This window comes from Lynx canadensis, chromosome D4 (assembly GCF_007474595.2).
Source record: "Lynx canadensis isolate LIC74 chromosome D4, mLynCan4.pri.v2, whole genome shotgun sequence".
Classification (NCBI taxonomy): domain Eukaryota; kingdom Metazoa; phylum Chordata; class Mammalia; order Carnivora; family Felidae; genus Lynx; species Lynx canadensis.
In genome coordinates, this window is record NC_044315.2 from 7160631 (window position 1) to 7232349 (window position 71719).

General features: G+C 45.4%; 2 long non-coding RNA genes across 4 annotated transcripts; one reads left to right on the top strand and one right to left on the bottom strand.

The window, feature by feature from the left end:
* Positions 1 to 23239: 23239 nt before the first annotated feature.
* Positions 23240 to 49741, top strand: LOC115499694. Of its 3 annotated transcripts, XR_003964244.1 has the most exons (3): positions 25006 to 25881; positions 37062 to 37548; positions 47343 to 49741. It is a non-coding gene; the product is annotated as an uncharacterized LOC115499694 (long non-coding RNA). The 3 variants fall into 3 exon arrangements; XR_003964245.1 differs by lacking the exons at positions 25006 to 25881; positions 47343 to 49741 and adding an exon at positions 23240 to 23731 and having other exon boundaries at positions 37062 to 37966; XR_003964243.1 differs by lacking the exon at positions 47343 to 49741 and having other exon boundaries at positions 37062 to 37966.
* Positions 24008 to 24996, bottom strand: LOC115499693. The gene is made up of 2 exons (XR_003964241.1): positions 24660 to 24996; positions 24008 to 24577 (listed from the first exon to the last, which is right to left on the bottom strand). It is a non-coding gene; the product is annotated as an uncharacterized LOC115499693 (long non-coding RNA).
* Positions 49742 to 71719: the final 21978 nt, after the last annotated feature.

The following is a 71719-nucleotide window of genomic DNA, read 5'->3' on the forward strand; positions in this document are numbered from 1 at the left end:
AGGAGGACAAAGAGCAGAGCAGGCAGGGGATGTTCACCTAACGAATATTACACAGCAGTAGCGGTCGGTGAGTCTCTGCTCACAGCTTCGCGGGTGAAGTTGGCAGCATAATGCTGGCTGAAAACAAGCAGGTCCTAGAGACCGTATCCTGCATGATGCCTTCTTAAAAAGTTTGAAAGCAAAAAAAAAAAAACCCGAAACAGTAGATTGCTTAGGTATACAAGTACAGTGTGTGTGCTAAAACAAGAAAAAAGTCAATGAAAATAACCCCCGAATTTAAAAAGAGTAGAAATTCAGAGGGACTGGCAGTGAGGTGTGGGGGAGGTTCGTAAAGGGACGTGCAAATGATTGGTAAGGTTTCAGATACTGAGCTCTGAAGAGCTCATTGTATTGTTTTAAATACATAGATAAAGAGGGCCGTGCATCAGCCAATTTAAATGGTGTGATAAACCAAGAATTAAGATTAATACAATTCTAGGCACTGGGATTTTTTTTTTTGAAGAGATTATGCTGAGTATTAGGGCCTGAAAGAATATCAGGATGGCTGGAATAGAAAAGCAGAGGGGGGAAAGACAAGAAATGAGGTTCTAGGGATGGCTGGGCTCCAAGACCATGCAGAGCCTTGCAGGCCCTTTATCTAAGGTGGTTTTCCCTTTATCCAAGAGCTGTGGGAGCCGTTGAAGGATCTGTAAGCAGGAGGCAGGCTTCAAAATTTGCATTTTGCAAAAGGTCACATTGCTTTCGGTGTAGTGACCAAATTGAAGAGAGGCCGGAATGACTGTGGATGAACTACTTAGAAAGCTTCGTTTAGAAGTAAGATGGTGAGGGGCTCCTGGGTGGCTCAGTCGGCTCATCCGCCTTCACCTCAGGTCATGATCTCTCTGTGAGTTCGAGCCCTGCGTCAGGCTCTGTGCTGACAGCTCGGAGCCTGGAGCCTGTTTCGGATTCTGTGTCTCCTTCTCTCTCTGCCCCTTCCCCGCTCCTGCTCTATCTGTCTCTGTCCCTCAAAGATGAATAGACGTTAAAAAAAATGTAGAAGTAAGATGGTGAGAGCTCAGAATAGGGTGGAGGTTGTAGTGGCAGTGGTGGTGACGATGATGACAGTCATGGTGATGGTGGTGACGATGATGGGGGTAACGACAATGGTGGTGGTGGTTCTAGTGTTGCTGATGGCTTTGGTATCAGAAATAGAGCTAAATGGATGCATTTGAGAATACTTAGGAAGTAAACTCTGTAGAATGGAGGGATAGATTTGATAGATGTCTTCGTGGAGAGGAGGGCATCAAGGATAATTGCTAGGTTTTGGCTTGTCAGTCAAGTATGGATGGAACAGGAAGGAGAACTCAATAATTCAGTTTGGGGCACGCTGAGTTCGAGATGCTTTTTCGGACTCCACCTCTTTCTCAACTCCTTTCCAGGGACGGTGATCTCACTTTCCTTCTTTGTCGTGTAGATGAGAGCTCACAAACTCAACTTCTTTCTGGGGCCAGGCAGGTAACTGGAGTGAGTAGAGCTGGCTGGGTCAGGAAGATATGCAGGATGGAGAGAGCTTGAGTGACCCGTTGAGAGCATGACCCATAGCGTAGTTGTGACTTGGCTTAACCTACTGGGAGGCCAAGTGGTTTTCAAGAAGAGCCAAAAAAAAGTAACTCATTCAATGCTTGAAAAAAAAAAAAAAAAAAGACTTGTAAGGCCCAGTCCTGTGGATCAAGCACAACCAATCTGGGACCCATGGATAGCTTGTTTATAGAGTTTTGGTTCTAAATCCTTCATTAACACAAATTTACTCATCGCATTATTGGTAAAGTACATTTTAAAACAATTACTGGGATTGAAATTTTCTGATAACATATGATAACATAGCATTATGAAGAGCTACTGGCATTTGCCTTTTACCAAAATGTATGATACACTCAATTTTAGAACATCATTAAAAAATTTTTTTTAACATTTATTTATTTTTGAAAGACAGAGAGAGACAGAGTGTGAGCAGGGGAGGGGTAGAGAGAGAGGGAGACACAGACTCTGAAGCAGGCTCCAGGCTCTGAGCTGTCAGCGTAGAACCTGACGCGGGGCTCGAACCCATGAACCGTGAGATCGTGACCTGAGCCAAAGTTGGATGTTTAGCTGACTGAGCCACCCAGGTGCCCCCATTTTTTAATTAAAAAATTTTTCAGGGGCGCCTGGGTGGCTCAGTCGGTTGAGCGTTCGACTTCAGCTCAGGTCACGATCTCGCGGTCCGTGAGTTCGAGCCCCGCGTCGGGCTCTGGGCTGATGGCTCAGAGCCTGGAGCCTGCTTCGGATTCTGTGTCTCCCTCTCTCTCTGCCCCTCCCCCGTTCATGCTCTGTCTCTCTCTGTCTCAAAAATAAATAAATGTTAAAAAAAATTAAAAATAAAAAAATAAAAAATTTTTCATTTTGAAAAATTTTAAATGCTGAGGAAGATAGTTCAGATAGAATAATGAACTCCCGTATACCTTCACTCAGATTTACTGTTTGTACATCTCTCAAATTTGGAGATCTTTTCCCCCACCACCTGAGCTCCTGCCCCCCATTTCTGAACCTTTCCAGAGTAAGTTGCAGACATCGTGTGACCCTCTAATACCTCAACGTGTATCTCCGAAGTACAGTGATATTCTCTCACACAACCACAATGCGATCAAATTCAGGATCGATATGATACTAAGGTCTAATATACAGTCACTATTCAATTCTGCGGCTCTTTTCTGACCCAGAATCCAGTCTGGATCACTCATCGTGTTTGGTCGCCATGTGTTTTAGTCTCCTTCAATCTGGAGCAGCTCCTCCCGTCTTTCATGACATTGATATCTTGGAAGAGTGCAGGCCAGCTGTTTTGTAGAATGCCCCTCGCTGTGAACTTGCTGGATGGGGTCCTCGCGGTTGGGGCCAGGGTCTGCATTTTGGGGTCCGTGTGATCGCGGTCAGGCTGCAGTCCGGCGTGTGCATCGTGTCCTCAGTACATCACATTGGGAGACACGTGAGGTCACTTTGATGGTCGAGGGAAGGTTTTGTCTGGCAGGTGTCCCCTCTTTCAGGAACTTATCCCCTCTATCATCAGCAAGTACTCTGAGGAGACGGTTTGAGACTCTCCAGATAGCCTGTTCACCAACAAACTTTCAGCCGGTAGTTCAGAATCCATTGAAAATTGCCATCTGCATCTGTCATTACTATGGAAGTTACAGATCTGTGACCTTTTTTAAAACTGACATTTCTTCTGTATTTACTAGAATTCCACTGTAAAGACGAAGAGCTTTCTCTCCCCCATTTCTTTAGTTCCTACTTACATCTTTCTGTATCCCAGTGGGCACCTGGATTCTTTTTGTTTCCCGTGTCTTCTGTCCTCTTGTGATGCCAGCATTGCCCACACTTGGCTAGAGGGAGCCCTTCCGGCTGCTTCTGTGCGCCTTGCCTGTCTGCATGGGTTGTTGAGGATGTACTTTCTGCCACGAGATGTTTCTGGCTTTCTTAGTACTTTCCCAGCCCCAGCCCTGTAATCAGCTGTTTACCCAAGGGGCACTGCTTCCTTATAGTGGGGAGCGTATTTAGAAACGAAAATATTTTAGAAACTAAAACTAGGTGTGCGCACCTTTACTGAAATGTCATTCTGGGTGCTTCCAGGGGACAGAACTAGGAGGCATATGTTCTTTTTTTTTTTTTTTTTTTTTTTTTTTTTTTTTTTTTTTCAGGAGGCCTATGTTCTTAAAAATTCAGAGGTTCACACTCATACTTGCAAATCTAGTCCGGTTCTAGAGGGCCTTCCCTGCCCTTCCCTCATTCTGTCTGTAGGTCGGTCTTCCTTTGCCCACGGTGAGTACCCCTGGCTCCTAACAGCACCAACCTGTTTGCTCATTTAAAGCGTAAATTTGGAAGCAGTTGAGTTTCCTTCTTCTCCTCCCTTCTTTTCTAGCTGCAGAGGTAACTTATTTTGACATTCTTCCATTTCTGTAGTTTTTTCTAGTTAATTTTCTCACATCATAAGCATGTTCAGGTTTCTCTCAGCATATCTTCGCAGCGATTTCACCATGTAGAAGTATTATATTAATATTATCTGTTGTAAATCACACAAAGAAGAGTTCTTGCTTTGATCCAAGCTGAAATGGAGGCTGTTTAATAACTTCCATGTGCTTGGCAGCTGGCAGTTTACCCAGGTACTTCTTCGCATTCCTACTTTTCCCATAATGGTTTGAAGTCTTGGGGTCCCAGGTGAAATGAACAACAGATAAATAAACCCATATCTTCATGACTGTTTCACGTAGTAGGATTCAAATAAAACCTGCTTTTTTTTTATTAAATTTTTTTTTAATGTTTATTCATTTTTGAGAGAGGGAGAGAGAGCGAGAGAGCAAGAGCGAGGGAGGGGCAGAGAGAGGGAGACACAGAATCCCAAGCGGGCTCCAGGCTCTGAGCTGTCAGCACAGAGCTTGATGCGGGGCTCGAACTCATGAACCATGAGATCATGACCTGAGCCGAAGTCAGATGCTTAACTGACTGAGCCACCCAGGCACCCCTAAAACCTGCTGCTTTTTAAAAAAAGATGCATTTAGAACCTATGACTGATTAAAGCAGGTATCAGATAAAAGCATGGATAATCCTCAGTAATAGATAAGCTAAAATGTTTTAAATTCATATAAGCAGTGTTTGCTTTTGTTATTTTGTAGGAATTTTCATATCTGCCTCAGATAGTTTTTTTGTTTGTTTGTTTGTTTGTTTTTTACGTAGTCTCCATGCCCAGTACAGAGCCCAACGTGGGGCTTGAACTCATGACTCTGAGATCAAGACTTGAGCTGAGATCAAGAGTTGGACACTTAACTGACTGAGCCACCCAGGCACCCCACAGATTGATATTTTAAATGTATGTTTTTTTAATGTTTATTTTTGAGAGAGAGAGAGAGAGCGAGCATGAACGGGGGGGGGTGGGGACAGAGAGAGATAGTGACACAGAATCTGAAGCGGGCTCCAGGCTCTGAGCTGTCAGCACAGAGCCCGACGCAGGGCTCAAACTCACGAACCGTGTGATCATGACCTGAGCCAAAGTCGGACGCTTAACCGACTGAACCACCCAGGCGCTCCTACAGATTGACATTTTTTAATTTTTTTTTTCAACGTTTATTTATTTTTGGGATAGAGAGAGACAGAGCATGAACGGGGGAGGGGCAGAGAGAGAGGGAGACACAGAATCGGAAGCAGGCTCCAGGCTCTGAGCCATCAGCCCAGAGCCCGACGCGGGGCTCGAACTCACGGACCGCGAGATCGTGACCTGGCTGAAGTCGGACACTTAACCGACTGCGCCACCCAGGCGCCCCCCAGATTGACATTTTTTAAAGGATATCTTCTTCCTAAATATACAATGAGTTACAAATGCCTTTAAAGCAGTGGTTCTGAAACATGGCCGCAGATAGAATCAGTTGGGGAGACTGAGTGAGTGCTGCCCCTCTCACTGATTAGGTCAGCATCTTTAGGGTGGGCATCACTTCTTTTTAACGGTCGAGATTTCAGTGGGCTGCCACTGTGTGGCTGAGAAAAGGCTGCGTCGTTGTGGAGAGAGCAGCTTCAGTCACAGCTAAACACAAGGGAGCTTGATTTGGGCCTGATTTCTGATTTAAATACTGATACTTCAAGTAGGCAAGGGTATATTCTGAACTTAACCTAGCAGTTAAAGGCCCTGACTTTTTATTAGCCAGTCGTACTCTCTTTGTTCTAAGAATTACGTGATGTTCGCATTTTCATGTTTCTGAAATTATGTTATGACCTAAAATTAAGGGGTGTGTGTGTACACAGGCACAGGCTCATTGTAACATTCCAAAGCTGTACCTGGAGCAAGGTTCTTAAAACCCAGTATTCATCAGAAGTACCTGGAGTGCTTGTTACAGATGTGGAATCGTAGGCCAGTTTTGGCCCTTGTGAAAGGACCTGGGTTAACCAGCACCCCACGTGATTCTGAGTCACTAGGTCCTTGGACTTTGCTTTGAGCAGCCATTTTCAAAGTGTGGTCCTCCCCACCCCCTCCACGGTTGTATCAACATCACCTAGGAGCTACTTGCAAATGCTTGTTCCCAGACCCTTCCCTAGACCTGGGGACCAGTAGTCTGTATTTTCACCTGCACCCAGAAATTCTGATGTAGGATAAAGTTTAAGAACCACTGTTTTCAGAAATACTGCTAGTATTCCCATACTTCCTTGATGGTAAGAATCACCTAGCATACTTCTGAAGACACAAAATCTGCAGCACCTGGGTGGCTCAGTCGGTTAAGTGTCCGACTTCAGCTCAGGTGATGATCTCATGGTCCGTGGGTTTGAGCCCCTTGTCAGGCTCTGTGCTGACAGCTCAGAGCCTGGAGCCTGCTTCAGATTCTGTATCTCCCTCTCTCTCTGTGCCCCTCCCCCGCTTGCTCTCTGTCTCTCAAAAAATGAATAAATATTTAAGAAGTTAAAAAAAAAAACTCCACAAAATCTAGGTTCCATCCCAAATCTGTTGAATTACAATTCCAAGGGGGGAACATTCCAAGGGGACACTGGATATTCTGTATATTACCAAGCATCTGAGGTGACTCTTACGTGCAGATAAATTTGGGAAGTAGCAAGAAGGAAAAGCCAAGGCTGTGCCAATTCACTGTCTTCCATCCCCCATTTAGGAGCTGTCTTTGGGTTTTATGTTCATTATAAGATTTAAATTTTCTAACAGCCTTATGAAATGGATATTGTTTTCAGACCCATTTTACTGATGAGAAAACTGGTATTTGGAGAACTTAAAAAGCACATCTAGGGTCATATCGATAGTAAACCAGAGAGCCGGGACTCGAACCAGGAACTTGCTGACACCAGAGGTTTGTTCTTAAACTGTTCTAAGGTTTGCGTGCAAATCCTCGTCCTCGTTGTTACAGTATAGTGCAGCCTTGGTGACAGACACTTGCCCAGAGGCATTCCTTGCTTCAGAAGTGAAGAATTGCCAGCTGTAATCCCAGCCTAGCTTGGCAGACTCTCTTCCCCACTGTCTCTCACCATGAATTGTCCCCTCCCACAAGGCCACTTGACCCCTCATCCGTGACCTCTCTTTGCTCCCTCCTGCCTTTGCTGTTGTAGTCAGTGTACCTTTACTGACGAGATTTCCCCATCACCTTGTCTTCCAGTCCTCTTAATTACTCTTTCCTTACTTTTACCCCCAGAAGGACCGCCCTTGCTCTTTTCTAACAGTCCCAAACTCAGCCATGCCTCACGACTCTTGGTCTGGTGTCTTCTGGGAAGCGTCCCTGACCACACCAGGCCTCAGTGAGCTCTCCTCTCGGGGACTCACCAGGGTGCTCTTGGCACGCATCCTTTATCTGGTCCCCAACGAGGAGTGCCCTGCGTAAGCATCATCATCTTTCATTTAGATGAAGCAAGTCGAAGGCTCTCAAGGCACGCCTCGGTTTTTGGCTCAACAGTGGGAGCAGCTAAAATATCTGTTGATCTGTAATAAAGTCAATCTAGCTAAACAAAGATCCACAGAAAAAGAAGGTGGATGTTAAAAGTGAGAAAGACAAGTAGTGGAACTTAATGGGAGAATCTGTGACACAGTTACACTGACTCATGTGACCAGTTATTGGGGTTGCAAGGGTAGATGAATAAGGATTATCCCTTAGAATTTAGTTTGTAGGACTCCTCCCCTCTCTTCCAAACCCAGAAAAAGCCAGGGAAATCTTGTTTGGTGGGGATGGAGTGACATTGGCATTGGGGGAGCACGTAGAGGTATAGTATAATCTTTGTAAGGGGGGAATGGCTTTTTTCTTTTTGTTAATTTCATTGTGGTCATCGTTAGAGATGATAATGTATTTTCTTTAAAAAATGCAATGGGTAATGCCTATTCTGGTTCCCTTCCAGATGTTAGGGTGGCATAGCGTTTTGGGGCAATAGCATCCTAAGAGGTGACATGAGACAAAGTCCTGCATTCTGGAGCCTAGACCTGGAGGAACATGTCCAGGTACCTCTGAGCCAGGGGTCAGGACCAACACTAGGGAAAGGGCGCCACCTACTGACCAGCCATAGTCAGACTTTTTCCTACCAGGAACCTCCTGTCGGGTTTGGCTCAGAGGAGGTGTCCAAAGAGGTTGGCCCCGAGGGCCGGGGAAAGTTCTCTGCCAGCACCCGCCATGTCTCATGGGGAAGTTCGTGAGGATATAGGCACACAAAGTATGGTATTCCAAGTTTACCTCTTCTATAATAATCTCTATCATGAAAAGAGTTCTCCCTTGAGGAAAAGTTATCAGCAGCCTTGGTGCAGAAAACGATAGAACTAATATTTGGTTGGTTGAATACTGTTAGGTAAAGTTATGGTTCTACCACATTGCTTTCAAAGACAGCTCTATGGTTGAGGGGTTGACGGAAAAGAGGGGGAAATTTAGGACTTAATTCTGTTTTAGAAGGGTTAGAATCTCTTTAAAATAGAAATTCATAGACGGGGTGATGGGTATTAAGGAGGGCACTTGTTACGAGGAGCACTGGGTATTGTATCTAACTGGTGAATCCCTGAATTCTCCTGAAACCAATACTGCACTGTGTGTTAACTAACTGAAATTTAAATAAAATATTAAAAAAATAGAAATTTGTTTCATTTAAAAATGAAGCCTTCTTCTCTGCCACATTAGTAGTTGGGGCATTGACACCGGGAGAGTGTCATTACATACGCGGTAGCTGCAGGACATTGACTGCAGAGAGAAGACACTGGCAGGTGATAAGCTATTCAGCTTCCGGCTCCTCATCTAGGGGACGGTCGTAGTCGCTTGTCCCCTCCACATTCTGTCGGGTCAGATAGGATCTGTTCCCTTCACCAGGAAAATGCATCGAGGACACATGATGCTAAGTGAGAGAGAGGCCACTTCCTAATCAGGTGAGAGCCAGAACTCGACTCTTGGCCTTCCTCGGTGGAAGGGGTGTCTGAAGGAGAAGACGCTTTGAAGGAGCGAGGGTACAGAGGGATGGCGGAGTGTGGAGGGGCCACGAGGGAGGAGAAGGCAGTGTTCTCCAGCAGCCAGAGGGCTTCGCGAGCTGCGTGTTGACGCATTGGCTTTGGGGACTTCCTGCTTTCACCCCTAGCACTTAATCCCTAGGGAAATTCCAGCTCTCCGGATGCTGAGCAACAAAGTCACATGACACTTAGCTCCCCATTGAGACGTGCTCTCAGGAGCCTTTGACCTAACCAGGAATGAGAGGAAGAGGGTGCGCTTCTCCCGGAGGACTAGGACTCAGCGCTTTTGGGGTGCCAGGTGCTGGGCCGCGTGCCTCGCACACGTGAGTTCCCGGATGCTCCCGCCCTCTCGGTGCAGGAGCAACAGCGTCCTCTCGGAACTCGCGGGCTGTCCCGGTGCTGGGAGTGACGGGGCTCAGATCTGAACCCCGCTGTGCCTGGACCCAGGATCAGTGATCTTTTCCGGGTGACGTTCTAAACCTGTCATGGTGGGATTTCAGAAGTTGCTAGCGGGATTATCTTGGAGCTGGAGGAGCCACAAAGGACCCCAGGACTTATGTCCATCTTAGATTTAAGAGGCGCTCCTGCACTGTGATTGACAAGGATTCCCTCCTTTCTTTCTTCTCCCCCCTTTTTTTTGTTTTTTTGTTTTGACTAGAGATTTTGTAGCTTCCTCAAGGTTCTAGACCACCTTAAATGGAAACGAAACGTTTACCTGTTGACTTGAGTGCTACCCACGTGGGCGTGCGTGTGTCAGTTTTGCATGGAGCAAGGAGGTTGAACCAAGGGTAGGGACACAGGGCTGGAAGATGGAGGTTGTCTGCAGAACACGGGACTGGAAGCCAGGGGTCCTCAGTTCTAATTCCGGCTCTGCCATTGATAGCAGCAGCAGCAGCTGATAGTTGAGTGCTTAACGATGGGCTGAGACCTTCCAGACCTTTCATACGTATTAATTCACTTAATCCTCATGACCATCGTAGGGATAAGTACTATTATTATTCCCATTTTACTGCTAAGAAAATTGAGGCACATAGTGGTTAAGTGTCTTTCCCCAGGTCACACCAGCTAATAAATGATAGGAAGTTGGCTTAGCCTCAGGCAGTCTGGTTTACTACATTAACTATTACATAATGCTGTCTCTACCTTGTGTCAGTTAACCTTTCCGGGCTTTGGTTTTCCCCATTGAGAAGTTCATGGGTGTTTGTTTGTTTGTTTGTTTAATAAATATTGAGCTCTAAGCTTGTGTAGGACATTACAGATCAGGTAGAGATGGGAAGGACCATGTGCACAGACTCCTTCCCCACCTCCCTCCACCCCCCCCCCCAGCCTACTCACACCCAGCGCAAAATGCAAAGGAGAGGGGGTCCAGGAAAGACTGTGGGAGAGGCTGGCTTTGGAACTTGATCTTAAGGCTGGGTACTGGTCCAGAAAGGGCATCACAGGCAGAAGTAATTGGGCAGGGGACACTGCCAGAGGGAGGGAGCGAGGCCTACGGTTAAGGAGTCACGTCCAGGACCATTCGTATCTGAAGTAGTGTGTAAGTCACCTTTGTGCTGGGGACTGAACAGTGGCCAGATGCCACAGACTTGGGACAGGCAGGATGGTGGGGGTGAAGGAGAGAGGAGGTGGGTGCGGAGAGTGGAAAGTTTAAGTGAGAGGGTGACAGTGGCTGGCAAAGGAGGACAATTTGGTTTCTGACTTCTTCAACCTCAGATTCCTGTGGACTCTGTAGGCAGACGAGTTTGACCAGAGTTAGTGGATTTATTTGGTTGAAGGTCAGAATAATGATCTTTAGAGGAAGATGATGATGACAGTGACGTGCCAGGCACCCTCCCCTCCCCCCCCACACACCCATGTTATTTCTTATCAGCACAAGACTACTCCACATTGTGTGACTTTCATCTTAGAGGATTTTTTCCTTCCGTGAAGAGGCAGCCTCGCATAGTGCAGACTCTGAAGCCCGAAGACGAGGCTCAGGAGAGGAGCTACTGACTAGTTTGACAAGGAATTTGATCTTGCTGGGCCTCGGTGTGTGCATGTGTTAAGTGGGGACAGCACTGCCCACCTCATAGGGCTGTCGTGGGGATGAAGTGAGTTAAGATATATAAAGTGCCTGGCCTGAGTGAGCGCGTAGGAAACGGGGCTGTTCCTGATGAGTAAACGGAGCAGCGGAGAATTGGGCCGGCGGGCTGAGGACGCACAGCTGGGCGAGCTGGGGTTCAAATTCAGGCCCTCCTGGCTCCAAGGCCTCCGTACTGCCCCTGGGCTGTGTTGGGGTGAGAGCGGGCGCTCTCGGAGGTGAGCAGGAAGGGAAGAGGGTTGTGGGAACAGCATATGCAGGTGGCAGGAGGAAGAAGAATTCCAGAAGCCACAAGGAGACATTTGGGGGAAGGACGGGATTAGAGAGCTTCAAAAAAATCTTTTCTGGTTTTCTGATTGTTCAATTAGAACGGCCTCACTCTAAAACCTAAAATGTCTAGAGCTAAGTTCCTGTGATCTGTGGTCTAGCCATCTTCCCTGTTCCCGCCAGCCAGCCCTTGCTAGTAGACTTTGGAGAAACAAAAGCAAACAGGACGTTAGAGGATCATAGAGAGCAGGGGAGATGGCCGAAAAGAGCAGAGGTGCTTGATAAGGCCAGAGGCAGGAGGGTCAGGGCTTTCTTGGTGTTGGGCCGGGCAGAGGGCAGGTGTCGGGGGCCTGGTAGGAGTCGTTAGCGAGGTTTGGAGCGAATCTGCTGTGGGAGGGAGGGGGAGTGGACAGAGCTCCAGAACACGGGGGCTGGGGCGGAGAGTTACGGGGGCAGGAAACTTTGTTGTGCTATGGATGCCCTTGGGAGTCTGATGAGCTTGGGGACCTCGTCTCAGAATAAGGTGCCCAAAATAAAAGACGTGGGATTAACAGAAGGTAGACGCTTGTATCTCCAGACCCTTTGGAATTCGGAACTCCTGTAAAGACACTTCCAGCTTTAGGAAGTGGCTCTTCTGTGGAGACTCCGTCCTTAGAAGCTGTCTAAATCCTCTAAAGCTTGTGAACCCCAAAGATGTACCCAGAATTCTGAAGGAGTCAGTTCTCTAGCTTCAGACTGTGGCTTTAGACTCATCTTCAGGTGGTTTGGAATCCTGAAGCATAGAGAAGTTATGTAAAACATCAACATCACCACCCCCATTTGCTTATTTCAGAAGGATGTTGGCAGAGTGAAAAGTACTTTGGAGACTTTATGTGCTGATGAAGTCCTCATAGTGTTAAAAAAAGAAATTCCACTGAGACCCCAGGGGCGAGCAGCCCTGGGTTATTGACTCATTACAGGAGGTTCTTGGTACGTTCCACAGGCTTGCAAGATGGCGGATGTGCTTTCCTATGGGGCTGGATTGTTCCCCTCACCCCCCATGTGAGCGTATTTGGGGTTTAAATTTACAAGTAAAATTCAGAAAATCACCACGGGCTCTTTTTGGACAAGGCAGAAGGCAGGATGGCCCAGGGCAGATTTGTTGGGACACATACACCAGAAAAATGGGTTTTGGAGATTTTCTCTATCAACCATTTAATCAGAAACTGGCCGAGCCTGCCTGTGAAGTCATCGTTAATACAGCAGAGGAAGATTTTCCCATCAAATAATCCCATTTACTGTTCAATTACGATTGTGTACTTTTTCCCAGGTCACAGGAGTGTGTCTATAGGAAAAGAGCTTTTTCCACTCCTTGCTACCAAGAGGTTTTCTGCTCCTAGATACAAAATCATCATCCCAACTACATCCATTGTTGGAAACAGTATTTTGGGTTGGCCCTGTGTAATGTGAAATGAAGAGAGAAAGCATGTAGCTGAATCCCGATATGGAAATCCAGACTTGAAAACATTCTCTGATGGTTTGGCATCCGTGGGATAAATTGGTCATAGTTCTCAACAACTCAGATCAAAGCCAAATGCTGTTTGCATTCAGACAGTGATTCAGGGACCATGTCTTATTTGGTTTCTTTGAAAATAGAGCACAGACATTTTTTCATACCTTTGAGAGAAATCTTTTGGCCGCCAAATTTGCGCCTTGTAAATGTTATTGTACCCTAATACAAAGTTTTTACATCTTGTCTCAAATGTCTCTTTCGGAGTTATTCCACCATCCCCGGAGCCGAGTGGCTTGTTGCAGTGAAGGTCTCCTGATGTAATGTGAAGAGAAAAAATATAGGCCAACTGGTAAAGATAAAAAAGACATGCGAGTAAATAAAACACATATGGACAGTCTACTTGCAGAGCTAAAATGTATATGAGTGTGTATGCAAATCAGCCATCCAAACAGAGATCTAGGCCGGGCCAGCCCTAGGCTCGGTTACCGAGTAGCCAAGTCTGTTCTCTGTGGCCTCTCTTTGCCCCTTACCTGGATATTTTCCCCAGCACCTCCACCCCTGTTCTTTCTCAGTCTTCTTTTCCATCCTTCTGAACCTGTTAGAGAAGCAGAAATGCCCTGGTTTCAGGACCCAGCTCAGGACCCCTGCTGATGCCTTGCAGTCCCTTGCTCTCCGGCTCTCCCTTCAACCATGTGTGTCCCCTGTCCCTCTCCTGCGGGCGGCACTCATCCAGGAGGAGCCCAAGGCTAGGTGAGAACGATTTAGGTGACCCTTCTTCGATAAAAGTTGTTAGCGCGTAGCCAGTTCTTGATGTTAATGAACAGATTATATGTTTTGAAAACGATTTTCCAACGTTGTTTTGTCCACTTAACAGACCTTATTCAGTTTCTGTTGTGCAGAGTGCAGTGGCTTTGGTGTCATGGGAACCATAGGAGGGCCCAGATGTCAGTGGAGAGGGCAGGGGTCAAACACACAGAGTGACGGTTCAGAGATGAAGTAGGCTGATTTTATCTTCTCCGAGGCGTATTTCACGCACTCAGTGTAGCAGACACTGTTCTAAGGGTTCCTCAAATATCAACTCACTCAGTCTTCAAAACAAGGCTCTAATTCTATTCCCACGTCCGTTCCTCTTCTGCAGACGGAGAGAGAGGCGCAGAGGGTGACGTCCCCAGGGTCGCCTGGCCAGTAAGTGTGGAGCCAGGACTGAATCTCCGCAGTTTGGCCCCAGCATCTACGTCCTTAAAGCAGCTTGATGTGGTGTCTTCAGCCTTAGGACGAGTGCCAAGTGCAGGACACAGACGGGGTCTGATTTGAGGGTAGGATCCACTCCCGGTGAGCTGGGGAGGGCAGGGAGGGCTCTGGGACAGAGCCCCTTCACCCTGGCTACCCATCATGGTCACTGGGAAGTTAGAGTCCCGATGCCCGCATCTCATCCAGGCCATTACATCAGAATGTCGGGGAGGAGGCCTGGCCAGGTTCGTGAAGGGCACTCCCGGGCATCTGAAGGGCAGCCATCGTGAGAGGCCAGTGCAGGGAGGAGGAGCTCCAAGTGGACCCCCGGAGTGGGCAGGAGCTCTGGAAGGCCGAGGCGAGGGTGACCAGGTGCTTGGTGGGGTGGGAGGAGGCAGAGAACAAGGTCCCCGCTCCTTACTCTTTCCCTCTTCTCCACCGCGAGGCTCCGGGGCTTCCTTCTTTCTCCTCGTTGTCCTCCTTTTTCTTCTCTTTTTTTTGTTTCCTAACTCCTCTTTCCTCCTCTCCTCCTCTCCTGTCAATCCTTTACTTTCTCCTTTCCTGCATCCCCCTGCTGTTCGCTTAGTTCCTCCTTCTCCTGCCCACCTCTGCCTTCCACTTCATTGCCTTTTGGTCATTTCGCTTGACCTCACCCCTCTTCCCACGGGAAGATGGGCAGAGGCAGAGATGTGGCTTCAGGTGAATCTCCATGCTCATTTGCGGTGCTCCAGGGGGCACAGAGGGAAGGCCTGGGATGTGTAGACCCAGTTCCCAAATAGTACATTTCACGTTTTATCCTGGCCAGGGCCGTATCCCCTGGGGACCTTGAGCTGGTGGCGCCTGGCCCTGGGGCTGCTGGGAGAGAGGAGAGCTTGGAAGGTGTTTTTGTTTTCTGTTGACGCTGAGACAGATCACCCTCAACAGAGTGGCTTAAATGACCGGATTCACATCTCACGTTTCTGTAAGATACAAGTCTGACACGGGTGTCGGTGAGGCTGAGGTCACACGGTGGCAGACTGCTTTCCTTCTGGAGGTTCTAAGGAAGACTCTGTTGCATCACCTTTTCCAGCCTCCATTGGCTGCCCGAGGTCCTTGGCTTGTGGGTCCTCCCTCCATCTTCAAAGCTAGTAACACGGCATCTCCCTGGCCCTTCCGTGGTTGCACCCAAGTCACTTTCCCGGACTGTCTTCTTCTGCCTCCCTCTTCCACTTTTCAGGACTCTTGTGGTTACGTTGGACCCACTTGGATACTCCAGACTTACCTATTTTAAAGTCATTTTATTAACAACTTCACTTCCATCTGGAGCTTAATTCCCTTCTGCCCTCTAAGCTGACATATTCACAGATTCCAGGGATCAGGATACGGGCATTGTTTTGCCGTGGGGGGATGGATATTGTCCTCCCTACAATAGAAAGCCTCGCAGAGCAGAAGAAGTGGACAGTCAGGGTCATTCAGTGTAGACATAAGAACAGAGGTTTGAGGACTTGGGAGAGTGTTCAAGGCAGGTTTTGAGGACCTATAGGAGTTTAGCATCACTTGGAAGTGTCACATAACTGGCCGTGACCCATTCCATTTGTACAGTATACTTTATTTGTAAGTTTTACGTATAATTGTGTTTACCACATAGCTCATCAAAATGTCTTCCAATAAAGCAGGACTCTGTGGGGGCAGTAGAGTGTTGTGGCCAAGAGCATGTGCCCTGGAGCCATAGGGAGCTGCGTTCTAGTGCCACCACTGCCACTTATTAGACTGAGATCCATGAGGATTGAATGAGATCAAGAGTCTCAAGTACTTTACCTCAGCCCCTGGCACATAATAAGCTTCTGGTAACTATGAGCTATTATTATTGCCATAATTAAGCTGTGTCTTAAGCTTACAGCTTATGACTTGCCACTCACCACTTTCTCCTTAATGACCACGTCTTGCTGGAAGGAAAATGAAAGCAGCGGAGGAAGAACATTTCTGACCTGTGCAACCAGCTGAGATAGCCTCTTATTATCAAGCTCAGACTGTCTAACTGCTGGCCCCGAAATTCAATCTAGAATCTAAGGACTCTCTGCTCCTACCGCTTACACCAGTAGCCCCCAATGGCATCTATGGCTGAGTTTGAAATGACATTTGGTTACAAAACACAAGACGGAAAAGCATGGGGGCTGGGGGAAGGCGGTGTTCCAGGCTGAACTGAAACCTTCTAAGGTGATTAATAACAACAGCAATAAGAGAAATGAGTGGGACTCAGAGACGCCTGGGAAGTCACTTCTGTGCAAACCTGTCTTATTTCTAAACGTCATTCCAGGAAAATCTTGACTCTGTTTTATCTGGGAGTGAGATGAAATCCAATTTCAACAGGAATCTGGGAATGCACACACTTCCTATGAGGTGCTGAGTTCTGGGGCTGCATTTGTTAACCAGTAACAGGACACGTAGAAATGGCCTGGTTTTTAAGGCACTTGTCTGACAACCAAGTGGATTAGCTACTCTATCTGACCTCCAGAGGTTGACCAGCTGGTCTGAAAGGGGGCATTGTGTAATTACTGGGGAAGTGGAATGTCTCTCGTTTAATATTATACTGACCAAATGGTAGGAGGATCTTGAAAAGAACATGAGCCGTCATGTTAATTTTTTTAAATTACCAGGCTAAAATGGTATCACAAAAACTATTTATGACAGGTGGCGAGCCCCTTTAAGTTTGTCTTGCTTGTCTTTGCGTCCTCTGCGGTACCGTGAACACCTTGGTTGCTTCTGGAAGTTGTTGGCAGCTATTTGTTTGAAAAAAATAAAAGGGATCTGCTGGCTCCCACAAATGAAACCGTGCAGAGGTCAGAGATGGAGATCAGGTAGGGTTCCATCGGAGCTCTGGGTCTGTTTTCCGCTACCTTCTCCACCCTGCCCTCACACAGTATCACCTTCCTTGGCAGGCTGAGAGGAAAACAGCTTCGTTTCTGTTTCTCCACAACCCATAGAAGAGGAGAGCCCCTTTCTAGTGGCTCCCTAGAAAGAGGAGAAGCCACATTCCTCAGAAGCTACCAAAGAACTTTCCTCTCCTGAGGACGTCTCATTGGCCCAGACTGGGTCATCTGCCCATCACTGAACCCACCCCTGCAGCCAGGACTTTCTTCTTCCCATCGTATTGGCTCAAATTAGGAACCAGTCTCTGGCCAGGGGAATGCCTGATTGATTGGCTTAGGTCTGAATTTATGAGCCGTACGGTTTGGCCAGCGGGGAGAGATTTCTCTCAGAGTCGTGAAGCCCGTTCCTGGAGCCGGGTCTAGGGGAGTTCCTGTGCTGCATCCTCTATCAGGAGAGGAAGCCCCCGACTGGGGGTGCGTGCCGGCCAGTAGCGCAATTCCCAGTCAGTCTGTGCAGGAACTCAGGGAGCAGAACCGAGGTCCTCAGTGGTTCGGGAACCAGCCCACGCTCTCCCAGGAAGGGGTAGAGTTAGCATTTCTGGGCTCGCTGACTCCAGAGTCCACCCCCCTTCCGGCACACCACCCTGCCTGAGTGAATGAACCGTCTGGTGGGAGCGGGCGCCCCTCACCGGAAGAATAGTAGCTTAATGGTTATCGCCCTGAAGCCTGGGCATTCCCCTAGGAGCCGGGTGATGCCAGAAGGGTAGGTCACCCACCGGTCTCTGCCTCTGTTTCCTCATTCGCACAATGGAAATTGTGCTGCATCGTACCTCCCTGGGGTGTTGTGAGGGTCAGGGAAGGAACGCAGACAATGAACTTGGAACCTCGGTCCGGCCTGAAGGGAGTCGGCACCTTACCCAGGGCAGGTCTCCTTAGATGCTGCTGCTCATTTGTCTGGTGGGCGGTGACACGGACTCGTCCCTCCTCTCCAGCGGCAAAAGGAAGTGTGGATGGGTGTGAAAGCCCCTGAGTACTTCAGGGTCACGGGGACTTAGACCTTGTAGAAAATTTCCGAGTGCCTTGAAACCCCCTTGCGGGTAGGTGTGTGCAGAACCTGAGGTGAGTTGGGGAGGAGTTCGAAAAGCCACCGAATCAGTTTTTTTGTAGAGCTTAATTCTGTCCTCGACTTACTCCCAGTCCTTGCTTATGCTAATGATGTCCCACCGCTGTCTTGCCTTCTTGGCCTCCTCTTGTTTTGAAACAATCGATCTTCCTCTCCGCACCCTCGTTCCATGCCTTCCCTCTTTTTTCTCCACAGAATTTAGTACATAATATGTATTTTTTCCCTTTGGCAGAATTCAGGGTGTGATGCAAATGCCCTGGTTTGGAGGCACGAAGGAGGTGTGGGGTGTCAGCTGGGGAAGGATCACTGGGGCAGTGCAGGGGGGGGCTCACCCCCTGATTTGTAAGCATTGCTTACCCAGCGAGTTTTCTTTCCCGAGAAGAAGCTTCAGTTGACAATGAAGAGCCTTGGGGCACAGAAAGAGAATGACAGGTGTTTAGACTCTCCTGGAGTATTGGAATGATCACATGGATGCTCCAAGACAATGGTCAGTGCTGTCCACCAACTCTCAAGGTAGAAAAAGCCATTCTTTTGCTTCCTCATTCATTCATTCATTCATTCATTCATTCACTCATGCATGCATACATTCCCTTAGCATTAATTACTTACTAGTGCTCACCAGTATTGCTTGGCCATGAAAGGCTTATGAAGAAATGTAAATTCTACCTGTTAGAAGGCACTTAGAGAAGGCAGGTTATGCATAGATAGCATTACGATGAGGTAATTAATTTTATATTCTGTATCATATAGAAGTGGCCAGTGTGGATTTAAGTGGTAAAGAGTAGGAAACTGGCTGCCTGTGGAGTATTGTGTATGTCTACAAACTTTATTTAAAAAGATTTTCTAATGTTTTTATTTATTTTTAAGAGAGAGACAGAGAGTGAGCAGAGGAGGGGCAGAGAGAGAGGGAGACACAGAATCTGAAACAGGCTCCAGGCTCTGAGCCTGATGCGGGGCTCGAGCCTACTAACTGTGAGATCATGACCTGAGCAGAAGTCAGACACTTAACTGACTGAGCCGCCCAGGTGCCCCTTTATTCTTTATTTTGGTAAGCTCTTTGTCGATAGATGTTAGCAGTATGTCAAGAAATATCCTGTCAACCTTTGCAGAACATTAGATGCATCTGAATCAGGTTTGTATAAAATAGGAAGAAAAATTTTACCAATTAAAAAAAGAGGAAGAGGGACTATATGGTGAAAATAATTCATTTGGTCAGTCGCATGTGGAGTGGTACATTTTAGACTCTGATTTACAGTTTTGAACTTAGAAAGGAAAAGAGGTATGATGCCATGAATGTGATGGGTGTAAATAATAATTTCCAAACATCGCATCGCTGTTGTGGAAGCAGGAGAGTCTGGGCTGACTGCACTCGTGGCAGAATTAGTAGAAAGATCAATTTAACAGTTTCATTAGGGTATCGAGCACTGATAGCATTCCGCTGTTTGTACTCTTCGCTTAGGAAGGTAAAATGGAAATTTTCCATCTGACACATTTATTTCCCCTCTTTAAGTTGGCAAACACTGACTTTTTCCACTGCGTTTCTACATAACTGGACTCTTGCCAGCTCCCGTGTGTGTGTGTGTGTGTGTGTGTGTGTGTGTGTGTGTGTGTGTTAATAGCTAGGCATACTGTCACTGGGGCTGTTAGCTCAGCTTATCTGCCTTTGAGGGTTAAAGCTTGTTTCTCTCTATAGACACTTTACAGGAGTAGAAGTCTGATCATAGTTCTTTGCAAGTTTGTAAATGGTTTGCTGTCAGATCGCTCAGACGGACACAAACAACAGTTCTCCTGAAGGTTTGCAGTTGTTAGGATGTTCCCTCCGAGAGTCCACTGTGTTCCGCTACTGTAGCTGTGAGATGGTGAATGTTCCTATTTTGTACTCCTGCTTGGTATGAGCAGATACACGGGATCTTTTGTGTCTCTCTGATGCTGGTTCTTCCACTTGCAACGGTCTTCTTTGCTTATTAATTCTCTACCCCTTCCTTTTTTTTTTTTTTAATGTTTATCCATTTTTGAGAGAGAAAGCATAGCAGTGGAGGGGCAGAGAGGGAGGGGGACACAGGATCGGAAGCGGGCTCTGAGCTGAGAGCAGTGAACTTGATGCAGGGCTCGAACTCAAGAACCGTGAGGTCATGACCTGAGCCGAAAGTTCAACCAACTGAGCCACCCAGGTGCCCCTCCTTTAAGGTCCGGCTGAAACAGCCAAGCTACTGCCTGTGGCATGGAATAGGAAGTTATTCCTGGTCCTCCACACTTAACTGCGCTTCTCTGACATCGATCACAAGATGCCTTACACTTTGTACACGTGCAGTGTGCCTTGCACACATTCATAGAGTTGGCACTATTATTTTGCAGGATGGCATTGTTGTCAGGGCTTGGGGCTTCACGACTGCTGCACCTGGCGCTGCCTCTCACTCTGAGTGTTTCCCGAGCTCCAGCTTCGTGGCTTCAGCTGGGAGACTACTAGTGCCAATCCCACGTGATTGCCACGATGAAGTGCGGTGGGCGGGGCTGTCATTTCTTGAGGCTTTGCTGTATCCCCAGCACTGGGCAAAATGCTTCATGTGACATCTTCCCTTGCACAATGCTTGCAAGTGTTCATTCCTTTACCCTCCCCTCCCCCCGGCCCCCACCATCCTGGGACAGAGTGCTCACTGAATATTTCTCAAATGAATGAGAACTGGACTGGAGCTGGCAGCAGGGTTCTGTCTGCTGAGTCAGCTGCCCTGAGTCAGCAGTTGAGAGATACATACAAGCTTGTACGTATCTAGATCTAACAATCTCGTTGGAAGATACCAACTAGATTGTAGTTCCCAGCTCTGGCTGGAAGGGCGTGATGCCTGACCATGGTTGAGAGTTTATGGGGAAGGGAGAGGGTGTCATAACTGCACTACACTATTTCCTTTCCCACCATTTCTTACTCTCCCCTCCCCCTGCCCCTGCTGACCAATTTAGTCTAGAAGAGGTGCAGATCTCATTCTGAGTCACTCCAGGGCTTTATTGGGAATGCTGCATTTTTACTATATGCCATGGAACATAAGGACATTGCAGAGTACATTCCTGGCCGAAAAAAAAAAAAAAGAAAAAAAAGTCAAGCAATGTGCTGTACGTATTTAGTAGGAAAGGTCTTAGGAATGTTAGAGGCTCATGAAAATCCCACCTAAATAAAAAATGACATTCCCATCCCGGGGCTCTTTATAAGCGAAGAGAATTTTGGGGATCTCCAGGTTGGTGACTCAGAGCTTTCCCAATGTTTTATTTCCATGAGCCATTGATTACAGTAGGGTGTAGCGTAATATTTTTCTCTTCCAGCTAAGCTGTTCCCATCAAGTGGGGGGTTTGGAAGCTTCTTCAGACCCCCAGGATGCCATTTCATGCATGAAAACCATCATATTTAGATCATGAGATGGTAGGGTTTTTGTTTGTTTTGTTTTGTTTGTTTTGTTTTGTTTTTGCAGTTTCCACCCAGGCTTGTCTGGTTCCTGGGGAGCCCTCCGTACAAGAGTCGAGATGAAGAGAATTTCCTGAGACGTATTAAAGGGTCAGTGTCCCCATGGTGCTCTGTGCCTGAAGGCTGGAGTTAATGAGGAAGAGTTTTTTTGGTGAATGTCAGGCATGTTGCAAGAAGTAGCCACAATGGGCTAGTCAGGGCAACTTCTTCCACTGGGTTTCTTTGTTTTTGTGATGGTGCTGCATGCTTCTATTTTATGAGTCTTTTCTTGTGTGTGGTTGAACCCTTCTGTTGCCATCTTGGACTAGGATACTTGTATTTAAAAGGACATGAAGAACAGAGAGAAACTGTTACATTGACCAAATGACATATCCTAAGCACTTACAAATTTATTTCCCTCCCTCCACTTCTGCTGACAGATATTCTGGTGATTAATGTTCTGATGAGTTTGTGTCTTTAGGAGAGGGAAAAAATGCCTTCCCTAAAGGGAGTCTTGAAAAGCAGATCATAACGAGACCTAAGTATTGTGAAAATGGACTTTTTGTGTGTGATGTCAATATCTTGGATACAGACCCACTCTAGTAATATTCTTTCTGAAGTAAGAACGAAATGAAATTTTCATTTGAAATGAAATTGATTGACAATAAAAATTGTCAGCATTTTATTTGGTTTTCCGGGGACAGTCATTTGTGTACTTGAGGGCTTCTGTCTTGATCATTAGCATCTACTACTTGAATGTCAATTTATATTTGAGCGAAAGCCCTGGAATAGAATATGAGGACTAGTGGAATTCTCAGTGTCACCACAGAAAGGCCTAACTAGAGGGTATTTGTACATTATATACCTTGCTTCCCCAGATGGAAGTCTGTGCATCTCCAGCTGTACCACTGAGGATAGTTGGCCTTCTGGGGACAACCTCTTCAGAAAAGCTGGGGTCACAGCCTAGGTGGGGTATGAAGGCGAGGGTATTGAATTCTTAAGGAGAAAGTGCCACTGTATAGATGCACTCACTGTATGCAGGGAGTGTGCCTCCATTTCTAACAGCCTGTTTTTAGAATTTTATATTAGAGTAACATTTCCATTTCTTCTCTGTTTATCCTTTACTTAGAAAAGATGCCAAGGGCGGCCTCTGCGCCTCATCTAGCCATTTTTGAAGTTGTGTTCATCGAATCCTGTATATTAGAAGATACTTTTGCCATTTACCACTTTTTAAAAAGTTTTTCTCTCTCCATTTTACTATTGGGTTTTTTTTTCCCCCTTGTTCTTTACCATTTGACATCAGATCCTGTCGAAAAGCTGACACATTTTTCATGTTAAAAAAAAAAAAAGACAATTCAACAAATAAGGCCCAAGAAGGCGGCCGAGTGCCTGGCTGCTGTACCGTGTTCTGGAGTTCCTAAACGCTCAGGCACAAGGGAGGGACAGTGTGTGTGAACGCGTGGAGAGGGAGACATAAGCTCAGCCATCGAATTGGCCAGCCTGGTGACCAGCGAGCCCGTCTCCACCCTCTTCCCTCTCCTCCCCCCCTCCCCGCCCCCCTCCCCGCCCCCCACCAGCGCTCACACTCAGGAAGCAGCTGGCCACAGGCCGGCCCTTGCGCCGACGAACACTTATCCACGCTCCTCTCAGGGCTGCCTCTCCTCCCTCACCCCCGCTCTCCGCCTCCCGCCTCCCTCCCCCTGCAGCCGTGTCCACACTGCGCCGCCCCTGCAGCCCAGTGCGCGGCGCGCAAGGGCACCAGCGCCAGGGCCATTGCCCCTCCCCACCCCCCCACGCTCGCCCGCAGTCGTCCAGGCTCGCACCAGCGCTCCCCCCCCCCCCCCCCACGGAACCGCCGCCGAAAGCAATTAGCCAGCATCCCGCACCGCCCCCCAGACGCATCCCCCGGCCCGGGGCGAGGATGAGCGGGACAGGCGAGGCACAAAGTCGAAACTCAACTTTTTGAAAACATTTGCGTGTGTGTATGTCTGTGGGGGGGGGGAGAATGCGCTGATGCCGAGGGTCCAGCCACCCCCCCTCTGCCTTCTCCTCCCCCTGCTGCCGCTGCCCTCGCACACGCGCGCGCACACACGGCACCGGGGCCGGGTTTCCGCGCACCGTCCCCCGGCTTGGATGGGAGTTTTCGTTTCCGAAGGAGGCAGAACCCGCGGAGCGCGCTGAAGGGCTGGAGCCCCAAGTTACTCTTCGCCAGCGCTGGCCACCGCTGTCACTCACAGGCTGGCAGGGGAAGGGACCCACACGCCTGCCTGGCTTTGTTGTGGAAATCCGGGTTACCTGGTAAGTGGCTACCATAGGAACTTTGCTCGCAGGCGAGAGTCGGGAGAAAGCGGCGCTTGAGAGTGCGGGGGAGTTAACGCTCCGAGATACAAACTAGGGATTAGAATTAGTTTTCCACGCGGAGCCAGTGGCGTTTGCGCGGGTTTAAGGATACGCGCACCCCGCCCCCCAGCCCCAGATTTTCGGAAAGATCTGTTGGCAGCCCTCAATTAGTGATCGAGCCGTGTTGTTGTCAGTTGCCTAAGAGCGCCTGGTGTAGAAGACGGAGAGGAAATCCACAAGGTATTAAAGTTTCTTTAATTAGGAGGAGATTTTGTTTTTGGTTTTTCTTTTGAACAGCAGGGGCCAGAGGGCCACACAATGAAGGCAAGTTACAGGACGCGCGGCTGTGGTCCTGCACGCCACCCAGGAGTCCCCACTGAAGGGAAACTTTGGAGAAGTGAGAGTTGGTGGGGTGACGTGAGGTCCCGCGCGCGCACACACACGGGGCTGAAGCTGCCTTTTCCAGCTCCCACGTGTTTGTGAAGCTCCACCAAGGGCGTTTTTTTGCACGCTCGCACCTCGCCCGAGACCAGGTCCCCACTGCTCCAGGAGGCCCTTCGGGTGGGGGTCCTTGAACTTGTCGCTGGGACGGTCCCGCCACCCGCAGCCGCCAGGTCTATAACTATCACCTCCCACGCCGCAGAATGCGCAGACGTACCCAGACGCTCGCACTCCCCACCGGCTTCGGCTTCGTCACTCCGCGTTTACACTTCTCTGGGGCCGACAGAATGTCAGCACTGTTTGGAGAATGTCTCAGTCTCGGGCACTCTGTCGTGCTCACGGCTCCCGTCCCTGTAAATGACCCTGTGTGTATTTTGCAGTCGGTCGGTCGGGGCTGCTCTCTGGAAAGCGTGAGTGAGCACCAGGTTCTCCCCTAGACACACACCTTGCCCCGAGCGACACTTCCAAGTTACTCACTGGAGCTGACAAATCACCCCGGGGACGAGGAAGTTGCCCAAGTGTCTGGAAAACTTGGCCCGGACGGATTTGTCATCCTATGGATGATTCAATTAGGTACCTGGAGGGACACGCTTTGGGAGAAGGTTGTTTCTGGCTCCGCGGGTCGCGCCCTCGACTCGCCGGGGTGTTTGGGAGGAAAGACGCGGAAGGAGACCCGGGGGCTGGGGCACCGGTTCCGTGGGCGCTGCGGCTGGCGGGGCCCGCGGCTGCCCGGGCGTCCCAGCTCGGCCGGGAAGGGCAGCGCGCGGGTCCCCGCCGCCCGGGCTCCCCGCCGCGGGCCGGCGGCGGCGCCCTTTCGGCCCGGACTTACTCAGGACTGGGTTGCACAACAGGAAACCAGCGCGAGTTTGTTTTGTTTTGCTGCGCTAGCTCGCGGACTGGGCCGAGGGCTGGGGTCAGAGGCGGCCGGAGAGTGGCGGGGTCGCAGCAGCGCACCCCAGCCGGTCCCTGTCGCCTCCCCGCTCAGACCCGCCCCTCCGCTGGGGGAGCCTGGTGACTCGGGCCTGGGACCTGGGGCGGGAGGGCAGCCGGGGTCAGATAAGCGCTGCTCTCCTCCAGCCCTGCCCCAGGCGTGTCTCCCCGTCCAGTGGGTCCCCAGCACCTCTCCGGATCTCGCAAGTCCTCCTCCCGCCTGGAGAGGCCCACGCCCCTCTGCTGCGTCTTCCCCACCCCGCGGCTAGGCTTCCCGTGCATCTGGGAGGCCCGGATCCCCCGGAGCATCTGAACTCCGGCCTGGGGCCTGGGGTGGAGGGTACTTCCGGAATCACGGGGAGCAGCATCTGTGGGGACGGGACTCTTGTAACTGCGGCCCCCCTTTGCAGAGAAAAGGGCTTTGCACCGTCTGGTCACGTACTTCCAGAACCTCAGTATCTCCGCGGAGTTTGGGTCCGGCTGGGTGGGGGGAGGGGTGTACCGCAGCTCCCCCCAGCGGACTAGTTCCCTTTGGGAAAAGGACCGGGGAATATCAAGTATAGACGGTGAACGCTGGAAGGGACCTTGGCGATGGATGGGGTCACCTGTGAACGGGGAAACCGAGAGCCAGAGACTCGCAGGGTTTTGTCCAGTCGCTCACAGCCGGTTGGTACCGATGCCGGACACACACTGCAGTTTCCTAGTTTCCAGCGCAGAGAGCGTTTCTTGGCCTGAAGGTGAGCTCCAGACTAATGTGAAGTCTCTGGGTCCCCACTGAAAGCTTTGATGAGTCATGATTTCTGCCTTGGGAGTCAGCCAGACATCCCTTTCCCCCTGTGTCACGTTCTCCATAAGAGCACCCTCTGTTACGCTAAGCTGGGAAGCTTTTTTTCTTTTTTTTTTCTTTTGTACAAAATTGACTTGTTTGGTTTAAATCTTCCCATTTCTCCTCTTGTCCCTCCTCGGATTTTACTTCCTTGGTAATGTGTTAAACAAGTGCGTCCTGCGAAGGTTTGCGAAAAGAGGATCTGCTCACAAAGGAGGTTGGGGGGAAGCTTGCAGCCACGTAGAGACAGGAGTGTGTGATGTTATATATCATGTGTTGCAGTTGGGAACTTGCTGAAGTTTAAGGGTCACACGCGAATGCACTCCAGTTGCCATTAGTTGTCTGTGGCAGCCGGACTAGACCCTCCAGTGCCTTTGAGAGGAGTAGGGGACAGTTCTTTCCCAGTTACTTTCCAAAAACACTTTTTCTTACTGGCTGTTGAAGTCGTCATTGTTGCTCGAAGGACTTAACAGTTCTTGAGCCTGAGCACTTAAGTCCCAGTGCTGCTGTCACTCCCTGTCTTCCTGGTTCACCGTAGGCCAGTTGGGAGAGGGCATCTTTTCTCTGATCCCTGATTCCACCCAAGTTACTTAAGGGTAGTCGGTTTGTCAGACACCGAATACCTGAGGTCTGTTGTTGGTTTGCTTGGAAGTGATCTTCGTTCCAAATAAGAAAAGCAACCTTTTTTGAGGGGAGGGGGGCAGGTGGGGTGGACTCCAGGGTTCACCTAGTAGGTGAAATTCCTATTGGGCCAAAATAGGCGGGGGGGGGGGGGGGAGGTTAGATAACAGCAAACTAACGTTTGTTACCAGCCTTGCCTTCATTCATACGGCAGAAAGGGGTCTTTCCATTGTTTCGAAAGGGAGCTGAGTGTCCTCAGTCTTTTTTTTTTCTCTGAGTATTCTTCCTTGCTAGGAAATTAAATCTGAGGACAATCTTTTCACTTTGGTCCCTCGCGTATTGTAGGTAGTGATCTCTGGAGTTGGAATGTTAGTTTGTAATTCTTGCCGAATATAGATGAAGTACCTCTTGAAGAAGATAATTCAGGAAGTGGCATCCAGGCCACACTCGCTTCCCTGGAGAAGTCATTTTCTGTGTTTCTGTAATTATTCTCTGTAGAGGGTATTAGAAAGAAGGTAGAAAGACAGGACTTGACTCCAACTTTTCACTTGTTTGGTTGCTTCACAGGATCCATTAAGATTGAAAATAAAATTTAAAAATAAACAAGCATGTAGGAAATCTATGCGGTAAAAAAAATGTGCTGCCTTACTCCGTCCTGGAGGATGAGGCGTATGACAGAATCTTTAAATGACTCTAACCTGTCGTTTGATAAAAGATGCCCCAGTTCCAGGTTTTCCATTTACTCCAGGCAGAGTTGACACTAAACCCATTTTTTCTTTATTGGGGTGAAATAAAATACCCATACAGAAAAGTACACGTATCTTAAGCTTGATGAAATTTCATGAGCTAAACACAACTGAGCAACTGGTGTTCAGATCAAGAAATAGAATGTTATCAACACTCCAGAAACATCGCTCACACTGCCCTCCAGTTAGCGTGTTCCCTAGCCACAGCCTTGACTTCTAACAGATATATTAATTTTGCCTGTCTTTAAAAATACCTTATGTAAGTTGGATGATTCAATATGTACTCCTGGGGCTGTCTTCTTTGCTGACATAACAACGTTTTAGTCGGTCAGATAATTTGGGTTTCCCTTTAAAGATGGTGGGAACAGGGACGCCTGGGCGGCTCAGGGGCTTCTGACTTCGGCTCAGGTCATGATCTCATGATCTCTCTCTCTGCCCCTCCCCTGCTCGCTCGCGTGCGCGCTCTCTCTCTCTCTCTCAAAAATAAAATAAAAACATTAAAAAAAAATTTTAAAGATGATGAGAACAGTTGAGATTGCAGAGTTAGTTGGCCAGGCGTCACTTAACATGATAGAATCAAGGAAAACACTAGCAGAACAGAAGCTGTGTTTTCTGTCCCGATGAGGGCCTGATAGGGAGACCATAGACAGGAGCGCAGCATACAGCACGGAGCCAGTGCGGGGTGAGCATGGAGAGTGCGCCTTGCACCATCCATCTCCAGATGCATTTGACAGTTCCTCTGTGAGGGCTACCCCCCCCCCCACATCAAAAGAAGTGCCTGGTCTCAGGGCCGAAATTACTGTGTTTGTTTCCCAGCTTTTAGCTACGAGTTTTCGTTGTTTGTGAGTAATTCCGTGAACCACGTACAATAGCGTAGTTCTAACCGTCTTACAAACAGGTACAGATGTTAACAGAGGTTGGGGGAAGGCCTAAAGTGGGTACTTGGGGTGTACCTGGAGGGTACGGAGGATGTGGGTTTGGGGAAAAAGGGGGCAAGAGAAGTGAGGAGGGGAAGGACCACCCATGTGGACTCGAAAGCAGTAAGAACAGAGACAAGGATCCAATTATGATCCACGTTGGGAACAGGATCAGGGGATTTGTCTGGAAGACTGCAATCATGAGGGCTGTCCATAGTTGAGAGCAGACCCGAGATGGAGGAAGCCGATGGGGCCCTTCTCGTCCGATCAGATCTCCTCGAGGCCAAGAATGGGAGCAGCCGCACATTCCTTCAGGTGCAGCAAGCCTTGCGGGACTGCAGATGGGCAGGTAGGGCTACAGCACGAGGTCAGACCCCGTGCCAGGGGCCTTGATAGAGCTCAGGCTTTCTGAGTATCAGTTATTCCTCAAGTTCCGAGCCAGATCTAAGAAGTTTCCTTTCTAGGCCTGCCGAATACTATACACAGAAAGCTAACCAGATGCCAGGGCTGTGTACAAGTTCTTGTTTTTCTTGTGTGTGAAGAAATGGATTAATGTTTTCCCAACCTTTTCAGCATGACCAGTAGATTCCACCTCTTTCTTCAACTTGACTGAGTCATTCATGTTGGTTTTTTTCTTTTTTTCTCTTTTCTTTCTTTCTTTGTTTCTTTTTCTTTTTCTTTCTCCTTCCCTTTTTTTTTTTTAAATAAATATGTTGTCATGTTGGTTAAGGGACTAGTCATTGTTGCGAATGTTCATACTTCTGCAGTGATGTCAGTGAACATAATTTAACTTGTGTAAAACTTTTGTCTACCAACACTAAAAATAGTTTTATTGGTCACTTTTAGGCAATAACTACACTGAAGGAAAGAAATCATTCAGTGATACATGGCATGGGGGACACTTTAATATGCTTGAATATTTGGTTTAGTGAGTGATAAATTCAGTTTTACTTCTAGAATCTTCCATAAGTAGATATTTATTACTTTTTTGAAAGGATTGTGATCTTTAGCTGTGTAAATAGCTATTCACACAGACCAAGTAGTCATTTGTACTCAAAGACTGACAAAGAATGTGTTTTTCATTTGCCAAATTTTACTACCTTTGTATCTTCTTGTATAAAGGTGGAGGTTTGTTTATGTTTTTGTTTTTAAAGAAAAAACTCCAGCCAGTTACTCTTCCTTTATATTTCTGAAGAAGCCTTTGTGTCTCAGACCATGGCCATGTGGTGTTCACCCTTTGCAATTCAGGTAATTAATTCAGTGGTGACATCATAAGGAATGTGTTCATTTTTCCATTTCAAATTCCTCTTCATGGGATCTGATGGTTAACTCCTATTAAGAACCCGTTTGGAAAAACTCAGTTCTGAAGGGCAGTTATGTGTTAATTTAAACTTGTCCCCCTTTGGCATTGTGAGAATGAAGTTCTATTTCAGGGAAGGTCTTCCCTCTTCTACAATGAAGAAGAACTAAATTTGTGGGTCATTTTGATCCTAATTCTGTTAGTTGGTCGATCTGTTTGATGTTGATCGAATGATATTTACTGAGTCAAATACACAGTGAAAGATAGCAGTGGTAGGACAGCCTTTTATTATTTAATCCTAATGTTTTACAAAGCCAAAAATGTCAAATTTATAGATCTACTTTATATATGTATGTGTATATATATATAATTTATATTAATGAATTAAAATAAATAATATTTAATGCAGCTATATTTTGATATTTGTTTTACTTTGGCTATTCAGCTCTATCTATACCTGTAGGTTTTTCTCTTTGTAGATGCCTGGGCAGGCAGATAGTCTAAATGCTTTTATAACAGTGGCTTTTGTGCCTTTTTGACTGTAACGCACAATAAGCTACATTTTTCTCATCTTACCCAGAATACACTATATGCATTAAGATCTACAGACACGTATACCCACAAGTAAACTGAAGTAAAACAGTACTTAACCATTAATACATCTGATGTACTCTGATAGTTTCTCTTTTATTCTAGTCAGTTCTGTTTCATTACAAAACACTTTCAGTATTGAATAATTGATTGCAGGGCCTACTATCAGTCTGCCACCAATTTGAAAAACGCTGCTTTAGAAACTTTAGTGCTTTGTTAAACTTACGGCCACGGCATGGTTACCTTCCTGAACAAAACCTATGTTTGTCTTAAAAAATCCTTTTGCTTCCAAGTTCATTCTCATTTTGTGTGATTTCTTACAGTCCTAATTATTTCCTTCTCCCTTGCCATTTGTGGTAGGGCCACAGATTTCTAGAACTTTTCCTACTCCTTGATGAGTTCATGATTGAGACAAGGTAAATGAAACATTTGTAGGTAATTACTACTAAAAGTAGTGACATTTAGTGAGCTTAGGGTGTATGAGAGTTATATAGATGGATTGAAGTATGGAGCGGGGATTCTAAGAGAGGTTACTGAACTTTTAATGTTGCCTTCCAGTAGTGTTTTCCTGAAGGTTCTGAATGTCTTTCAGTAATCTGTAATTATTGGTTTTATGTGGAAGGTTCTCAATTCTGCTTTGATTTTTAGGTTAGGATTGACTAACTTAGAGAATAAATTTCTGAATTGGACTTGATCATTTCTTTTTCTCCTACGTCCGTCCTCCTTCCCCCTTTCTCTTACCTTTGTCTGTATTTACTACCTGCATTTTGAATATCCTAGCTGTTAATTTAAGTTTAGAAGGGTACTGCCAGATATTTTACACCATACTTAGGGAAGATGATGTTCATTGAGGAAATTTTTACAACATAGAAAAATAGAAAAATTAGAATATGTGTATTTCTAGATAGGTAAGGGTTGAAATGAATCCAAAGATAAGACAGTCAGGGGTCCTTTTAAATTTTTTTTTTTCAACGTTTATTTATTTTTTTGGGGACAGAGAGAGACAGAGCATGAACGGGGGAGGGGCAGAGAGAGAGGGAGACACAGAATCGGAAACAGGCTCCAGGCTCTGAGCCATCAGCCCAGAGCCCGACGCGGGGCTCGAACTCACGGACCGCGAGATCGTGACCTGGCTGAAGTCGGACGCTTAACCGACTGCGCCACCCAGGCGCCCCCAGGGGTCCTTTTAGATGAGATCCATAATGTTCATTATATTGTCTTTTCTGAGTGGTCTTGAATGACAGAAAGGTCTTGAATCTCTGGAGGGAACAGTAGTTTATCTTCATATTTTTTAATTGATAGAACTCAGTGCTTCACTGCTTTGATTTTTTTAAGATTGTATCTTATTGGTGATTATATTGCTTGAGTAATATCTGTACATCGTAGTGTTCAGAATAAATATGTTAATATTCCTAGCATTACCAACATCAGACCTTGGCATTGCCTGCACGACTGTGTGGTCTACATGTGGTGGTTACGAGGTGTAACCTCCCTAAGTTTGTGTTCCACGTCTCACTGATGTGGAAACATCCCCCTCTGTTCCTGTGTAACTTCTGTTGTGAAGTCTGTGAATCTGTCGGTCTCACTGAATAAAGTTATAAAACCACAGAAATGGTCAACCCTCCCTTGTTGTGGGTTACTTTATCATAATTCAGTACCCTCCCTTCCAATTTAGAGAAACGATATTGTACACATCCAAGGCATTTCCTCTATAATATCCTCCAGGTTCACGGGCACATGTTTGCACTCTCCTCTCGTTAAAATTGGAGACAAGAATAATTTTGATTTATTGGTTTCATCTAATATAGCTGTGTTTATATTGTTGCCAATAAAATGACTTACACGATTGGTTTTTGTTTATACAGTCTTTTCTGAGGAGTCAGTCACCTGTGTTAGGACAAGGTACATTCTGCTTATTAAAATGAACTCCTGGGATCTAAGAACATTCAGCTCTATCTGTCCTTGATTGAATTGCAAAATGTGCTTCACACCGCAGCCGTGCATGAGAATAACTTATATTATCTGTCAATAGGCTTTTCATTTCTATATTCTTCAGGCTACAAACGCTGTAACCGGAGAAGCGCAGGGGAATAGCTCGGGTCTATTAATGATCAAGGCAGAGACGTTGAAAAAGCAGTTAATGAAATTATACAATCATTAACCTGAAGGGAAAAGAATAAAAAGAATCAATAAAACCTCTATTTTAGATGGCTTAGATGTATATAAAGAAACCAATTCAGGAGCAGTTTGTTTGCTGACAGTATTTTGTGCCTCATTATCAGGTTTTCTGTGCGGGGTAAGAATAATGCTTGTGGCATAAGGAATGGAAAATGTAACAAAGGCTAAATGTAGCCTAAGGAAATGAAATGATGTATGAAAATTAATAATTAACTGGCTCATCAGATGAATTATGACTCTAGATGAGTTTATTAATGATATTTACTAAGAAAGAGCTCTTGGCTGTAAATAGGCATTATGGAACTCATGTTTTTGGAATGCTCTTGAATGGATGAGTTAACATTGCTTTTCATTTGTTGAATCTTTTAATCTGTGAGCCGCAGTGCCTAGAGTCTTGGGTAGAAGGTAGAGTCATGATTTTGTATTTTGATCAAAGTCATAGCTTTTCCAGAAAACTAGTGAAATCATTAAATGGTTTTGTGGCTGAGTTTCCTTAGCAGTTAAGTAATTTCCTTTTAGACCTGACTTAAAGGAGGATGTTTTAGGAGTTTGAAAGTGGTCAAAGGAAGAATATATTAACTCACATTGACTCATTTGACAAAATGAACATTTTTATTATTTGAACCGATGGAGTATTAAAAACTCTAAATGTATCAATATGTCAGATTCAGAATACCATAAATTTGTACTTTTGGATGTTCCTTGCTTTTCCTTTCTCTTCTTTTTTTTTTTTTTTTTTTTCTGTTGATACCTTGGGGAAAGGTACTGGATAGAGGATGAAAGAAAAAGTAATTCTGGGAAACTTGCGTAAGTTTTTAAATAGAAGGATGCTCTACCAGTGGAATCCTACCACTTAGATTTTGATACTGATGAGTTATGATTTCACTTTTCGTCAAAGCGTAGGCAAACTTAATCCGGATACCATTTTTCAAGGTTGTCTTTTAAGTGTTGTCTTTTGGCACACTGCTGGTGTGCGAGCCTCCTACCAGCTCTTGCTTTGATGGAGTGGATGGAGATTATTATTTTTGCTTCCATGTTTACCCTGTCCCCTCGATTTAAACGTCATAGGTATAAAATCTACATATTTATCCTTGATCTCTATAAGTGGGTATTTTCTTTTAAAGTTTATTTATTTTGAGAGAGACAGAGAGCACAAGCAGGACAGGGGCAGAAAGGGGGACAGAAGATCCGAAGTGGGCTCTGGGCTCTGTGCTGACAGCAGAGAGCCAAATGTGGGGCTCTAACTCATGAACCATGAGATCATGGCCTGAGCCCAAGTTGGATGCTTAACCAACTGAGTCACCCAAGCGCCCCATCAGTAGGTATGTTGGATCATCTTCCTTATCTTAATTATTTTGAAGATCAGAATTTCAAGAGACCTCAGTGATTATGACCAACTTCCTTATTTTATGGATGAAAGCTCTGAGTCCAAAGAAGTTATAAATGCTGTGCCACAGGTAGAACTCTGGTGTCCTGCCTTCTAATTGAGTGCTTTTTTTTTTTCCCCCACTCTGACTCAATGAGGAAGCATCTTTCTTAAAAGTTAGCAGTTCATTCCTTTTTTGTTACCAAGTGGACCTAGGATTATAAATGAACATATGGCCTAGCTAAACAGTATATAAAGTTTTATGGTATCGGTAGATAAAATTGATTTTTAAATTCTGGTCTCTAATGCTTGAAAAATCTGTTGGCATAATTAATGTGAAAACTGGATTATTAAGCATATTTTCACATACAGTTTATTTTTGACTTGAGGCTGGTTTTCTCAGCTCATAAGCCACTGCCCCACTGGTGTTTCTTTATGGTATCAACCGCTTTACTTTCTGGCTGTTGCTTTTCTGGTAATAAAATTTAAGTGCATTTTTTGTTATTGTTGTTACTTCCAACCTAAAGTGATTTAAAACAGGGGCACAGTTTATAAATAAAATAAAATGAAAGTCCAGGTTGACAGGCAAGTATGAGTGTCTGATACTTAATTAACTTCTTAATGCTTTATTTTTCCTGCACACTGATCTTTTTGATGATCTGACCCAATACTAAGTACCTACTTATGTGTTTTTATTCAGATATTTGATGAGAATTCCTGCTTGCATGTGATATTGCTGCCAAAGAAATGACTCCTTTATTTTTAAAAACCTGGAAATGGGCATAGTCTGCAAATCTTCAGACACTGGTCACATGGACTCATAGTGACTCATAATGCTAGTCATGTTGGATGATTCCGTATTTTCAACAAATTGCCGATACAACATATGTATACTTTTATTTATTTATTTAGGTTCATAGTGAATGAGGGCTCTCTTCTGCAGGGTTCAGAGTACTCAGAAAACACTACTTTTTTAAATATTTTTTTAATTTTTTTTATTTATTTTTGAGACAGAGAGAGACAGAGCATGAGCAGGGGAGGGGCAGAGAGTAGAGGGAGACACAGAATCCGAAGCAGGCTCCATGCTCTGAGATACCAGCACAGAGCCCGACGCGGGGCTCGAACTCACAGACTGTGAGATCATGACCTGAGCCGAAGTCGGATGCTTAACCGACTGAGCCACCCAGGCGCCCCCGGAAAACACTACTTTATGAATTAGTGGAGAATAGATGGCCAATATCCTCTGGCAAAGCACAGAGACATCAAATGACTCTTGCTCATAATCAACCCAGGAATCAATAGACCGGAAGATAATACACTGGAGTTCTTTTTAAATGGACACAGAAAACGCATTAGAAGTTTCTAACGTGAAAAACCAACATCTTACAACCAGTTTGATACCAGGGTTCATTTCTTATTGTTCCATAAAACAACTTAAATGATAAGGTTTGGGTAAGCTGGATTTACTTGTCCATTATTGGGGACTGTAGTGGAGGGAAGGGCGGGAGTTACATATCAGAGTGTTTCTCAAGAATGCTTGGTTTGGTAGTATGAAATGTGACAGAATTCTTTTTTTTTTTAATGTTTATTTATTTTTGAGAGAGAGAGAGAGAGAGAGAGAGAGAGAGAGAGAGAGAGAGGAGATCCCAAGCAGGCTCCACACTGTCAGCACAGAGCCTGATGCGGGGCTTGATCTCTTGAACTGTGAGATCATGACCTGAGCTGAAATGAAGAGTTGGACGCTTAACAACTGAGCCACCTGGGTGCCTTAGACTAATAGAATTCTTTTTTTTTTTTCAATACTTATTTTTTGAGAGAGAGAAATGCATATGTGCGAGGGGCAGAGAGAGGGGGGACAGAAGACGGGAAGCGGGCTCTGAGCTGTCAGCACAGAGCCCACTGTAGTGCTCGAACCCACCAACCATAAGATCATGACCTGAGCTGAAGTCGGACGCTTAACCGACTGAGCCACCCTGGCATCCCTGGAATTCTTCATAAGGTAGAAAATTGGTAAGGATGAGGAAAACTTTCCAAATGTTGTATTGTTAATAATTTTTGAAGTTTTTCAACATATGGGAACACATAATTCTGAGGGCACAGCGAGTGCTTGCCTTGAAAATCAAATATTTTTGCTTTTCTAAAAGGATAAAAGAAAAAAAAACTCTTTGTAGAGAGTTTTCTCTATGTGGTGTTCTGCCCTTGATGACCGATGGAGCCACTCATTTAGGATTTGGTTGGAAATACTTGTCTGAGACACTGAGTGGATCATATAGAAAAAGCAGGAATCATCCAGTTGAGAATATCTGACCACTGCTGCTTTGCACTCAGTCCTGTTTCCTGCATTTGTTCAGCTTTGGCTTCTTTTCGTGACTGTCCTGTCTGTGGAAAAGAATGCGGACTGTGACTGTGTCTGTCACTCATTTGGAGTAGTGACACTTAATCACCTCATTGAGTCTGTGTACGTTTCGGAGGGCTGTTACAGATCAAGGCAGGGAATGGCCTTTTCTAAAGATTTGTAAGCAGAGAGTACTGACCTTATGATGCACAGATGCGTAATGACGTCCTGTGGTCTTATCAGTCCTTGGTTCTCTCTTTGCTGCTTGAGGAAAGGGGTGGTGAATGGCTGATTTACTGTATGGGGAGTATGGTGGACATACTTACCTTTGGAAGGGCTCTTCTTTTGTTATGCTTTCCATAAAGTGTTTTGCACAGACTTTTTCCTTTTCTAGGGCCTTCATAGAAGGTGAGAGTATGGTGATGTCGATTCTTTTGCCATCGCCATAACTCAGAATCACCATGTTGCTGTGTTTGGATATATGGGCATATGACGTCTTTGCGAGAATCCCAGGCCCGTATTTTTATCTTTTGTAAATCCAGGGACTGTGAAAAATTTGCTCTAACAGTAAAAATCAGAGGTGGTTTGACATCCTTTTCAGAGGCCATATCTTTGGTTTGTTTCCTGGAAACGTTGAAGCATTGGTCTCATAGCTCACGAGGTGATGCTTTGGGTTTCCTGAGACTCACTGTAGCAGAAGTGAACTAGGATGGACAGATCCTCTGGGGAGCAAAATAAGTTTCATCCTGCAAGCTGGCACCAGTTGATTGGTTGTAGTTGCCAAGAGCCCTGTATTGAGAAGGGCTCAGTGGTAAACACAACAATGCAGTGATCCATAACCCATGTCTACCGTGAATGCAGGAAGGGAGAGTGCCTGCCAATGAACCATGTATTTGATGACCCTGCCTTGCATAAAAGGCTGTTTTGCTAAGACTGCTTCTTTTCCTCCTTATGTGAATGCTACACAGGTTGAAAATTCACTGTGACTTATTTTCATTTTTACCTTTAAAAATGCCTGCATTTATTTTTTTAAACAGGCTAATAACCCACACCATGGATAACTTATTGGACTTTGCCTGAAAGGACTCATTAGTTCCATTGGATACTTGACCATCCTGGCCACGGGTTTTTTCAGAATGAATGGAAGGTCATGCAGCATGAGTCTCCACCGGACATCAGGAAGCCCGCAGGGGCCTGGGATGGTCAGTGGCCAACACATTCCTCCCATCCGAGCCCACTCTGGGACTCCTGGCCCCTCGTCCTGTGGCAGCACGTTGAGCTCTGCCATCGGAAGCCTTGCTAACAGCCTGCATCTCAAGATGCCCTCGGGAGGAGGGCTGGCTCCTCAGAGCAGCATGGCCGAGAGCCCCCTCCGTCTGCCCGCCTTGAGCCCCCGGAGACAAGTGCTCACCAATGGGAAGCCACGATTCCAGGTCACCCAGGCTGGAGGCATGTCAGGGCCACACACTTTAAAGCCAAAGCATCAGGAGTTTGGAAGTCCTTTTCCTCCAAATCCTGGGAAAGGTAGGATTGTCTTTCTGGGATCTTTTACAAGTGGAAACTAGTTTTTTCTCCCCCGGTTCCTCCTCTGCCAGCAAATCATATGGAAAAATAGGTGATTGAGTGTCAGGGTCAGAGCTGATGGTCTCACAGTAGGTAGCTTACTTGGCCAGGGGGTGGGTGTGGATGTGCGTGTGAGGGTGCGGAGGCCACAGTGGCAAACGGGACACCTTGTGGGACCGTGAAGCAGAGTGGAGGGCAAGACAGATCAGAAACATGGATGAGGGTGGGTGGGCGGTGGAAGGTGGAAGGGTGACTTGAGAGAGATCCTGCCCTCTGGACACACAAAGGGGCTGGATGCCGAAGGCCGTGGAAGGTTGGGGGAGGGGGGCGGCCAGAAGGGTCATTGTGCTGGTTGGGTGCCGGAAGACAGGTTTGGAAAGAAAAGGATAAAAGAGGAGAGATTTTCATAGCCAATAAAGTGAAGAATTAGTACATAGAAATGATAAAAAATTATTCCTAGAGCAGAACCCGTAAGTTTTGTAACAAAGCTGGTGACAAGAGTGAAGAAAGCTAGAAGAGAAAGTGAAGGGGTATGTGTTGGGGCCTGTGGAGAACTGGCAAACTGGGTTAATTGAAATGCGGAGAGAATGTGCTTTTAATTCAGCAGTATTTGGTTAATGTGAATTTGAAATGAAAGAATAATTGTTGGAGAATAGCAGATTATTTGAATGAAACACTCTCTCTAGAAACCGGTGTTGACTTAATGAGTTATATTGCAAATGAGATGTGTATTTGGGCTAGAAAGAGAAAGACCGTGTATCTCCTGTGAACTACAGCTTTGTTATGTAAAATAGCACAATTATCTGTTCCTTTAGGTATTTTTAGCATTTGGTTTTAAATGTTTATATTTAAAGTGTTTGCACTACGAAACGGAAATGCTAGCAGCCCAAGTGGCCATTCACCCACTTAACTGATAGCTCACCCAGTTAGGGTGAATAATTATTTGTATCAGGCAAATAACCAAAAAGTTGTTTTAGTGTCTCCGTACTCCTCCCCATGGTATAAATGGGTCGATTAAGGAAAAGCCTGAAACATGTATGTCGCTTTTTTCCTATTTATTTATTTATTTATTGGTTTAGGGTTGGTTTGAGGTTGTTTTGTTTCTTACACCTGCTGATGTTTAGTATGAGTATAGGAAACACTTCTCCTGGGTCTGCATCCAAACCCCATTGTTGTCAGGGTGCTGTGTCCCTGGTGTGACCAGATACGTTCTTTGATGTCAAGCTCACGTGCTTGGGTTTTCAGGGGCCGAGACCTAGTAAAATCTTTCAGCCCCTGCTGGTCTAGTATGCCGTAGCTTGCTTTCGTCCATACTTGTGTTGAAAGCCTGACTGGCGACGATAGTCGAAGTCTTCCAATATGTCGAAGACTTCCAATATGCGATCTCAGTTATTCCCCACGGCGGCCCTGAGTCGGACGCTACTGTTAGTTGACTGATACAGGAACTAAGGTCTAGGAAGTAGAAGTGACTTCAGCATTGCCAGCTGGTCAGGGGTTTGGGGAATGTTACTTTGATGGTGGCCAGAAGTGGTTATAAGTGTACTCGTGGTTTAGGAAAAATGCTTCAAGTAATCCAGGGACAGTGAACTCTCAGGGTTAATACATCCTGGAACTCAGGTAAAATGTAAGCATTAGTTTACCTGCCTCCCTCCCCCCACCCCGCCCCCCGCCCCCAAGTCTCCTCTTTTTAACTTTCTGGCTCCTTGCACAGCTTCTGAGCTCGTGGCATCTGGTTTGGATGTGCATGGATGGGGTGTGCATGAGCATGGGCCAGGGGTTGAGGACAGCCGTGTTACCATCCTTTCTGGCCTCGGTAGCTTGGCCACTCTAGATGGTGCCAGCGGTGGCTGAATGTGTCTCTTTCAGATCTCAGTTGACAGTTCCTAAGCTAAGCCAATAACTGGTTGAAGATGGTGTCCTGGACCGTTTGAACTCCATCCAATCGTTTACTCAACAGAGAATTATTGAGCATGTACTATAGGTGAGCCACTGTCCTAGGGTTACAGTAGCCAGTGGGACACAGTCCGGCCCTCAAGGAGTTAGGAGAATTCAGACAAATGAATGGGCAGTTAAAGCACAATTCGGGCTCTGGTAGCGATACACTGAGGGCACTAGGGCCACATTTGGAGGGTTCCCAGCCTGTGCTCGATGAGTGGATCTGGGAGGAGAGTAGGATATCTGGGCGGAACCTGAAGGATAAGTAGCTAGCCTTGCAGGCATGCAGATTGTATGTCGTGTGTGTGTGCACGCGTGTGTGCGTCTGTGCACATGTGTAGGTATGTGTGCGAGGGATGCCGTCCGGAACCTATTCTGGATAGAGAGACAAACACCCTCAAAACCTGGAGAGAGAGATCATGGTGCATTTCACTAACTTCTGCCTGATTCTACCCTGGGGAGTGTACAGACTGTGGTAGGAGACGAGACTGGGACAGGAGACTGGGCAGAGGCCAGATAAAGGTTATGAATGCTGTGCTGAGGAGTTTGGATCTACCTTGACCCTCTGCGAGTTGCGGAAGGGTTTTAGCCCTGGGGATGATGTGATGGAATGGTGTGATAAACTTGAGGTCGACATCTCTCCCAGGATTTGTCATCGCTTTCTTATGCGTTGTTGACATTGTCGTGACCCAGAGAGAGAGAGGTACCAAAGAGCCTGTGACTCTGTGGGTATATTAGTTAGGGGGTTCTCTAGCAAAATAGATCCTATAGGAAATATATCTCTGCCTGTGTCTGTACCTGTACCTGTATCTGAATAGAGTGTGGAGGCTGACCGTTGCCAAGAAATGGAAGACGAGTCAGCAAGCTGAAGACCCGGGAAAGCTGATGGCTGGCGTAGCCCCTTTCTGAAGGCCAGCAGGTGGGAAACACACCCACGAAGAACCAACGTTTCAGTTTGAGTCCAAAGGCAGGAAAAGATGCTGACGTCCCAGTGTGAAGGCAGTCATTCAGGGAAGAGTTCTCTCTTGCCTGGTGGAAAGTCAGCCTTTTATTCCCTTCAGACCTTCAACTGATTGGGGAGGTCTATCTGCATTAGGAAGAACAATCTCTTTTACTCAGTCCGCTGATTTAAATGTACGTGGCATCCGAAAACACTCACAGGAGCACCCATAATGATATCTGACCAAATATCCGGGCCCCTCATGACCCGCTGAAGTTGACATAAAACTGTCACAGTGGGGTACCATTACTTTGGGGCCAAGTGCCGTTGACAGGGTGGCGAAGAAAACACACTTTCTAGGCCTTGAGAGTGACTATACCATCTCTCAGGAATCCAGCAGAGCTTTGTACAGAAAATACGTTCTCTAAGGATTGCCACACGAACACATACCTGACTCCAAGCCGTATCTAGTGGGAGCCTTGTAAGAAATATAAACTTAATTGTAGTGTTTATGTTACTTAAGGAGTAAGTTCCACTCAACTGAAGACTCACGTAACAGTGGCTTTCCCATCACAGAGCCTGGTTCTCGGGTCGTGTGCCAAGGGCCCTGGAGCACCCAGCAAACTCGGGGAGCCGTGGGGTATGTTTACTCTTGAGGGAAACAGAGAAGATGTGGCGTCCTTTGGACACCAGGCAAACCGCTAGCTTGAGGAGGTTCAGACTTGGAACATTAGATTGCCCGTGCTGCTTCTAGTGGTGTCATATCTTTGCAAAGCTACCCTTTCAGTAGTTGTGATGACAGAGCCGGCGCTTGGTGGGCCAAAAGGTGGGAGCAGCCCAAGTGGAGGCGAATGAATGGATAAACAGTACGTTATGTCTCATGCACACAACGGAATATTCTCCAGCCTTAAAAAGGAAGGAAATTCTGACACCCAGTACAACATGGATGAACCTTGAAGACACGATGCTGAGTGAAATCATGCCAGGCACACAAAGATAGATGCTATATAGCTGTTCTTATACGAGGTTCCTAGGAGAGTGAAATCACAGAGACAGAAAGTAGACTGGTGGTGGCTGTGGACTGGAGGGAGGGGCAATGGGGAGTTCTGGAGATGCACGCTGATGCTTGCACAGCAGTGTGAATGCACTAAATACACCCTTAAAAAATGGTTAAGGGGCTCCTGGGTGGCCCAGTTAAGTGTCCGACTTCAGCTCAGGTCATGATCCCACAGTTCATCGGTTCGAGCTCCGCGTCGGGCTCTGTGCTGACCGTGTGGAGCCTGCTTGGTATCCTCCCCACCCCCCCCCCGCTACTCCACCTCTCTCTCTTTCTCTCTCTGCTTCTCCCCCACTTGTGCTCTCTCTCTCTCAAATAAATAAATAAATAAATAAATACAACTGTTTCACGTGGAGGGGGGCATCTGGCTGGCTCAGTCAGTGGTGAGTGACTCTTGATCTCGAGGTTGTGAGTTTGAGCCCCACGTTGGGGGGAAAGATTACTTAAATAAATAAACTTTAAAGCAAAACAAAAATGGTTAAGGTGGTCAGTTTTACGTTAGGTATATTTTATCATAATGAAAACAAGCAAGTACTAAGTGAAAATCCGTGTGGATTGAGGAGAAGCTGAAGGTGATGGTGGTATTCGAGCCAATTCTGAGAGCTGTGGTATTCAGAGGGCATCAGCGGAGTGCACATCCCATCAGTAGCAGTGTCCGTTTAAGAATGAAATAAAGATGCTTTTATTTTTTAACAACTTTATTAGTATTTATTTATTTTTGAGAGAGAGAGAGCGAGTGAGCACATGAGCAGGGGAGGGGCAAAGAGAGAGGGAGACGCAGAATCCGAAGCAGGCTCCAGGCTCCGAGCTGTCAGCACAGATGCCCACGCGGGGCTCGAACCCACAAACCGTGAGATCATGGCCTGAGCCAAAGTCGGACACTTAACCAACTGAGCCACCCTGGCGCCCCAAGATACTTTTAATAGTATGCATATTATTTTTTTCAAACAGCTAATAAGTTGTTAGTACATAAATACTATTAAGTTGTTGACACTTAACATCTTAATAAAGGGTAGTGTTAGGTGTTCCTTTTGGCCTGGAGGCACCATGAGAAAATTACTGAGACACTAAGAGTGCCATGAACCAAGAACGTTGTGGGAGCCTCTGTCACAGGAGTTAATTTTTCTCGCACAAAGAGCAGCCGGGCAGGTGGTACAGCTCATGGTTAGAAGCTCAGGGATGTCGGGCCCACAATCGCAGGGCTTCCCCCCAACTTTCCCTGCTCTTGCCCTGGAGTCTGTCTTCCGAGAAGGGTGTAGGGGGTTGCGGGTGGGGTTGGGGGGGAAGGAGGACAAAAGGCAAAAGGAGGAACGGACAAGTCCTCCCAAATCACACCCACAGGAGCCCCGCCCAACTATTCCTACTTAGTCCTACGTAACTCCCTTCATAAATAAGACTCCTTCTTTTCTCCTGAATTTATCTTTCTAAAAAAAGTTAGATTTTATCTTATTTTGTATTATGTTCTATTACCTCGCCTTTCGCTTTCAGCATTTGCTACCTTTCTCTTTCTCTTCCTCAAGCAGGTTGAACCACTTGGAAATAAGCTGCAGGCATTCTGACGCTTCACCCCCAAATTCCTTAGCAGGTGTCTTTCACGTTGACAGCCAGAATACGTTAATCATGACCAAGAATTTAACTTTGATCCAGTAGTATCGCTTGTATATAGTTACATCTTAAAATAGAATACATGTTTAAGCTCATATTCAGAGCAATTTTTATAACGTTATTTTATGTTTTATTTTACGTGTCATACTGTTTTTTCCCCACTTGTAACCTATGTGTCCTCTGTTAGCTGTTCTTTTCCTTTGGTCCCGCATCCAGTCAGGCATCCTGCGTTACATTTGGTTGTCATGTCTCTTTAGTCTCCTTTTTTCTAGAATGGCCCTCTGCCCCTGTCTTTCCTTTGTGTTTCATGGCAGACCATGTCGATATTTTCAAGTTCAGGTCACTTGTTTTGTCTCCCAGTTTGGCTGTCTAATCATCTCTTTGTGATCAGGTTCCGGTTCAACATTTCCGGCAGGAGGACTACACAGGGTGTTTGTGCGGGCCCTGGTGCATCACACCAGGAGCCCGGAAGGCTCATGTATCCTGGTGTTGGTGATGCTGCTTTGATCATTTGGCCGAGGTGGGGTCCCAGGATCTCCACATTGTGGACCCTTCCCCTTTCAAACCTGATGCATAATATCATGCGGATATCTTGTTCTCCATCAGCGATGCTTGTGTGAGTCAGTCATCATGTTATTAATTGCCTAATGGTGATTTTCTGATTCCGGTATCCCTTCTCTGCTTATTAGTTGGTATTCTTCTTGCAAGAAGAATTCCTCTCTCTCCTTTTTTTCGAGAATCACTCTAGACCTCATGTATTCTTTTTAAAAATCCACTGTGTTGTGATTCATTACCATCACTTATCTTTTTGATGCTCAAATTGTCCCAGCCCTGGCAGGTGCGAGCCCCTTCATGCCAGTTCGTGTGGCCTTTTGATAAGTTCCCATTAAGCACTTCCTTGCATTCACACGTGACAGGATGTTCTAGGTCCACTTATACTTCCCTGCCCTAGACTCGGAATCCGCCATTTTTCCAAAAAGCTCGGGTCCCCTTTAGTGGGAAATATTTGGAAAACTGGATGAAGCGTGCTTTTATTGGCTCTGGGGTGCCCTTGCTTCTAGACCCCGTGTGTGCACAGAGTTAGGAGATCTATTGGAAGAAGGTAACAGAAAGGAGCCCTTCCTCACACGTTCACTCGTCAGTGGGATCCCTGGTTCTCCGCAGTGTCCGTGTGTCTGTTGATTGGCTCTGTGCTTCCATAAAAGGGTGTTTTTAGCTTTACCTTTCTCAGATAGTAGAGGTTAGTTTTAACAATGATTTCTTTCTACATGTGAATGTTTAATGTACTGAGGTGAGAATGTTTGTATTTATCTGGGCTACTGCCTGAGCTGCGGGATGTTCCCTAGCTGGCCGCCTCCTGGCCCTGCTAAGATTGGGGAGTACAGAACCTCACTTATCTTGTACCCGTAATGGCATTTCTCCCTACTTGCTGTTTCATAGTTATGGATTGTAATTAGACTGGTGGAAATGCATTTTTCAAAGCATCTGGGAAATCAGCTTTATGATCCTCACTTTAAGCACATTTGACACAGCTATTTAAATATTTAAGACAACTCCACATTTGCAGTCCCCGTAGGACCATATAATTGGGAAGATTTTCATTGTAAAGGATTTTTATTTTACTTGAGGGCCTCTGACATTTCTTGTTGGGCTCTGCTGTCCTTGGAGACAAAGGGAGTTAGTTATTTATTAGCGCTTGTGGGTTATTCATTATTGTTGGTCAGAAAAAGCAGAATAATATCAACAAAGGACACTAATTGGGATTAAAAAACTCTTTTGTATAACTTAAGGTTGGTGTCTCTTGTAAAGACCTGTTTTTTGTTTTTTTTTTTTTTTTCTTTAAATGTGTGAACCTGGGAGGTCTAGAGACTAGTTGTACTTTAAATAATACATCAGATTTTATTTTGATTTTTTACTGTTCGTGGTTTGCTAATTCAATTGGTTATAACCTGGAGCTTAGGTTACTGCTTGATTCCTTAGTGGGTCAGTTAGCTTCATATTTTTTCCCCCACTACCACATTATAAATTTTAAAATGCGGCCACTGATTTAAAATGTTACTTTCCTGTATCATTCCTTCACTTATGTTTATTCCTGGACAAACCATGAAAAAAAAAATTCTGCTGACAGCAGTGAGTGAATCATGTCAAATGTTGTTATGTTAGCGCTGGGTTAAGAATAGCAAATGGGGTCTTGCATTTTTGAAGAGATGCATTGATATATTGATTGATATATTCAATCAGTTAATTCAGTGCATTGATAGATTGACTGATCTATCAATCAGTTAATTCTATGCATTGATATATTGATCGATACATTCGCTACTGAAAGTTGGGGCAAAATACTTGGTTACTTTTTTTTTTTTTTCACTTCTGCTTTTTAATCACTTGTATTTCCTTGCACTTCCAATGTGGCTTCCTGTAGAATTAGAGCAAATAAAGTTAATATTCCATAAAAGGTTCCAGAAATAACCAAACCAGCCAGAGACCAGAGGCATTATTCCAGTTGAGGTAGCCACGGTTTTCATTTCACCTCACCAACAGCACAGGTGAAACACCCTGTTTAATTTTGTTTCCTCTTTGGGCTACACGGTCTATACTTTGTGTGATTTATTGTTGCAGCGTGTAAATCAAATTGATGATGGATTTCCAAGTATTACTGAACAGCAGGCATGGTTTGTTCTAGTTATAAAAGTGATTTGTCAATCCCACGATATTCCCCCTTTCAAAGAACGTATTCCATTAGCACTCCCTGCCCCCTAGAAGTGCCTCTGATACTGTAGAATGCGAAGCTGGAATATAGCATCCGCTGTAGCATTTTCTAAGACTGTTAAATAGTAACAACTTCGGACTTGCACGGTGCTTTAGAGTTCACAAACTTGCATATTGATGGTCCCCTATGATTTGAGTAAAGGTTCCATCCTATGGGGCAGGGCAGGTGTGACCGGCCCCATTTTAGGGATTAAGAGACTGAGGCTCGGTTCGCTGGCGATCTCATCCTCTGCGTACTGTGCGCGGGTTGATGCCTGGTAGGCCTCCACGGTGTGAGAGCTCCTGCTACAGGAGTTCTGAGAAACCCTGTTCCCCTCTCCCTCAGAGTTTCTGGTTGCTGCCTTCGTGAACAAGTACACCTGTAAAACTCACCGCCGTTCAGCTGCGCTTTCCATCTTGTACTTGACGATTTCCAATAATAGGCCCTTCTGAGCGTGGGGGAGGTGGGGGGCATTGCCTACCTGGGCAGGAATCAGGCCGTGTTTGCGTGAGGGCCGCCTGAGTGACATCAGTACCTGCAGAGGTCGCTTTGCACACCTGTGTGAAGTCTTTGAACCCCAGGCAGGAGGATGTCATGGATAAGAATAGATTTGCTGATTCTGACCCATCAAAACTTAAGGATACAATGGATGGTGACTTGTATTTAATACCTACTTTTATGGCTGCCTTATTTGAATAATGAAAGAAATAGAAGGCCTGTAATTGGCTCTGACATAATAAGCAAGGTGACAAATGAGACCTGTGGTGTGGGACCTTGCTGTCCAAGGATAGTCCAAATCCTTGAGGACCAGGTTAGGAACGCAGTTTCAGGGCCGCCCCAGACTGACTTCTTCAGATTGTGCCTTTTAACAGGATCCAGCACAAGACCAGTGTCCTGGCCGCGTGAGCAGTGACTGTCCAGGGGCCCGAGCTCAGAAGGAGCACCCCGTGCTTGGACTTCAGTGCTCTGTGATCGCTGTCTTGACATTCTTACTGATTTTATCTTTGAAGCTGTGCGTTGTAAGGGAAACCCGATGGGACGCTGGAGCACGTGCGGGGTGCCGGGAGTCTCCGTTCATGCATGTGTGGTCCCACGTGCTGCCAGGACAGCTGCTGGCTCCCCTGCCCCCACCCGGTACCCACTGCTGCCCTCTACCTCCAGGGACCCGGCCATGAGTGTGGGGAGGTCAGGGCTGGGTACATGTGCTCAGGATGCCCCATCCCATGTGAGGTTCTGGGTAACTCCCCACGCAGAAGTGGTAAATAGCAAAAAGAAAAAAAAAACCAAACCAAAATGAAAAACACCCCCCCCCCAAACCAGAAAACAAAACCATGACCAGTCAAGAGAGGGACTAGACAAGAGTGGAGAGTCATTTTCTCCTGCTTTTTGTACAAGGGACCCAACATTTTCATTTTCATTTTCATTTTCATTTTCATTTTCATTTTCACCGATCCCTGCCGATTATGTAGCTGACCTTGTGAGTACACACTGAAATTTGAGAAGCACTGTTGGAGGAGAAACATGGTGGACCCTGGACTCAGAAGACCCACGCTCTTCTTCAAGCACGGCTGGCGTGTGACCTCGGGGAAGCCACTTGTCTACCCTGCCTCGGTTTCTTCATGTGTAAAATGGAGTGGCGAGTGAAGTTTTATCCCTCTTTCCAAATGGGCAGGGTCTAGGCAGAGGGCAGACCTGGCCACGTAGCCTTGAGGAGGAGTGTGGCCAGGGAGCGTCTCATCTTTGGCTTTGGTTTCATGATGCTGATGAACAAAGCTGGACGTTATGGGTGGAGGTAGGGGGCAGGGCTCACAATGGGGGAGAAGGCCCAGAATCGGTCTTCGAATCCATGGTAGTGGGTGGCAGGCGAGGGTCAAGACACTGAGGCAGGCAGGTTCTGGGGATCTCAGGTAGAGAGAAGGTGAGCTTCAGGGAACTTGTGAGCAAATGCATCGGCTTTCCAGGTGTCGCCCAGCTGTGTGGCAGGCAGCAGGCAGCTTGTGAGATGCGGGGGTAGAAAATGGTGTTTGCTTTTGAGAGTCACATTGGATGGTAAGCGTGAGAGTGCATTTTATACCGCGGAGTGCCAGGGGCGTCCCTTTTACTCTGCTCCCCGATTGTCCATCAGTGCGGGGCTGTGCGGGCCTCCATAAACCACAGCGACGGCTGCTGAGTGGGATGGCCCTGTCCTGCCACTCTGTTCGTTTGTGCGACTTGTCCTGTGAGATAAAGGCTGACAGCCCAGTCATAACTCCCGAGTCTGGGCAGTCTGAAAAGCTACTTGGTATGTAGATGTAGAGCCCCGAATGGTCTTGTTTTCAGTTTGCCTCAAAGGCTGGACGGAAAAAACTTACATCATCATAAACCACAGTAAACAAACATGGATGTGAAATAACAAATTGTAGAAGTGTATCTTTCATCTAAAGATTTTACTTTATTTAGGGAAGGTGATCCTATAATTTATTATCCAAACCAGGAGACTTTCAAGAGAGAAATGGGGCCCTATTAATACTTACGGCCAGGACTATCCTGGATGAGCTAGAGTGCAGGGCCACGCTGCATTGAGGGGGAGGTTTAATGGCATTTAGGTGCAGAATCTTACCCAACTGCATTAAGGTAAAGTGGTCCAACCTACTTGACAAGATTAGACCCATTTAAGTTAATTAATAGCAACATTTTTTCTTGGGGCCATTGGGTGATTATTAGTATATTATTAAGTAGAATACATTAATTAGTTCCTGGCTATTCTAGAGTTGGAAATAAGCTAGCAATTTAGCACTTCAATTTTTTATTCTAGAGTTGGAAATAAGTTAGCAATTATTTAGTACTTCTTTTAGTTCTTGCCTTTGCATATCTTACTTTAATCCTTCCCAACCCTATGAAGTATCCCCTTGAAAATATGAGAAAAGAGGGGCTTCGGAAGAATAAGAAACTTGACCAAGATTTTAACCCATGTCCCGCTGACTCCAGAGCCCTGTGTACTTCTTAGGATTTTGTTTGGTCTTTTGGTACAATGCTTGCTTCGGAAGGCTGGGTTCTTGGCAGTTGAGAATGATTTCCTGAAAGACACAGTATTTCTGCCATAATTTTTACTATGTGTGGTGGTGTAGTGCCTGGCATATATTTATTTTGAAAAGTAGAGTGAGCTGAAGCAGAAAAACCACTCACAAATAGATGGTCTCGGGTGTTTGTATCAATTTGTGTTGAAAGTGCCCCTCCTCACTTGCTGAAGACAGTGGCTTTGGTGACAATCAGGTAGGGAACGTGACGTAAAAAAGAACGATACGGTAAAGGCTAACTTTTGAGCCCTTCCTCTGGTCTGCCTGCTGCGTGAAGCAGAGCTCCTGGGCCACACAACTGGGGCGCCGTCTGGAAGGCCTCCAGTGATGGCCCTGGAGCTCGGAGTTCTCTTCATTCTCCTAGCAGCCCCCTGTGTCATTAGATCAGGAAACCTAAGACTTGGAGAAGTAGAGTCACTTAGCAGCAGTCACATGGCTCGTAGGTGTGGAAGCAGGGAAGCGAATGCAGTTTCTTTCTGACCCCAGGGTCTTGTGTCTCAACTGTCCTGCTGTGTTCTGTCTGGACGAGTCAGGGAGCCAAGCTGGAGACGGGGGCTTTGCACTGCCAGAGCTCTGGTTCACCACGTACATCATTCAAGACTCTCTTGTTTGCAGTCAGCTGCAGCCCATTGTGCTGGCTTATGTAAAAGGGGATTTAGCGTAAGGGATCAGGAGTGTTTCATGGTACCCGAGGACAGGATGGCCAACTAGATCTTTTGAAAGTCTAAGAACACGGCACTTCCCCACGGTCTTTGTCTGCACGCAACATGATCTTTTATTTCTGCTTTTCTTTACACATCACTTCATTTTTCTCCCTCCATATTGCTTTTCTCTATTTCTTTTTTTTTTTTTAATTTTTTAATGTTTATTTTTGAGAGAGAGACAGAATACGAGCGGGGGAGGGGCAGAGAGAGAGCGAGACACAGAATCTGACGCAGGCTCCAGGCTCTGAGCTGTCAGCACAGAGCCCGACGCGGGGCTCAAACCACAAACTGTGAGATCATGACCTGAGCTGAAGTTGGACGCTCATCTGAGCCACCCGGGTGCCCCTGCTTTTCTGTATTTCTTAGTATATGTATTAGGGTTCTGTAGAGAAATATAACCAATAGGATATTTATTTATGTGTCTGTGTGTGTGATAGTTGTATAAAGAGATTTATTATAAGGAATTGGCTCACTTGGAGCCAGTGGAGACTGAGAAATCCCAGGACCTCAGTTGGCAAGCTGGAGACCCATGGTTTAGTTCTATTTAGAGTTCAAAGGCCTGAGAACCAGGAGAGCTAATGGTGTAAGTTCCAGTCCAAAAGCTGGTGGGCTGGAGAACCACAACAAGCTGATATTTCAGTGTGGTTCTGAAGGCCGGAAAAGATTGCTGTCCCAGCTCAAAGCAGTCAGGCGGGAAAGTTCCCCTTACTGGTGGGAGGGACCCCCATTTTGTTCTGTTCAGGCCTTCTACTGACTGGACGAGGTTCATCCATACTGGGGAAGGCACTCTGCCTGACTCCGTCTACCAGTTCAGTGTAATCTCATCCACAAACACCCTCACAGACATACCCAGAGTAATGTTTGACGAGACATCTGGACACCCTGTGGCTCCCATCAAGTTGACGCATGAAATTAACCATCACGGTATCCGTGGGCTCAACATGGTTTTCTTCTCCAGCCTGAAACATGTAATGTACTCAGAACTTCCGTGCTACAAGTCAGCTGGGTCGTGTCCCTGTATACCATTTTGAGGTTCCTTGGAAAGAGTCTGATCGGTCCAGTGTGTGTTAGCCCCAGCTCATCCAGCTGAGGTGGGGGCAGAGCCTCATAGAATAAAGGTGGGTTCCACCTGCTCAGAGAAGGGCAGTTTGTGTGGGGTGACACCTGGGACTTAGTCCCTTACATAAAGGCAGTTTTGGGGTTTATGTCTTAAACAACAGTGACATTTCCAAAGTTGTTCCAGAAATCACGTTCTTCAGCTGGTGCGATTCCAAAGTAAAATTTTACAAGTATGGCCACCAACAGAAGTTAATTCTAGAGAGTTAATTTTTGTAAATTTATTTTTCTTCTTAAAAGATTAACCACCGGTGTTTTGCATCAGTTTTTCGGTGCTGGCCACTGCATTTTCTAAGGGAATTCATTTTTTTTTTTTTTAAGGTAATGCAGACTTTCACTCTGAGATGTGGGAATTAAGAAAGAACATTTAATAGATGATCCATTAAGCCTTTAGGTTCATTTTGTATTTAGAGTTTAGTGAAGGGGAGGATTGTCAGGCTTCAGTTCAAGTACACAGACCCATGATTTCTATTTGAAATCACTTTGAACAATACAGCAGTTAGAAGGGGTTTGGCTGTCAGATTTGAACATTTTTAGCATCGTGTTTTCCTGTAGGGTTATATAATCTAAGGGCATCCTTTTGTGATTTGAATATTCCTGGCTTTTATGCCAGATTTTTAAGAGGAATCTATCAGACACAAAACATATAACATTAACCGGTGAGTTAAATTTTTGTTTTTGAGAGACAGAGAGACAGAGCACCAGCAGGGGAGACACAGAATCCGAAGCAGGTTCCAGGCTCCAAGCTGTCAGCACAAAGCCCGACACAGGGCTCGAACTCACAAACCGCGAGATCACGACCTGAGCCGAAGTCGGATGCTTAACCGACTGAGCTATCCAGGCACCATTCAGTGAGTTAAATTTTTAACAGTTGAGGTACATGGATTGGGTACTGAAAACATTTTCTTTACTTACGTTTTTAAAATATAATTTATTGTCAAGTTAGGTAACATACATTGTATACATATTGACTCAGCTAATTTTTTCACTTATCTAGAAAAGAATTCTGTACAGGTCCCTATTTTATTTTGTAACAGTCAAGTTCTAAGGCGCCTCCCTGCTTACCACCTTTCCCGTCTCCTGGAATTCAGACTTTTCTGTATGTGCCACCCCTTGAGTGTGGGCTGGCTATAGTGACTTGCTTATACATTTTACAAAGATGATGCAATGTCACTTTCATCATTTGATTACAAAAGATAGGACTTCTGTCTTGCTGTCAGACTCTACTGTCTCCTGGGCTTGTATGCTTTGATAAAAGCAGGCTGCCATGTTGGAAAGGCCCATGTGGCAGGTAACTGTGGGAGGCATCTGACCAACAGACAGGAAAGACCTGGAGACCTCCGTCCCCACAGCCTTCTAGAAACTGAATTCTGCCAGCAACCACATGAGTGTTAAAGGTGATCTTTACCAGTTGAGCCTTCAGAGAAGGCTCTAGCTCTAGCTGATGCCTTGATGGCAGCCTTACCATAGAGCCTGAATCAGAGGGCCCACTCAGCCACGCTCATGTTCCTGACCCATAGACACTGACATGATACAGTCGGCCCTTGGACAAGACGGGTTCGAACTGTGCACGTCCCCTTAAACAGAGGTGTTTTGCAATACGGTATTATAAATGTATTTTCTCTTCCTCATGAGTCTCTTACTAACGTGTTCTGTTCTCTAGCTTACTTGATTGTGAGGACGCTGTATATAACACACAGAACATGCAAATAGGTGTTCAAAGACTTGTTTGTCAACTGGTAAGGCTTTTTCTGGGCCACAGCAGGATGATTAGTGGTTGAGTTTTGGGGGAGTCAGAAGTTAAATACGCAGATCTTGGATGGTGCAGGAGGGCAGCACCCCTAACGTCTGCATTGTTCAAGAGTCAGCTGGACGTGTGTTGTTGTAAGCCACTAAATTGGTGGTAGTTCATTACGTTGCAGTAGATACCTAACACAGTTACTGTCTTGGCTTTTCCCTCTTTCTGGGCATACTAGAAAATGAAGCAACATCTGGGAGGGCAGGAATTAATCTCTGTCAAAGGCCTAGGATATGCCGGACATGGTGATAGACTTTTAAGATTCAGGAAGGCCAACTTGTAAAGCCTTTTTTATTACTCCCATTTTGCAAATGTGAGCATCAGCATTCAGAGAATTGCAAGTATTCGCCCAAGTTTACGTGACTCGTAAGAGGCAGAGCCAAGGTTTGAGGGCTGGTCTATCCTGCCTCCCTCCATGCATCTGGCTAAGTCCCGTAAGCCATGACAAACACCCGTGTGGTGTTTTCGCCTAGAAAGAAGGATTAAACAAAGTCCATTCATTTTTACGCATTCGTCGGATACCTTCTGTGGGCTTGTTGCCAGACCTCACTGTCTTTCTTCTCAGTAGCGTGTTCCCACCAGAATACCTTTTTGCTGTTCTCCTCCTTCCCTCCCTCTAAACTTTTTTTTTATTGCCCTCTTTATTATTCTCAAACAAAATTCATAGACAGTATTATTTACCTGTGGATGTAATTTTAAAAAGTCAATATAATTTCATAAATGAAATACAAGGGGAAAAAAAAGGAACATGATTTATAACACACGTGGGTTTAAATGTGAAAATGTTTCAGCACAACTATACCAGAGGCACGAGGAAGGAATCATGTCTTTAGCTAGAATTCTGACGACCCAGAACTGTATCGGTTGTAGCGGTGGGTGGTTCAGATGTCTAATTCCTTTACTTCCAGTGATAAACGATTTTATGAAACAGTGGACAAAACTCTAGGATACTTCTATCAAGGCAGTGATCAGTCTTCCTTTGATTTGTGATGTGACTTCATTTGAGATAACTTAGCGCAAATAGGAATCATGAAAGTAAAGTGGACTTAGGTTTTAAGCTGAGATAATGGTGAACAGGTTTTTACCTACGTGAACGTCTGATGGGATACTTGAAAGTCGTGTGGGACGTGGGTGATTCTTTGTGTGCGGGCCCACGTGGCATCCCTGCCTTCACCACCGAATGCCACCAATGGTGACAGCACAGAATGCCCTGCAGTGTCCAGACCCACTAATCTGAATCTAAACTGGTTTCAGTAAAAGAGCCGGTCAACTGACTACCACAATTTTCAGAGGTGTTTGTGTTTTAACTGGGCTGAAGAACGACACTGTTCATGGTAGAATTAGTAGGGGGCAGGGAAGTGGCAAGGTGAAGGGTTAGAGGATCCCCTTTCGCAACCCTTAAACTGCATGGCGTAACGTCCTCTTTATATTTCCTTTTTTTTTTTTTCCAATTTTTTTAATTTTATTTTTGAGAGAGAAAGAGAGAGAGAAAGAGGGGAGAGGCAGAGAGGGGGGACACAGAATCTGAAGCAGGCTCCAGGCTCTGAGCTGTCAGCACAGAACCTGATATGTAGCTTTTTTTTTTTTTTAATTTTTTTTAATGTTTTTACTTTTTTTTTTTTTTTTACATTTTTTTAAAATTTATTTTTGAGAAACAGAGTGAGACAAAGCGTGAGCGGGGGAGGGGCAGAGAGAGGAGGAGACAGAATCTGAAGCAGCCTCCAGGCTCAGAGCAAGCAGTCAGCACAGAGCCTGATGCGGGGCTTGAACCCACAAACTGTGAGATCATGACCTGAGCCAAAGTCGGACGCTCAACCGACTGAGCCACCCAGGCGCCCTTGTTTTTACTTATTTTTGAAGGAGAGAGAGACAGAGCAAGAGTGGGAGAGGAGCAGAGAGAGAGGGAGACACAGAATCTGAAGCAGGCTCCAGGCTCTGACCCATCAGCACAGAGCCCGACGCGGGGGCTCAAACCCACAAACCACGAGATCATGACCTGAGCCGAAGTCAGACGCTCGACAGACTGAGCCACCCGGGCGCCCCTTTATATTTCTGATTCTAGCCTTTCTTCCTCTGTGCTTTTTCTTCAGGCTCCGTCAACACTTTACAGAAAAAAAATGTATTTTTTTCTGATCATGTTTTAAGAGCCTCTGTGTGTCAGTCACTTGATATTTTCTGAGCATCGACTTTAACCAAGACGTTGTTCTGCGTAGCTACGGAGGGATCAAAGGTGACCGAGATGTGGACTGAAATCTCTGTAGATGTGTGATTATAACTCAATCCAACACACGTTTACAGGGCAAGGCTCAGTGCCAGGCATACGTACACACAAACACACACCTGCTTGCATGTATATGTGCTTTCAGGGAGCTCACAATCAAATAGGAAGAGGGAAAGAAAAGTCTTTAAAAAGCACTAAGTTGTATAAATAACAGTCCGTTAAAAATAATAAATGAATTTCACAGGATTTATGTACTTACTTATGATACAGAATATGTGACTGGCAACATAAATACATTAGGCCTGTGAAAATGATACATGTGTATTTTTTAAATGTTTATTTTTGAGGCGGGGGGGGGGGAGTGTATGTGGGGGAGGGGCAGAGAGAGGGAGGCACAGAATCTGAAGCAGGCTCTAGGCTCTGAGCTGTCAGCACAGAACCCACTGTGGGGCTCAAACCCATGAACCGTGAGATCATGACCTGAGCCAAAGTCCGGTGCTTAACTGACTGAGTCACCCAGGCAGGCATCCTTGAAAATGATACATATTATATATGCTCTGTGATGTACTATGTGTATTAAAGGTCATGTACAATTCCATATTATATATAATATATTACAGTTTATATATAAATGCTTTTATTAAATTAATAAGCAAACATGCCCAGAGGCAAGTTTTCCTCCACTCTTAGGTATTAGAAACATATCTTCATACATAGATACTTTTAGATGGTGTCTTTTAGAGTTGGAAGCTCACTTTACAAACCCAAAGGAAAGAGAGAAAATCGGAAAGATAGTAGGGATTATAAGAAATTTCGTACATAGAGTATGTCTGGGCAGTGGGGAGCGTGTCTTTAGTTTGTACTGACAACTAACTAATTGAAGAAGATCCCATAATCTCAAGTGGATAAACTGAACTTAGACATTAAGAAGAGAAGGGGCACCTGGGTGGCTCAGTAGGTTAAGTCCCCGACTCTAGATTTCGCCTCAGGTCATGATCTCTCGGTTTGTGGGTTCGAGCCCCATATCGGGCTCTGCACGACATGGAGCCTGATTGGGATTCTCTGTCTCCCTCTCTCTCTCTCTACCCTTCCCCTGCTTGCTCTCTCTCTTTCTCTCTCTCATCTCTCTCTCTCTCTGTCTCTCTTTCAAAATAAATAAACTTAAAAAAAAAAAAAAAGACATTGAGCAGAGAACACCGTAAGGGGCACGGAGGATTTTAACATTCCAGGTGAAAGTTGGAGTGGCTTTCTCTGTCAATTTTCACAAGGGGTGATTTTGTGTCATGTGAGAAAGCTGGAGCCCACCCAGTGCCTGCCAGTGCCCGCCCAGTGGTGCATCAGCCAGGGTCTAGTCAGGAAAAGAGAAGCCACTTCAGTTATTGTAATGGAGAGATTCTGGTATCAGAAATTTGTTAAGCAGGACTGGGAAGACTAAAAAGGCACAAAGGAGAGCTTTGAGGTAATAAAGATAGTAATTGCCAGAGGCAGCTATGGCCCTGGGGCCGGAGGATCAAAAGGAGGAAGTTGGAAGTTCCCAGAACCCAGAAGCTGGGAGGAGGAGCCCTCGGGGCTGGGACCCAGACTCTGAGGAGTTGCTGCCCGCCCTGGGACTCAGGCCGACAAGCATGGGCTCTTCGATCATCACCAAGGATCCTGGAGTACAGTATATAGATGTCCAATCGATAGCAATTCTCAAACCAGAAGTCATGGATTAGAGCTAAATACCAGTAGGATCTGTCCCCACTTTTATTCTTATTCTTAAATTGCCTAGAATAATTGCACTAATTAGATCCAGGCAATACACGAAAGCACACTATTGAATTCCTTGCAAAATGCTCTTATCAAACGAAGCTTGTGTATTTGAGAACTATTTAGAACGAGCCCGGAGAAATAAAGCAGAGTGAGACCGTAGCCTCTTTTTCCTATTTCTTTATAGTCTTAATCAAATTTGAAAGAATACTGGTACTCACCTGGTACTCACATAGCACTTGCGATGTGGTAGACATTATCTTCAGTGTTTGATTGCTCATTTTAAAATAGGTTAATAAGACATATTATCTCATTTAAGTTGCCCCCAAACCCAATGAGGTAGGTACCCTCATGCTGGTTGTTATTGCTGTTATTCTTCTTCCCATTTTATGGATGAGGACACTGAGGTACAGTTGAATAAATTGCCCAAGGTCACGTAGCTGGTAAGGGACAGAGCCAAGACATAAACCAGCCAGTTTGGCTTCAGAGTACATAGTCTTAACCACTAAGGCATATTGGCCATATATATGGTTTTTAAACCTGTGTTCTTATTTATTTATGGAAGGATGGACAGCCAATCCGTTCATTTTCTTCAGCAAGATGCAGTAGATTGGGGATTTAGGAGAAAGAGGCTCAAAACCCAGGTCCTTCACTAACTTCCGTAGAGAGATTTAAGAGAGCCGGTTTAGCAATCTGGACCCTGTAAAATGAAGAGGTTGAGTGAAATGATTCTTTGGAGCCTCATTTCTTTTTTTTTTTTAAATTTTTTTTTTCAACGTTTATTTATTTTGGGGACAGAGAGAGACAGAGCATGAACGGGGGAGGGGCAGAGAGAGAGGGAGACACAGAATCGGAAACAGGCTCCAGGCTCTGAGCCATCAGCCCAGAGCCCGACGCGGGGCTCGAACTCATGGACCGCGAGATCGTGACCTGGCTGAAGTCGGACGCTTAACCGACTGCGCCACCCAGGCGCCCCTGGAGCCTCATTTCTAACTCTCCTTGGTTTCTGGTTCCTAAGGAGCCTGGTCACCTTGTAGGAACTGGGAGCTGGAGCTGTTGTCTGACTTGCAGGGTGAAAGGACAGTCCGTTTCCTAAAAAGTGTCCGACTAGGCCTGTGGGCCTTAGTGCTGGTGATGCTATTGAGGGCTAACCAGCCAAGGAGTGCCAAGGACAAAGAGATTAGGGACTCCTTTTCTTCAGACATTTGAGCATTGCGATGGTGGCTATTGTTTGAATCTACCCCCACCTTTCTTTTTTTTTTTTTGCTTAATTTTCATTTTTCTGCGTCCAGAAATCAGTCTTGCCAGGATCTTGCAAAGCACTACTTAGAAATCATTTCATCTCTAGGAATTTAGTCAAGGGAGGACGGTCCCCTCTTCTGGCTTTCCTTGCTCCTAGAGGCTGGCTGCCTTCTCAGCCCATCTGTAGACTCATCTTTTATCTGAAGACTGGAGACCTGGAGTCCAGAGACCAGACAATGTCCAGGAACTAGAAAAGTCCAGCGAAAATAGTGCCAGCTGAGGAAGTAGATGGGAGACGAGTGGTGTTGGCTTAAAAAACTTTCTCCCGGGGTTAAGGAGGGAAGATGGGTGTGTGGGGGGTGGGCGTATGCGTGGGGGGACAGCTTTTCTCTTGTTCTGTAAGCAGTGAAACTCCCTGTCACCCTCAGACATTCTGCTTTTTCCCTTTCTGTTCCTCCCCGCCCACCCACGTTTTCTAAGCCTTGATTTTTAGGAAAGAATGGAGTTCTCAAAGCTATTACGTAAATGGGTCATCTCACAGCAAGGAGCACTTATTACCAGTTTTATAAAATTTATGGGTTTAGAGTCAAAAGTGATTTTAAATTAGGCTCTCATTGTTGCCAAATGTCACAATTTGTATTATTTTTGGTAAACTTAGAACACAAGAGTAATTTTGGCTCCTGTTCAGTAGTAGAGTTGAAGACATATACTTAGTTTGTTTTTTGAAATAATTCTTTATAATTTTTGGAATGAGTCTGGATTTTTTTTCGCATTTGTAATATTTGCAGGGAAGTAACTATGCATCATTATTCATAGCCGGTGCTCTTTGCCCTCTGTGTAGTTAGGAACCACCGGGCCGGATAAGGAGGGAGTGTGTACAGGTGTGTGAGTAAGGTCTGTATGTGTGCTGTGTGGCCTGAACAGTGAGAACCGGTGATATCTTGATAGGGTGCACAGATGGGCGGTTTTTAATTTTATTATCGTAGAGGAAAGAAGTGATGCCACCTTAATGTCTCTCTGATCTTGTGGTACCTGTTTTTAGGTCTTGTGCTGTTCCAGAATTGAGCCGGGGGCTTCCAGAAAATTTTCTTCGCGTTGTATCAGGCTGTAAGTGGGGTCCATCTGGGGCACCGTAGCAGGCACAGTCAGTTATGCAAAGTTTAAGGCAAGGAGTTCGTTTGGCGTTTCTGCACCAGCCAGGCGGCTGATTTTCCTGGTGACAGATAAAGAACCAAGGACGAGGTGTTTGCTGCAGTATTCTGCTTTGGTTGAATCCAACCAGACTCGTGAACTTGTCACCTCTAGCGGTTCTCGTTCAAATGTGTAAATCTTTAGAAGGGGGAAATTCACAGTGTGGGTACTCTGGGTAGTGAACTAGCATGGCCAGTGTCACATGTGATGCCTCAGCCCCCTCCCCCCCCCCCCCCCCAACACCACCTGGTCTCTGTATGCACCTGTTCGGCCTTGGTCTGTTGCCAGTTGTCATCACCGAGTTGTACTGGGGTACAAGAGTCCTTGCGACTTAATGGAGAAATTCAGTTTCAAGCAGTACAAAGTGACAACATTGTTTTCTGCGACGGGAGGTAGAATGGAAGCATTGGACGTCATTGGGGCTCAGCCCACCCCTTCCCAGAGGACGGTATACGGGCGGTATACTTAGCATAGCCTGGTGGCTTAAGGGTACAGCCCAGTAGTGCCATGGATCTGAGATGAATCCAGACCTTCCCTCTGATCACCTCTGGGATCTTGAGCGAGAGACTTAACCCTCTCTTAGGGTTGATACTTGTACCCACCTCACAGAAATTTAAAAAGATAAATGAGGTAGCATATACCCAGGTCTCTTCTGTGTCACCTTTCACCGTACGTAAACTCGGCAAAGGCAGAAGACTGTTATTCCACTAAGTATTCGAGAGCGCACTGAGTGCCAGCATGAACAAGACAGAGTACGTGCACTCATCTCATGTTCTAATGGGAGGAGCAGTCAACAATTCCTACCTTAGATGTAATTTTATGGGGTAGTGAGTGCTACAGAGAGAAACAGAGCAGAATGATGGGGTTCAGAAGGAGGGGAAGAATATTTAGAAAGGGTGTCCAGAGAAGGCTTCTCTGATTCAAGTGAGGACTGAGTCACCTGTAGATCTAAGGAGAAGGGTTCCTAGAGGAGGTAAAAGCAACGGGAGCCCTAATGTGATTGTAGTGTCGCCAGATCATTTAGGTCCTTAGAGACTGCAACAGGGAGCTCAAGGATTTCAAGTGTGATGGGAACTCCTTGAAGGGAGTGGATAGTAGGTAAAGGATTGATAGTGTCTAACATATCTTAAAGAGGCATTTCTGGTTACTGTGCTGAGAATAGACTGAGTAGGGAAGAGTGGGAATAGGTAGGGAGAGCATTAGTGTATTGCAGCAAGTGGGGTAGATGGTGTGGGACGTTTAGATTCAGGATAGGTTTTGAAGGTAGAGCCAACAGGACTTGCTGAGGGATTAGTGTTGTGATAAGAAACAGAAGAATCAACAAAGAGCTCTGGGTGTTTGGCCTGAGCGTGAATGGAAGTACCATTTCCTGGGATGGGGAAATCAGGGTTTAGGGGTTGGAGGAGATCGGGACTTTGTTCTGAACATAGTACATTTGGGATACCTGTTAGTCTCAAAGTGAGGGTTTCAAGTACGTAATTGGATACACGGGTCTAGAGCTCCAGAGTAAAGTGGGAGCCAGAGATAGGAATGTGGGAGTTAACAGTATAGAGATGATATTTGATGTCATGGGACCACAAGGAAACACCCAGGGGGAGAGTAAGGGTGGAGAAAATGGCCAAGAACCAAGCCACAGGGCAACCAACTTTGGAGGCCGAGAAGAGGAAGAAACAGGGAAGATGCAGCCAGTGAGGTAAGAAGACAACGAGGACAGAAGAGGTCGTGGAAGCCAAGTGATCAAAATGTTCCAGGAAAGAGGAGGTGATCACTCGGCCACATGTTGCTGAGAGGTCAGGTAAGATGAAGCCTGAAGGTTCTCTCTTGGTGTGGGGCAGATGGAAAAAATCACTGTTGCCCTAGACACGACAGAGGCCACGTTGGGTCTGGCTTGTTCATTGCTCTGGTCCCTGTAAAGTATACAGGGCCCTGGAACATGCAAGACGCTTGACATGTGTAGAATGCCGGAGGGATGAATGAATGACTGGACAGACTTGACTTTCCTCTATTTTGGTCTCGGTACAGTCTTTGCTTATTTTAGAGTTTAGTGTCTTAGCCTTAGCAGGGACAAAAATCACGTGATTATCATTAAACATACATAAGGCACCCACCTCCCGTGAGCAGTCTGTAATATTGACCCAACACTTATCTCACCTGTTAATTAATGAAAAACATACATACTGCCTCAGACACTTCTCCCTGTCCCACTTCTACTGTAGGGTGAAGTAGTTAAAGGGGACGGATTGATCGGTCCGTTGCCACGGCGCCCCCTGTCCTCCCTGTCTGTGGCTCTGCAGAATCTCTCTGGGTCGCCCCGGGGTTTATCAGTTACCCAAAGGCGGCTGTGGCTTAGATGTAGAATCCTTAACAGAGAATAGATCAGAGGTTACAATGGGCCACGTAGATTTTTTTTGTTTGTTTTAAATGAAAACCAGCAAGGACACTCTTGATTACAGTGGCATGGTCTAAACTTGCAGTTTCCCAAACTGTTCTCTGAGGTACCCTGGGGTGCCACAGTGATTCACAGGGGGGCTGTGTGATATTTTAATTTTTTTTTTTTTTTTTTTTTTTAGGAAAATAAATAACATGTGTCAGCTCCCCTGTGAACTACTGGCTCAAGGTAGTTCATAGTTTCAGTATTAGGTCACTGCATTCCTTTCGAATGATATCATATCTTTGCAAAGCTAGGCTTTTGGGGTTTACTACCCTTAAAAAGCCAGTACTGTGTAAAAGTTAAGTGGAGCAGGAAATGGGGTGGCAGAGTTCGGACTGATTCCAAAGTGTGAGAATCGACCTATTTAATAGACAGAATGTTGGGTATGTCTCTTGGCCCAGGGGTGCCACGAACTAGTATTACAACAACAAGGTGGCAGGAACTTGTGGCTTAGCCTCTTGGGCCTCCAGTGAGGAGGAGATAGGAGTGGGCGGGAGCCGTTCTGCCGCCATCCCCGGCTTGGCCTGTTGGCCTGCATTTCACCTACGTCCACGTGCATTTCACCTGCTTGTATCTAAGTCCTTGCCCCCCTCTCTCTTCCTGCGAGCTTGACTGGGTGCGTTTGCCGGAGTAACAGGTCCTGATGAACATCGTTTCGTTAGCCGTTAGCCCGGTCTTTGGTTCCTGCTGACAGGGTTGCCTCCTGTCCGCGATAGAACGAAAGCACTTTTGTCCCCTTTCCCTCCTTCTCTCCGCTGAGCGCCGCACCGTGGCTCCTCAAACCAGGACTACTCCGTCATGTCGTTCAGGTTTATGGTTAAAGAGACCTTTTGGGCGAGCCTGGGTCTTTCTCTAGCCATTTGCTTCTGCTTAATTTCCTTTTCCGTGACAGTGTGTTCTGAGCACGAGACAACCATCCCACACGTGAACTCTCAGAATACGGCCCTTTGTGACATGGGCACCACCTGGATGCATCCATGCAGAGCCATCGCTGGAGGTCTTACTAGAAGGCACCCTGGTTCTGATGGACTCTATTTGGCCCTGAAAGACAAAAAGAAATCCATATTTTCTCATAAGAGGAGTATGCTTTTTTAATTTTTATTTTATTTTGTGAGATTTAAGAGAAGAGTGTGAAAGAGACCCATCTTCATGGAGTCACGAGGTAGTGCCATGGGCTTTAAGACTCCCTGAAAAGGGAACTGCACTTAGCGAAACGGTGGGTTTATGACCGCTGACAAAGATGAAAGGTTGAGAAGTGAGTGAGTTCCAGGATATGGCTTTGTCCATTTGGCATAGGGGTATTCTAAGGCCTCGGTGTGCCCAGGGGCGTCTCCTTTATCTTCAGTTTTGTGCCTTTCTCTGCTGAGTGGAGCGACCCTCTTGAGTTACCTCCCTGGGCATTGTCAACTTCATTGTTGATACTGGCCTTCTCAGTCTTAGCCTTCGAATTACCCTGAGCAGTGGGGAAGGGGGTTTGTTTCTTTCCACTGTAGAGATAACCTTCCTTATCTTCCCATCCATATGTTCACTATCCCCTCCACTTCCTATCTCAGTCTGTCCCTTCCCCTTCTCTCCCTCTCCTCAAGTCTTCCCTCTTCGTCCACCCCATCCCCCCCACTTCACTGCTTCCAGCAACAGTGAACTCCTCACGCCAGGCCTCACTTGAAGTATCCCCAAGGGAGAGAGGTGCTCACATTGGATTGTGCGTGTTGCCCTAGACCTGGATGGAGCATCTGAACTTTGCGATATTTTCTCTGTTGCACTTGTGGATGGGACTCGGATGATCTCTAGGAATGCGTTTTATGTTGGGATGAGTTCTTGAGATCTCATTTCCCCCTCCAATTCCCAGAATTCCAGAAAATTCAGAAAACCTAGCCTGTGCTTGCTGCTTGGCGTAAACATCTCTAGTCCTGGTACCACGTTATCTCCCGAGCAGTGCTGCTCTGTAGGAATGCTATGGTAGCCGCAAATGTGAGCCATAGATACAATTTAAAACTGTTTCTCAGACTTGTTAAAAAAATAAGAATTCAAATAGTGAAATTAATTTCAATAATATATTTAATTAAACCAAACACAATTAAAATACTATTATCCCAACATGTAATCAGTATAAAAAGGGATTATCAATGAGATATTTTCCCTGCTAAGTCTTCAAAATCCAGCGTGCATTTTATAAAGTTAAAGCACTTTGGATAAGCCACGTGTGCTGGTGCCTGCTGTCTCAGACGGTACGCTCCAGGTGGTGAGACATGGAAAGAAAGAGAGGTTTTTAGACAGTTAATGAACCAAAAGTATGTCTTTAGCTTTATGCTTCCAGAATGCTGAGTGAATAGAATAGGTGCTTGGCTAATAAGATGGGCTGGAGAAGGACCCTCAAATTCAATGGCAGTCTTTGAGTTACTTTAATCAGATAGAGGGAATGGGGACGTGACCTGAAGGGATAGAAACCCAGGAGTCAGCAGCAGTGTTTATACAGCCGGCCAGTTCCGTCTCCCTCTCCATGTCTACGTGCCATGCTTAGACATCCCTTTGGAAGTCCAGGACTTCAACAAATAAAGACTAGTCTTACTTGTAAAATTAACTCAGTAGTTAAGAGCTCAAGTAGGTGCTTTAAGTTCCAAAACACATTTCTCTTCTTTTTTTATACCTTGGTCACCTGGAGAAGGAGGAGCTTTTACTCGTTGCCTTGAAATTACCAAGTGACATTTTATTCCAGGAAGGCTCGAATGCCAGCAAATCTAAGTAATACGCTTTCATGGTTTGCATGTCCCAGTGACAGGGAGGTGCTGCCCACCCCAGCCCCCATCTGCGAATAGAGACAAGTTTGAACAGGCCCTGCTTCTTTCTCCGTGGTTAAGCATTATCTTTTGTTCTTTGGGTTGGTCTTGCGTAACACCATCGCAAGCATAAACTGAAAGCGCCCCCATTTAACTTTGGTCTGAGTCTGAGCCCTGAGGAAGAAGGTGCTGGGGTTGTGGGGGTAGGGAGTTGGTAAGTTGTCCATAACCAGGCACACAAAGTGGAAACCAGTCAACTTTAACTCCTCCCACCTAAACCCCCCCACCCCTAACGTTCCGTCTGTTTTCTTTCCTTTGAAATGGGAAGTTTGATTAGATGGAGAATCACCAGTGTTTTTCATAAAGAAGGTCTCTTTTCTATTCTCCGTGTGCATTGGGGAAGGTGTTGAACGCACCAGTGGTAGATTGGGGATCGTGGTTCTGCAGTGGATTCTCTGGCTTCTGTTCGAAGCGTGCAACCGGAGACCCTTGGGTCTCATGAAATCTCAGGTCTTTCGGTAGTCCTGTTTCTGAGTTTCAGAGCTTTGGCGATTTCTTGAAGTGTTGTGCCTCTGTGCTCTGGTAACAAATAGGTGGTGGGGTCTCCATTAACGATAGGCAGAGAAGTACCTAGAATGCTGGGGAGAGGTTATGCAGCCAAGCAGGAGGCAGGTGGGAAATGGCCATCTCACGAGAGTCCATTGGTTTTTGCCAGAGTAAGTTTGTTTGCTGGCTGACATCTGGGGCTTTGTGATGGTAAAGCTGAAGAACTATGTTTAATAATAGGATTGGAGAAGTACAGAGGTTAAATTATTACCACATGTTAGGAATGTGGAAGGTTGCTTGGATAAAAGAGAAAAGAAAGAAAAGAATCCAAGTAATGTTATCTAGGGTAGCCTAGTATTTTGTCTTCAAGTGGCTTCAAATTTTTTAGTGTATTTACATTTACTGTTACAGCAATTTTTAAAAAATGGGCGAACGAAAACATAAAATCACCCCAATCCTGCTGCTTAAAATCAACTGGCCTAGTTTTCTGTACTTTCTGAGAGTTCCGGGAGGTGATTTATGAATGAACATGGTCCTCTTGGTGATGAGGTCCTTAGAAGCAAAAGGTCATCTTCCAAAGAAACAAATTCTTTAGCTGCTATGAATCTTCTTCTTTTTCTTTTTAAAGTAAACTTCTTACTTTGGAATAATTTCAGATGTATAGAAAGGTTGCAAATATAATCAGAGACAAAGCCTCAAAGACAGGCCTCTGTTACCCCCTAGCAGGCCCGCTGTCTGACTAAGGTTATATATGGGCTCATAATGAACTTTAAAGTATTTTCCAGTGACCTTACGCTGGTCAGCAGTATCTAAACTACCTTCCATTACATTTGTTAAAACCCAGAAACCAGTATTGGTATTTTACTACTAACTAAACTCCAGACTTTATTTGGATTTCACGAGTTCATTGTGGATCTTCTGTGTGTGAATTTCTTGAAGTTATTTTTAAAAGTTTGATCTTGTCAAAAAAAAAAAAAAAAAAAGCTTGCTATTGTTGGTGATACCGCTTTATTTATTTAAATGTTTTTGTCCATCTAAAAACAAAATATATGTAATTTTTTCATTGTAGAAATTAGGAAAATATTGAAACACATAAGAAATAAAATAAGATTAATTGTAGTTCCATCCCTGACTTAAAGCAAATGAAGTTTATTATAATAGTCTGCAGTATAGCTTTGAGTGGCGCATTTTTCATATAATATTACCTTAGGAGAAATTTGTTTAATTAAACATCTTTAAATTGGGGCGCCTGGGTGGCTCAGTCGGTTGGGCGTCCAACTTCGGCTCAGGTCATGATCTCACGGCGCGTGAGTTCGAGCCCCGTGTCGGGCTCTGTGCCGACAGCTCGGAGCCTGGAACCTGCTTCGGATTCTGTGTCTCCCTCTCTCTCTGCCCCAACCCACTCGCATTCTGTCTCCATCTCTCTCAAAAATAAATAAATTAAAAAAAAATCTTTAAATCAAATGTGTAATTATTCATTCCCCTATTGGTAAACAGCCTTTAGGCTCTTTCTCATTTTGGCTACTGTAAGTTACATTCGATGTGAACAGTGTTCTGTACATCTATCTGTTGCCACTGCTCTGAAAATGTTCTCAGGATAAATTTCTAGGATTGGAATCGCTGGATCAGGGGGCCTCCCTTGGTGTGTGTTGCCAAGTTACCATCCAGAAACATGGTACCAATTCATAGTCGCAAAGTATCCTTTGAGATACTCACTGTAGTTCAGTTTTACTAGCATGAAACAGCATAATTTCTCATCTTTCACAATTGGATAGGTGAAAGCTCGGATATCTTAATCATTTGAGTTTGCCTTTCTCTGTTACTAAAATTGACCAGATAAATATTCACCTATATTTTCTCAGCTTATATAAATTAACATTTTATATTTAATGTTTTGAATCATCGATTAGATTTACTGAATAGTAGGATACAAAGTTCTGCAAAGATTTTTTCTACGTAGTCAGTGTTCCCCAAAGCTATAAATGAATACTGCCTGTCTTGTTTTCACTGAACTGTGATGTTATTTATTTATTTTTTTTATAAGAGTGTCTCTATCTGGGGTCATTCATCTGTTCCAGTGGCTTCTCTTCATCTTTGGCCAGTACCATTATTATTTTACCTTTAGAATTCTTTTATTAAGAGCTTGGGAAAATTCCTTATCTTTTTATTCCAAAAATGTTTTAGCTTTTCCAGCCATTCCAGATGAACTTCGGAACATTTTTTTCCTTTTCAGTTTCCAAGTTCATTGGAATTGTTTTATAATTGCTAGTCTTCTCATACATGGCATGTTTCTATGGTCAGTCTTTTTAAAAAAGTCTCTATTTCTCAAGGTGATTTGTAATTTTCTTCAAGTCAATCCAACATGTTTCTTGTTAAAGTTATACTACGCTTTGTTGTTGTTGATGTTGTTGCTGTTATGAATGGAATCTTCATTTCCACATGTCTTCTGATTGGTTTTTATTGGTAGAAGTCACTGCATACTTTGAACTTTATCTTTCTTTGTACCCCTTGTGCCTAGCTCCTTACCTGACACTGGTAAATGATAAATGAATGTTTGGTGAAATGAATAATTAACTTTCATAAATTTACTTTGTTATCCGGTCACCGTTGAATTCTCTTAATTTAATTAGCCTTTTCATTCGTAATCTTGGATTTTCTCAGTATGCTGTCATGTTCCATAAGTAACAGTTGTTTTATCTTCTTTTGATATTTAAATGTTTTGTTTCATATCTTTTTGGGATGTCTATATCCCCCAAGTAATGCTGTTGACTCCTAGATATATATGCAGATTTAATGTGATGTGAGAGATTGTATGTGTAAAAGTATTTATATATCTGTTCTTACATATTGTAAAATTATATATTTTAATATATTTTATATTATAGTTAGATTTATAATTTTAATCATGTAAATGATATATCCCTTTATTCTTTCATTTCTTTTTATCATGAGATTATTATCCTTTTTTTCGAGTTCATCTTTCTTTGTATCTGTTTGAAAACAGCAGCCCTTTAAGATTTAAGGATCCGTCCCATGGGAGTAGCTGGTTCGACTGACAATACCGTTAGCAGAGGGAGAGCAGCTATTGAGAGAGTCGAAGCTGTTGTGGGATTTAAACTCTGTGTGAGGCTGGAGATACTTACAAAATGGCAGAGGGAAGCTACTTAAATGGCGTCTCAGTACATGTTGTGCTCAGGAAGACCAAGGCAGGGAACAACGACAAGGTGTTTGAGTGACAGATAGAACATACTGAATAGAGAATTTAACCACTTCTCACAAATGTGTTGTTTTATGCTTAAGCCAAACTAACTGTGAACTGATTTATTTAGGGTGAAGCTGCTTTGACTTTTTTTTGGTGTTGGTTGTGTGAGTAAAGGATGTAAACACACACACACACACACACACACAACCCGAGGGAAGTGACACAGACGATTTCATTGGACAATATTCATTAAAACAAATGAAATGTCATTTGTAGCCTATGTCTGGCGTTCGAAGGGATAGCACTTGACGGGTTTAAGAGCCCCAGGTAGGTTCCATGATGGGCCGCAATGCACGTTTGTTTTAGGAAATGATAGGAGGAAAGGGGTGATGCCAGTTCTTACCTTTGACCTTAGCAAATTTCTCATCAGCTAGCTGCCTTGAGCCAGCAGCGGTTAGTGGGGATCCCTAAGTCCGGCCCTCGTTTGGAAAATACGTGACTACCGTGGTGGCTTCCTGAGCCAGGACTCACGACTTAAGTTTTGGTGGGAGCCATTAGACATCCCAAAACAACCAAAAGTGGCACTGCGAGAAAAATGCATGTAAGTTGTTCTCACACAGGATCCCCTATGGAGTCGTGGAAATATTTTATCTTAAACAAGATCTGGACAGGCCCACTTTGTACCTGCCTATATGGGAACACAGGATGGCCTATTTCGTCTCGTCGGCAGTGACTGACTTCATACACACTGGTTTACATGTGCGCGGAAGCCCTTCAAAGGCTGATTAACCATCTAAAATGGAAGAAGCATTTTAAGAGGGTTTCTTACGTATTGGACTCCAGTATTAAATGGACTCCTACCTGCAGTGGGGTGTTTCTTTTTCTAACACAGCCCGATTATGCTTTTTTTTTTTTTTTTAATTTTTTTTTCAATGTTTTTATTTATTTTTGGGACAGAGAGAGACAGAGCATGAACGGGGGAGGGGCAGAGAGAGAGGGAGACACAGAATCGGAAACAGGCTCCAGGCTCCGAGCCATCAGCCCAGAGCCCGACGTGGGGCTCGAACTCACGGACCGCGAGATCGTGACCTGGCTGAAGTCGGACGCTTAACCGACTGCGCCACCCAGGCGCCCCAGCCCGATTATGCTTTACGTAGGTTGCCAGTCAAACTGAGAGAGGCAAAATAATGGCAGAATAAGGAATAGAAGATACGAGATTGAACACAACCTATGGGCTTTAACTCCCCTCATCATGGGAACTCTCATTCAGGCCTACCCTGCTCCGTATGGGGCACATGGACAGATGCTCTGTGGTGACTTAGAGCTGAAAAGAAAGGTCCCTATTCCCGAGGCAGTTAACAAGCAGGGAACACTTCACCGTAACAAAGGGCAGAATTTGGTTTATAGTAAGAAATATCAAGTATTTTGGGAGTCCACAGAGGAACTGCAGAAATGGAAGAGGCGAAGGGTTGTTGAGCTTTTCATTCCAGAGATGGATTTGTGGAAGAAGTCCCTTCCGGGACAAGGGTACCTGCAGGGGCGGAGCCTGGGGGCCTGGAGGCGTTCAGCTGTGAGGCCACACCACCACATCCTTCGATGCCGTCTTTACTGTGTTGGTGGAGATGCCATGATTTGAACTGTGTTGAAAGACGACCATTTTGGCAGCAAATGCCCATGCATTTGGGGAAAGACTAACAACCCGTTTGGGTTGCATTTACACATTCTATCTATTTCCCTCCCCCCCCGCGGCCGTCACAGACATCCCTTTCTCGATGTCATTAGGGTCTTACTTAGTTACTCCTGTATTTCCGCCCTTCTTCCCCTGTGTATTCCTTCACTCCGGAAAAAATGCTCGCTGTCCACTGTCATACCCTTTGTGGGTATACAGCTCTGGGTACTTGTTAAAGCACCTTTACAAAATAGTCTATCTTATTTCCTATAAATACACTACAAAGTTAGTGGGGGTGGTTTTGTTCTTCTTTGATAGATACAGAACCTGAAAATTGCTTGATGTCAAAAGCTGGAAAGTGGTAAGTTCTGACCAGAATTTTGGTCACCTGATTTCTTAAACAGATGTGGCTTCTTGCTTTTGTGCAGCACGTAATCCTGGGCAGAATGCTCAAGTTGTAGGCCACAATTACGGAGCGAGGGGACAGTGTTTGTGGGGTCTGAGGTCACACACCTACCAAGCAGTAGAATTCCTCTCACCCAGCATGCTTTGGACTGGTAATTGTTTAGATAATTGAAAACATTGGTTCAAGTGGGAAATCCTAAAGTTGCTATGTGTATCTTCAGCCTGTTAGAGCAGTTTAAAGTATTTAAATGCATATTTATTTGCCAGTCTTTTGATGTAGGACCAAGGTCTTTTCTGTGAGTAAGAGCCATCTTCTTGGGATTCCACCTCAATCATTTGTCTTGCATAACTCTTCTATAATTTAAAAGTATTGGTTTCTTTAATGCGTAGTGAGAATGTAGACACATCTGTGAAGCGATCTTGAGTATAGACCCATTGTAGATTTTCCAGCTCCCACCTAAGAGCTTTGACAGATACTTACCTCACACCTAAGTTACCGGCCGTTATTTTTATTTTTATTTTTTTTTTTAATGTTTGTTTCTTTTTGAGAGAGACAGAGAGCAAGTGGGGGATGGGCAGAGAGAGAGGAAAACAAAGAATCTGAAGCAGGCTCTGAGCTGTCAGCACACAGCCCAACATGGGGCTCAAACTCAGGAATTGTGAGATCATGACCTGAGCTGAAGTTGGATGCTCAATCGACTGAGCCACCCAGGCACCCCTAGCAGCAGTTTTTAAAAAGTAGTCACCTTTTTTTTTTTCTTTTCTTTTGGACTCTTTCCAGTGTTTCATAGAGAAACAACCTGCCTTCTTTTTTCTACTCGTTTTATATAATCTTTAATTAGAGTATGTAAATATAACCACATATAGGTCATAAACATGTCTGTCATAAATGGGTTTGAGAACAAACATAATGACTCTTGGTAAATATCCAGCGCCACTGGTGGGAGCTGAAGTAGCCTGGCATATTAGAAGGTAGGTTCCCGGCCAGAGCATTGACTATTCCATGGCATACTTCAGGGAACGAATGGAAGACACCAGTCATGGTGATCAGATGGTTCAGAGGGATTCAGCTACAGTGTTACCTACAGCAGTTTATAAGCACCAAAGAAGTTCAGAGTGCACGTGGGTTGAGGTGGTCCAGAAAGATTTATGGATGGCTTAGAATGCTAGTTGGGGCTAGAAAAATGGCTAGGATTTAGGATGAGGAGTTTTGGGGTGTGTGTGTGTGTGTGTGTGTGTGTGAGAGAGAGAGAGAGAGAGAGAGAGAGAGAGAGAGAGAGGCACGAAGAGTAAGCAGGGAACCACCAGGTGTTCTCAGCCAAGGAAAGAAATCCACTTTCTTGGAATACAAAAAAGTGGATAGTCAGATAGACCAACTTCCTCTCTTCAAAATCCTCTTCTAAATGTTGCCTCATGAAGGAAATGTCCTCATATCACGTGGGTTTGGTGAAGATTTTGATTTACCTCCTAATGCAGGTAAAATCGTTGTGGTAGTTAGATACTTAAGACAGTTATTCAGAGTGTCCCCGCCAGTGTAGACTGTACATAATCCATTCCAGACAGATCCATCCCTAGTTTAAGAAAACTGCCAGGGAGGCATTTATGATTTCCCTTAGCAATCCACTGTGATGCTCAGGCCATCTGTGGTAGCCCTTCACGTATCTAAAAATGATGACTAGCTCTGTCTTTCAGTGTCTAGGTTGGATTATCCCAAAGTGATAGAACCATCATGCCACACA